The sequence below is a fragment of the Neoarius graeffei genome, chromosome 9, assembly GCF_027579695.1.
Source record: "Neoarius graeffei isolate fNeoGra1 chromosome 9, fNeoGra1.pri, whole genome shotgun sequence".
NCBI classification, from domain to species: Eukaryota; Metazoa; Chordata; class Actinopteri; order Siluriformes; family Ariidae; genus Neoarius; species Neoarius graeffei.
The window spans coordinates 23,530,705-23,602,622 of record NC_083577.1 but is presented as its reverse complement, the minus strand read 5'-3'; the positions used below and the strand labels follow the sequence as shown (position 1 = coordinate 23,602,622).

The 71,918-nt window shown below is 43.8% G+C and overlaps 3 protein-coding genes across 4 annotated transcripts; 2 read left to right on the top strand and 1 right to left on the bottom strand.

Moving 5' to 3' along the window:
• Positions 1-6,494: 6,494 nt before the first annotated feature.
• On the top strand, positions 6,495-16,514 carry LOC132891532 (zinc-binding protein A33-like). 2 transcript variants are annotated; one of them, XM_060929207.1, is made up of 7 exons: positions 6,495-6,538; positions 6,650-7,142; positions 7,296-7,391; positions 7,484-7,714; positions 14,936-14,958; positions 15,045-15,163; positions 15,823-16,514. In XM_060929207.1, the coding sequence occupies exons 2-7, from the start codon at positions 6,744-6,746 to the stop codon at positions 16,356-16,358; spliced, it is 1,404 nt and encodes a 467-aa protein (XP_060785190.1). In that variant the 5' UTR covers positions 6,495-6,538; positions 6,650-6,743; the 3' UTR covers positions 16,359-16,514. The 2 variants fall into 2 exon arrangements, with proteins under 2 accessions (XP_060785190.1, XP_060785189.1); XM_060929206.1 differs by lacking the exon at positions 6,495-6,538 and having other exon boundaries at positions 6,555-7,142.
• Positions 16,515-32,792: 16,278 nt separating this feature from the next.
• Positions 32,793-56,090, bottom strand: LOC132892120 (nuclear factor 7, ovary-like). Its single transcript, XM_060930519.1, has 6 exons — positions 56,031-56,090; positions 54,436-54,666; positions 54,285-54,307; positions 54,080-54,198; positions 52,665-53,128; positions 32,793-32,813 (listed from the first exon to the last, which is right to left on the bottom strand). Exons 1-6 carry the CDS (start codon positions 56,088-56,090, stop codon positions 32,793-32,795), a joined length of 918 nt encoding a protein of 305 aa, XP_060786502.1.
• A 3,972-nt stretch (positions 56,091-60,062) lies between these two features.
• Positions 60,063-63,071, top strand: LOC132891162 (E3 ubiquitin-protein ligase TRIM39-like). The gene is made up of 7 exons (XM_060928628.1): positions 60,063-60,113; positions 60,259-60,717; positions 60,871-60,966; positions 61,059-61,289; positions 61,418-61,440; positions 61,527-61,645; positions 62,284-63,071. Exons 2-7 carry the CDS (start codon positions 60,319-60,321, stop codon positions 62,817-62,819), a joined length of 1,404 nt encoding a protein of 467 aa, XP_060784611.1. The 5' UTR covers positions 60,063-60,113; positions 60,259-60,318; the 3' UTR covers positions 62,820-63,071.
• Positions 63,072-71,918: the final 8,847 nt, after the last annotated feature.

The following is a 71,918-nucleotide window of genomic DNA, read 5'->3' as shown; positions in this document are numbered from 1 at the left end:
AGTATTGTATGAACATTTTGGCACAAAATTGATTCCATACCCTTTCGGCTTTCACTACTGCCATTCATATGAGTATCTTGCGATGTTTGTGGGAGCCCGGCACACACAGCTGTAGTCTTTTCCTTTGTTGCTGTTTCCATACAAAATTATATATATATATATATATATATATATATATATATATATATATATATATATATATATATATATATATGGGTTGTTTTACAATCAGGGTACGCAAGCTAAAAATCACATTTAACACTTATTATCTTCAATATCAAAAGGCTTGACTAAATAAACTTGGTTGTTTATTGTAGCCCTGTGATAGCTCTATTTACCATGCAAAAAAAAAAAAATTGGTGATAACGTTATTTTTGGTGAATGTATGGCAATATATGTCATATTTAGCAAAATTACTCATGCCATTTAGAAAAAGTGTTTTTCTGACCACAGGTAGCTCCAAAAGGGATGTACTTAAATCATTCTTTATACCATAAAACAAATATTTGGTTCCATATCATTGGAAACATATTTAAGTTTTAATGTTGAATGCCAGTAAGTTTTCAGACTATTTTGATCAAATTAGTATGTAATTGTGTCAAAAAAATGTCCTCTCCGAGACAGCTAACTTTTCAATGTAAAATAACATATCTAAAATGATTATTTTCATCCTAAAATGTGGTCAAGATATTGGGACATAAATATTAGAGACAACTAACACAAAGCTTACAGCCTTATATTTAAAAGCACTATGGAAGTAGTGGATTCTGAATTGTCAAAAAAAAAAAAGTCCTCTCCGAGAATCACTTCATTTGTTTCTCCCAGCCCTGCTTAAAGCTACACTTAATCTTCTTTATCTTATAGCAGATTACACAAAACTACCATACACGTGTCAAAAAATTTCCTGAAATCTGTTCTTTAACTTGTCCTTCACTTAAAAACTGGTACAAGAACCAGTCTGAATCAATTTGAATTTTGGACCCCTGTGACACAAACTTTGTACCCTGATTGTAAAACAACCCATATAATACTTGTGCACATGCACACTCCAGATTTCTGTTTTTTCATCTTAATTATTGTTTGGGTCACAATAAAAAAATATAACAATGTGCACCTATAAAGTGATAGACATGTTGTATAAATCAAATGGTGCTAACCCCCCCAAAATCCATTTTAATTCCAGCTTGTAATGTGACAAAACAGGACAAACACCAAGGGGGATGAAATGAATACTTTTGCAAGACACTGTTTGTATATATATATATATATATATATATATATATATATATATATATATATATACACACTACGGTTCAAAAGTTTGGGGTCACTTTGAAATTTCCTTATTTTTGAAAGAAAAGCACTGTTCTTTTCAATGAAGATCACTTTAAACTAATCAGAAATCCACTCTATACATTGCTAATGTGGTAAATGACTATTCTAGCTGCAAATGTCTGGTTTTTGGTGCAATATCTCCATAGGTGTATAGAGGCCCATTTCCAGCAACTATCACTCCAGTGTTCTAATGGTACAATGTGTTTGCTCATTGCCTCAGAAGGCTAATGGATGATTAGAAAACCCTTGTACAATCATGTTAGCACAGCTGAAAACAGTTTAGCTCTTTAGAGAAGCTATAAAACTGACCTTCCTTTGAGCAGATTGAGTGTCTGGAGACATTTGTGGGGTCGATTAAATGCTCAAAATGGCCAGAAAAATGTCTTGACTATATTTTCTATTCATTTTACAACTCATGGTGGTAAATAAAAGTGTGATTTTTCATGGAAAACACAAAATTGTCTGGGTGACCCCAAACTTTTGAACGGTAGTGTATATATATATATATATATATATATATATATATATATATATATATTTTTTTTTTGAGACAGGGTTGTCAGCCCTGTGCCCAACCCCCTAACCTGTAAGACCAGTGAATCGCTCTTTGTCCAACCTCTACCCTTTGACCTGTCTGGCTTAGGTGAGTCTACCACGAGACTACATTCCAGCCAGCATAGACCTAGGAGTCATAGAGGCACACAAGCTCTCCAACTATGACAAGGTGGTGATCCGCCGGAGAGACAAGTTACATACAGTGGTGCTTGAAAGTTTGTGAACCCTTTAGAATTTTCTATATTTCTGCATAAATATGACCTAAAACATCATCGGATTTTCACACAAGTCCTAAAGGTAGATAAAGAGAACCCAGTTAAACAAATGAGACAAAAGTATTATACTTGGTAATTTATTTGTTGAGGAAAATGATCCAATATTACATATCTGTGAGTGGCAAAAGTATGTGAACCTCTAGGATGAGCAGTTAATTTGAAGGTGAAATTAGAGTCAGGTGTTTTCAATCAATGGGATGACAATCAGGTGTGAGTGAGCACCCTGTTTTATTTAAAGAACAAGGATCTATCAAAGTCTGATCTTCACAACACATGTTTGTGGAAGTGTATCATGGCACGAACAAAGGAGATTTCTGAGGACCTCAGAAAAAGTGTTACTGATGCTCATCAGGCTGGAAAATGTTACAAAACCATCTCTCAAGAGTTTGGACTCCACCAATCCACAGACAGACAGACTGTGTACAAATGGAGGAAACTCAAGACCATTGTTACCCTCCCCAGGAGTGGGCGACCAACAAAGATCACTCCAAGAGCAAGGCGTGTAATAGTCGGCGAGGTCACAAAGGACCCCAGGGTAACTTCTAAGCAACTGAAGGCCTCTCTCACATTGGCTAATGTTAATGTTCATGAGTCCACCATCAGGAAAACACTGAACAACAATGGTGTGCATGGCAGGGCTGCAAGGAGAAAGCCACTGCTCTCCAAAAAGAACATTGCTGCTTGTCTACAGTCTGCTAAAGATCATGTGGACAAGCCAGAAGGCTATTGGACAAATGTTTTGTGGACGGATGAGACCAAAATCGAACTTTTTGGTTTAAATGAGAAGCGTTATGTTTGGAGAAAGGAAAACACTGCATTCCAGCATAAGAACCTTATCCCATCTGTGAAACATGGTGGTGGTAGTATCATGGTTTGGGCCTGTTTTGCTGCATCTGGGCCAGGACAGCTTGCCATCATTGATGGAACAATGAATTCTGAATTATACCAGCAAATTCTAAAGGAAAATGTCAGGACATCTGTCCATGAACTGAATCTCAAGAGAAGGTGGGTCATGCAGCAAGACAACGGCCCTAAGCACACAAGTCGTTCTACCAAAGAATGGTTAAAGAAGAATAAAGTTAATGTTTTGGAATGGCCAAGTCAAAGTCCTGACCTTAATCCAATCGAAATGTTGTGGAAGGACCTGAAGTGAGTAGTTCATGTGAGGAAACCCACCAACATCCCAGAGTTGAAGCTGTTCTGTATGGAAGAATGGGCTAAAATTCCTCCAAGCCGGTGTACAGGACTGATCAACAGTTACCGGAAACGTTTAGTTGCAGTTATCGCTGTACAAGGGGGTCACACCAGATACTGAAAGCAAAGGTTCACATACTTTTGCCACTCACAGATATGTAATATTGGATCATTTTCTTCAATAAATAAATGACCAAGTATAATATTTTTGTCTCATTTGTTTAACTGGGTTCTCTTTCTCTACTTTTAGGACTTGTGTGAAAATCCAATGATGTTTTAGGTCATATTTATGCAGAAATATAGAAAATTCTAAAGGGTTCACAAACTTTCAAGCACCACTGTACCTATCACTCAAAAGTCTCCGAGGTTGATGCAGAGTCACAATGTTTTCCATACATCACCATCTTGCTGTGACACAGTTCCATAGATGTGCTAATTAGTTAAACTCCTTTCATTCAGCTGTTTCCATGGGGCCATACTGTTTACCTCAAGAGGTAGGAAAACGGTCCCAAAATGGAGAAAAGTGACCTTCAGCACATCAAAATGATCACATATTATCCAGATGATACTGTTCTTATGAGACGGAGAAAAATGCCAGACACAGTACTTTTTTTTTTTTGAAAATTTCAGATGACTTTGCAGTCAGAACCTTTAAAATAATAGCATAGTGATTAATTGTCAATTTTTTTCTGCAGGATTCTAGTGTGTAGTTTAGTTGACAATTGGCCCTCACTGCTCGCACTACTGAAGAACTCGGTGCAGCTCAGTCTTCCTGCTCCAGGACAATTCCTACTCCTCGTGTAACACACACACACACACACACACACACACACACACACACACACACACACACACACACACACTTTATCTCAGTTTTCAGGTGTAATAGTTGTTCAGTTATTGATATCTTGTCTGCAACCTCACTGTGTTCATTATTGTAAATAGTCTGTTGTGTATTTTAGAGTTCTGACTGGATTTATCCTGAAAAATCTGACTCTGGAGAGTAAGAAGGAGCAGCGGGAGCTGCAGGTGAGAGAATCCCCTCACAGATACACTGCTGTTGACATGTCTCAGTTCTTAAAGAAAAACAAATGAGCCAAATAAAATAAATCTGCTCAAAGAACTGAAAGGGGATGGTGGCTGCTGGTGTTGATCAGAAACACTGGATGATGTTTTACAGTAAAACTGTGAAACTTTACACAGACTAATAAGCAGAACACATCAATAAATCTGTCCTTGTGAGTGTGGAATTTATTGTGATTGTTTTATAAACAGTGATGAGATATGTCATCTGTAAATTCTCTCGTTTTCTACCTTTACATTCAATTATTATTGAGCTGTAAACTACCTCTAGATGGAACTCAAAGCAGCTCCTTAACAATACAGTGTTCATTCTGTGCTACAGTTAGGTCCATAAATATTTGGACAGAGGCAACATTTTTCTAATTTTGGTTCTGTACATTACCACAATGAATTTTGAACAAAACAATTCAGATGCAGTTGAAGTTCAGACTTTCAGCTTTAATTCAGTGGGTTGAACAAAATGATTGCATAAAAATGTGAGGAACTAAAGCATTGTTTAAACACAATCCCTTCATTTCAGGAGCTCAAAAGTAATTGGACAAATTAAATAAAATGTTCATTTCTAATACTTGGTTGAAAACCCTTTGTTGGCAATGACTGCCTGAAGTCTTGAACTCATTGACATCACCAGACAGGTGTCTGAAAGAGAGGATATGTCTTTGCTTAGCTTCTCAATCTTCTCCTTCATCATCTGACTCTTCTGCTCCTCTTCCTCTCTCAGTGCAGTGATCCTGCCTGCCTCTTCATCTCGTAGAAACTGGTGAAGCTTCTCAAACTCCTCCTTAATCTGACTCTATGTGTGTTGGGTCTGAATCTACAGTGAAGAGGAAATCAAATGAAACGTACAGTGGTGCTTGAAAGTTTGCGAACCCTTTAGAATTTTCTATATTTCTGCATAAATATGACCTAAAACATCATCATATTTTCACATAAGTTCTAAAAGAAGATATAGAGAAACCAGTTAAACAAATGAGACAAAAATATTATACTTGGTCATTTATTTATTGATGAAAATGATCCAATATTACATATCTGTGAGTGGCAAAAGTATGTGAACCTCTAGGATTAGCAGTTAATTTGAAGGTGAAATTAGAGTCAGGTGTTTTCAATCAATGGGATGACAATCAGGTGTGAGTGGGCCCCCTGTTTTATTTAAAGAACAAGGATCTATCAAAGTCTGATCTTCACAACACATGTTTGTAGAAGTGTATCATGGCATGAACAAAGGAAATTTCTGAGGACCTCAGAAAAAGCGTTGTTGATGCTCATCAGTCTGGAAAAGGTTACAAAACCATCTCTAAAGAGTTTGGACTCCACCAATCCACAGTCAGACAGATTGTGTACAAATAGAGGAAATTCAAGACCATTGTTACCCTCCCCAGGAGTGGTCGACCAACAAAGATCACTCCAAGAGCAAGGCGTGTAATAGTTGGCAAAGTCACAAAGGACCCCAGGGTAACTTCTAAGCAACTGAAGGCCTCTCTCACATTGGCTAATGTTAGTGTTCATGAGTCCACCATCAGGAGAACACTGAAGAACAATGGTGTGCATGGCAGGGTTGCAAGGAGAAAGGCACTACTCTCCAAAAAGAACATTGCTGCTCATCTGCAGTTTGCTAAAGATCACGTGGACAAACCAGAAGGCTATTAGAAAAATGTTTTGTGGACGGATGAAACCAAAATTTAACTTTTTGGCTTAAATGAGAAGCGTTATGTTTGGAGAAAGGAAAACATTGCATTCCAGCATCAGAACCTTATCCCATTTGTGAAACATGGTGGTGGTAGTATCATGGTTTGGGCCTGTTTTGCTGCATCTGGGCCAGGACGGCTTGCCATCATTGATGGAACGATGAATTCTGAATTATACCAGTGAATTCTAAAGGAAAATGTCAGGACATCTGTCCATGAACTGAATCTCAAGAGTAGGTGGGTCATGCAGCAAGACAATGACCCTAAGCACACAAGTTGTTCTACCAAAGAATGGTTAAAGAAGAATAACAGGTCATAATGTGTCTCTCGAAAACTCCTCCTATTCAGGAAGTGCAAAGTCTGACATGACTGAAGTCCTTCATTAACAGCCTGCAGTGTTCTGCTCTGGTAAGTTGAGATTTATTCTCAGTTTATGAATAAATCTGAGTCTCATTTTCAGCACTGTGAAAGGAAGTGATGATTAACTGAACCTACAAAGTCATCTATTTAACTTTAAAGAAACCTGAAATCAGGGTGTGATTACTTTTTACAGAAGTGACAGTGAAATTCTGAGCATTCGGACTAAAGAGAACAACAACAGCAGCAAAATAAAATGGCTTCTAAGTTTTCAGAGGAGGATTTGTCCTGTCCTGTGTGCCGTGAAATCTTCAAGGATCCTGTTCTTCTGCACTGCAGTCACAGTGTGTGTAAAGTGTGTTTGCAGCAGTTCTGGGAGACCAAAGGATCCAGAGAATGTCCTCTTTGTAGGACGAAGTCGTCTATGGAGTTTCCTCCCACAAACCTGGCCTTAAAGAACCTGTGTGAGACTTTGTTACAGGAGAGAAGTCAGAGATCTTCATCAGGGTCTGAAACAGTCTGCAGTCTGCACAGTGAGAAACTCAAACTCTTCTGTCTGGATCATCAACAGCCGGTGTGTGTGGTGTGTCGAGATTCAAGAAAACACACCAACCACAAATTCTGCCCCATTGATGAGGCAGTAACAGACTGTAAGGTAAATAAAATGGACATATGAACTCATGGGTCATGTGTGAACAAATGCTGTTGTTCATAATTATGACAATTACTTTGTAATCAATTTAGTTCATCTGAGTTAAAATAATATTTAAAACACAGAGACTCCATGCAGTGTGTTAATTTATTTCAGGAGAAGCTCAAAACTGCACTGAAGCCCCTACAGGAGAAACTGAAGATCTTTAAAGACTGTAAACTGAACTGGAGTCAGACTGCAGAACATATAAAGGTTAGAATCAATAACATGGGTTTAATATTCTCATTATATTTTGCTTCATTGCATATTCAGTTATGTTTCATTTGATTTTCTCTTCACTGTAGATTCAGGCCCAAGACACAGAGAGTCAGATTAAGGAGGAGTTTGAGAAGCTTCACCAGTTTCTACAAGATGAAGAGGCAGTCAGGATCACTGCACTGAGAGAGGAAGAGGAGCAGAAGAGTCAGATGATGAAGGAGAAGATTGAGAAGCTGAGCAAAGACATATCCTCTCTTTCAGACACAATCAAAGCCATAGAAGAGGAGATGAGAGCTGAAGACGTTTCGTTCTTAGAAGTGAGGGTCATTTAGTCAGTATTTATACTGTGAGAAAGTAAAACTTCTTTCCATCATCAGAAACGCAGACCTGCCAACCTTTTCACATTTTGCTTCGCAGATACGCATTTAGACATCAAACTACACTGCTACGATTTAACACTTCAAAATACGCAAAAAGCCATTGATGGCTTTGAGTTCAAAGATCTTTAATATTCCGGTTCAACCGTCTGTGCATTCGTGCACTAGGTAACTCGTCTATGGGTGTAACCGCATTGACCAGCAACCTGTAGAGAAAAGAAGACTTCGACCAATCACAGCGTTAGTTTTAAACTCTTCAAATAGGCCTAGGCTATGAGGCTAAGCGGAGAGCCGAGGAACTGTCAAAACGAAAGTAACGAAATTGATTTTCATCCCTCTCGGTTGATCTTCATATTTTGACTGGTTTTACAAGGGAGGACGGTGCTAAGGCTCCTGTCACACCGCCCGAACTTTGCTGGAGCGTTCCTGGAGTGGTGAAAAAAATTCATCACCGCTCGTAACTGTTCACCACCGTTTAACAAAAGTTGGCCCCCGTTAAAGCAACACCGTATACGCTCAGCCACCGCTGATGTTTCTCGAGGGGCTCTCCTACCACTCCGAAAGTTTTGAGCTGCACAAAATATTGCGAGCAGTGAGGAGGGGGCAATTTTCCGCCCCGGCAAAGTTCACCCCTGCTCCACCAACGCCCAGTCAAAGTTTGGCACCGATAGACGCAAGTTCGTGGACGCTTGGGTCCGCTAGGCCAACGCAGAAATCTTGAACGCTGGACCACCGCTGCTTCACCAGCGTTGCCCGGGCGGCGATTAAACGTTGCACAAACTTCGGTGGAGCGGTTGTAAGCGTTTTACGAGCGGACACGGGGTTGCTGGAACGGTGTCGGGCGTTGAAGCAGCTATCCATGGCGGCGATGAACTTTGGTTTGGCTTTGGTATAGACCCAGCAAACACAAAAACGTTTATATAACGTTGTATAAACGTTTAGCTAACGTTTCAGAAACATTACAAAATAACGTTTATAAAACGAAAATTTGTGGACAATTTTTTCGTTTTATAAACGTTTGAAAAAACGTTATATAAACGTTTGAAAAACATTCTGGAAACCATCATACAACATTCTGGAAACGTTTCTGAAACGTTTTTTAAAACATTGTATAAACGTTTCTTAAAACCATTTAAAAACAATAGTAAAACGTTTCTTTAATATTTTAGAAACGTTATTAGAAACATGTTCAATCAATCAAAATCAAAGTCCTTCCCACGCCGCTTACAGTACCTGGTATTCCTAGGCAGTCTCCCACTCAAGTACTAACCAGGCCCAACCTGTATGGTGGCGCATCGGGCGGTGCCAATCTCCGTTTCCATAGCCCTCGGCCTCTCGCCTATTACATAGCTAGGGTTACAGTGGGGGGCTAGTCCTCTGGTAGCCACGAGAGTTTGACTCCCCATGCACATCTGTATTGCAGCGTGCCTTGCCAGATGATAGTAGGTACCATTTTTATGATGATCTTTGGTATGACTCGACCGTGAATAGAACTCACTATCTCCCGGTCGAGAGGCGGACACGCTACCACTAGGCCACTAGTCGGTATTAGAAACATGTTAATACCTGTTAAACTTATAATATAACAACACATTTTTGTTATTGCACTTAAGTTTATTTCATTCCTCTTTGCAAGTTCAACAAAACCGATTTGAGAGCAGAGTTTTTTTACATAGACAATATTCACATTTACATATAAAGCCCTCATGAACAGCAAAAATGATAAAGATACTAGTATTAAAAATTTATCTAAATTTATTAAAGAAGCCTTGCTACTAAGAACCAAAACATTAAAGTTAACGTAATCATAGCAAATGCACAAAATCAGTTAAAAGTTGAAATAAAAAAGCAAATTAAATCAAATAAGTTGTTTGGCCTTCGAGCGAAGCCTTCAATGAAGGAGATTTTCTAAGATAACTTCTAAGTGGACCCGGCCTTCTCGATCTTGTCCCAACAGCAACACGCTCAAAATGGCGCTACTTCCGGTCCCTGCGCCTGCGCAAAGATGTAGGTCGCGCAGGCGCAGGGTACCAGCGAACAAAATGCCAGGGCCAAAAGGACGTGTATTTTAGCAAATATAAAACGACGAATGGTCGTCTATCCAAATTATTCAAACCATACTTGATAATTACGAGACTAGAGCCACACATTTAATGATTTATCTATCTATCTAGATCTACATCTAAAAAAATTTAGCTAGATCGAAGGGTTTTTTTCAACGTTTATTAAACGTTTATACAACCACTTATTTTCCATAAAATTATTCCCATGTTTTTTGATACTTTTTAAAAACATGTCATCATGTAGTGTTTATAATCACACAATTAATTGTAGAAATTTTAATATTATCTGTTTTAGCCAGAAGTCTCCGAATATGTATAACGTTTTATAAATGTTTCATAAACGTTGTGAATGAAACGTTTTAAAGAGAACGTTTATAAAACGTCAATAAAACGTTACTCATTTACTGATTATTTTGATAATTGTAATACAATCATTATGACATCTTAATATCTAAAAATACCAAGAGATGATAAAAAATGTGCCACAGGTCAGCAAATATGACTTTATTAAATTTTCACCAACATTTCATAAACGTTTCATAAACGTTTAATAAAACCTAACCTTAATGCAACCCAAATGAAACGTTTTATAAACGTTTTGTGTTTGCTGGGGAGGTGTCGGAGCGGGACCAGAATTTGGCTATAAATACGGGGAGAAATGGACCAGGAGCTCATTTGGAATCGAGCTGCCGTTGAGTTCAGACCTCATCTATATCGAATTTGCTCAAAGTTACAGTAAAACTGTATCACCATGGATGCTGAGAGACTTGGTGCACTAGTCCAGCAGCAGAATCAGAACCAGATTGCAACAAGCTGTTGACAGAAGGAGAAGAGAGAGAAGAAGGAGAGACAGAGTTGTGTGGGTCAGACAGTGGATACTGAGAAGGCCTGAACATGGACTGTATGACAAGCTGATTTTGATTTGATTTTATTCGATCATAATGTAAAATGAAATACAAAATACATTAAAATCAGGATTACACAAGAAAGCGCAAGCACTTATTTCCATTGTGGTCCCATTAAAACATGTAAAACAGCAATGGCAACGTTATGATTATATTGACTCACTGTAGGGTAGACTGAGTACAGTTGAGACAGTTTTTGCTTTCTCATTTTCCACACACAAATTAGACTCTGAAAAGACACTAAACAAAAATGTTTTTGAGACATAATATATCCTCAATATGTGTGCTAATATATAACCAAGAAATTATATCTCTAAGATGTTTAAATTTTACGTAATTAATCAAAAACAAAAGGTGCACTTTTGTCTCAACTGTACCCATACTCTACACATATGGTGTACAGTTGAGACAGTACCATAGTACAGTTGAGACACCATTAAAAACACTGGAAATCTGACATCAGTGCAAATGCAATTTTATTCATTTAAAGATTGCAATTTTATTTTGCTTAATTTATCTTATTTCTTTAAAAATGTAATAGTTTACAACTCATCACTTCATATAAACCTTCAATATTTAACAGATTAATGCAACTATAATAATAATAGCATAACTAGAACAACAAACAGTAACAGAAAACAAGAACAAAAATTTATCTTTTTTCAATGACCGTGGTGGCATGTGTAGCTGTGACCACCATCGGTACACTCCACGTGAGACCACATGCTACAGAGAGAGCATGAAATCCACTGCTCTCCAGGTCGTGATGCGGAAAACCATTCGCTGCACACAAGACATTGTGTATCAGCACTGTCTTTTTTGGCTTTTTTTTCCTCCATCCTTTCTCTCTTTTAATACTTTCCGTTTTACCTTTGACATCCTGTCAACATTCTCCCTTTCTAATGCCTCTTTTACTGGGGCATCAGTATCAGTATCAGTACTGGGGTATTTGTTGTTCTAATTCTGATGCGTGGCATCCTGTAACAGGCATAGCACAAAAACAAATAAATAAATAAATAAATAAATATCAAATAGGCTATAGAACACATTCTCTCTTGTTCTCTCTCTCTCTCTCTCTCTCTCTCTCTCTCTCTCTCTCTCTCTCTCTCACACACACACACACACACACACACACGTGCGCTTGATGAAGTAACATTTCTATACATAATAGTTTTATGTGATGCCTTAATGATAATGCAGATTAAAAACTTGCTAGGTAGATAAAAACTAGCTAACAAGTGTAATCCATATATCTTTTAGTGTTTTGAGTGAGCTCTGTAAGTACATATACATGACCTGTCTCAACTGTACTTGTTTTACCACGTTATATTTCACTTCATATTCTGATGTCTTGATAACATTCATGCACTACAAATTTATAAATAAATAGTAGAGAGTTCAAATATAAATAAACATTAAAAATTAATTCACAGATGTCTTTATTGGTCTAATTGTGATTTAAACCCTGTTATCATAAGTGGGCATATGCTAAACAGCATGTGACGCAATAGAGTTCTACGTCGGGTACAGTTGATACATTGTGTCTCAACTGTACCCCGATGACCACCTCGCACATCGCACAGAATTGTGTAATGTCCTTCAATGCTACTATGCCATGCAATATATCTGTTTTTAGAGCACAAAACAATGTTTGCATACATGCAACTTTTATTTAGAAGTCATAAAGGGGTAAGAAGATATTCATTGTGGAAGGGACATGGAAAAATCAAAATCTTACCTGGCAAAAATGACTTTTCCCGATAACTTCGCAGCGGAGCTTCGTACGGACTTCAAATTTCCCACGCTCAAAGAGGACGCTAACACGCATGTGCACAGCAAAAATCAGCGCAGAGGTTTGCTGCGCACGCAAGATATTGCCGGTGTCTCAACTGTACATATGTCCCAACTGTACTCAGTCTACCCTACTATGTAAATGGTGAAAATAATAATAATAATAATAATAATAATAATAATAATAATAATAATAATAATAATAATAATAATAAATTGACTTAAATTAACTAGACTAGTAGACAATGAAAATGTATTATATAGACTAGACTGGAATTTGATTATAAAATTTGATTTCAAAAAGTAGGACTAGTACCTATGGATAACAATTACAAAGTAAAATGTTGTATATATTGATAGTAAATATTAAATGATAATTAGATAATGATAAAGATAATATAATGGCAAATAATAATAACATTAAGAAAAAGAAAGCAAAAACATAATAAAAACAGAAATAAACTGACTGACAGCAGACAATAAACAAAAAATAAAGTAATATGAATGATAATAAAAAATATAAAGTAATATGAATAATAATAAAAAAATATAAAGTAATATGAATAATAATATTAATAATAAACGTTTTTATAGATAGAAATATGATAATAAGATCAACTAAACAACAGTGAAAAAAGGGAAAAAGCTATACAGACAACAGTGGAGCTGATGGTGGAGCTTCTATCAAAAATCTATCAGAACTTGTATCAAAACGATCCGTTCAGCTCCGTAGTCACAAGCGGTATGCCGCTAAACCAACTTTATACCCCCGCCGAGCCAAAGCCCGCATGCGCAGAACGCCGCTATACCAACGCTCGCGTCACCGCTAAACCAACGCTAAAGCAACGCCGGCTTCAGCGGTGCACCGCTAAGCCAACGCCCGTGTTTTCGATTTTTTTCCCATTTTGTGCGCGGTGACGAGCGTTGTCGAAATTCGGCCCCCCCCTCTCTACCGTTCAAGGAACGCTCCAGCAAAGTTCGGGCGGTGTGACCGGGGCCTAAACACCGTTTCGAAGGTAAATGGGCAGGGCAAGGGTATTGTGAATAAAGCAAGGACAACCGTCCTAACGTCATAGTTCAAAGCACAGTGTTCCGCCTTATCTGAAGGAAATATTTGTTCCAGCTTGTTTTGATATTTGACCCAGGCTTCTCAATCCAAAAAATATTGCATAGCCTAAAGTGAAAATATAGTGGCCTACTGACGTTTCCATCCAGTCAACCGATAGACGCGTTAAAATCTTCTGAACTAGGCTACTCGTGCATGTGAGATTCAATGAGCAGCGCATGAAGTGTTTTCACGTAAGTGTGTGTGGTGGATGATGATGTGTTTATGTGCGTGCCTTGCAGTTAATAATACACATGACGTCAGATGACGATACTGACAGAGAGAGAGAGAGGGAAGCAAATCTAAAAAGAAGCGAGTCTATGCCCCTCAGAAGTTCCTAACGAAGTATCAAGATCAATGGCCATGCCTCCGCCCCTCTAAACTGCCTAATCATGCGTTTTCCACAGTGTGCAATTATGATTTTGACATTAGCCATCAAGGAAATACAGGTAATAATATTGCTAACATAGAAATGCTTGCATTTATATACATAGGCCATTATTTTTTCAAAATTAGGCCAGGTCAGTGAATATGAATATTATAAAGGCTGTGTTATTGGATAGGCCAGAGTAGCCTATAATTTTTTCTGTAAGTGTGGTTATCAGTTTGCATTTACTAAATATTAATATTGAAAAATATATATTTATATAGGTACTCTGGAATATTCACTTTCGATGTTTAGTGTAGCCTAGTTCAAAGTGTAGCAAGGAGCAACAGAATCTCTTTTATGGTCAAAACTAAATTTATGAAAAAAGGATTTAGTGTGTGTGTGTGTGTGTGTGTGTGTGTGTGTGTGTGTGTGTATTTTGCAGACTGCCGGCGTCTGTTATAAAAGAGATAGGCTATAGCCCTTTGGTTTTTCTGTTATCTATACAATATAATGCTAAATGTCAAAAGGGACATAGCATGCTATTTGGGATTATTTGTTGTTTATAATTCCCAATGTATTTAAGACACAATATGCCAAAGGCAGTACATTGGTGAAAGCATTGGAAATATATTCATGCCTTTTCATTAAAAGAGTCCTTGTTTTCTTCATAGTCTACTTGTATGTTAAATAACTAGATATGGTGGTGAGTGGGAACTCTGTGCTTAGTAATACATTGTTCACATGCTCACTCATTACAATCAATACTGATCAGCAACTGTGCCTGACCTCACGCCGTGCTGCACTGCACCGACGCGATAAGTTGCTACTCAGAATTTTTTTCCAAGGTTGGCAGGTATGGAAACATCACATTTCAGTGGTGTAAAAATGTAAATCATATCCACTGATATTTGCTTTGTTGTTTTACAGAACTACAAGGACACAGTGAAAAGGTGAGTGATGTGCTTCCTGTCTCTCTCATTCTCTGTGTTTCTGAATCCAAACCCACAGCAACACTGACTCCTGAATGTTCTTGCAGAGCCCAGAGCACACTGCAGCATCCAGAGGAGCTTTCAGGAGCACTGATCCATGTGGCAAAACATCTGGCCAACCTGCAGTTCAGAGTCTGGGAGAAGATGCAGTACACCGTCCAATACAGTAAGACTCTTAATTCTGTGTGTGTGTGTGTGTGTGTGTGTGTGTGTGTGTGTGTGTGTGTGTGTGTGTGTGTTGAAAATAAATTGTTTTTTTTTTCCTTTCTGTTTTTCTGCCTTTGTTAGTATCCCTAATGTGGTCATTATCATATGATTTATTTATATACTGTTTTGGAATTATTATTATTATTATTATTATTATTATTATTATTATTATTATTATTATTATTATTAATGTATTTGTTTGTTTATTTTAATTTTTTATTCACCTTTCATGTTGAACTCATGTAATGTAAGGGAAGTTTTATTTTGAAAAGCTTCTATTTCCATCAGACTGTTCAGTGTTTGAAGTGTGAGCAGAGGGACTGAGTGAAAAAATGGAGCATTTCAGCAGCTTACAAAAGTTTTAGAGTTACAGTTATTATAAAGATTGTTTACATTTGTAATTTAAACACACAAAGAAAAGGACACAAGGCATGTTATTAACTTATTCATGTTTATTAATGAACTTTGTAATTACAGTTATCATTTCTTTGGTTTCGGCAAATGTTATCTAGTTCCATGCTAATGTAATGATTAAATTAGATTAGCTCCATCAAAACAGAATGTAAAAAGGTGTGTGTGTGTGTGTGTGTGTGTGTGTGTGTGTGTGTGTGTTTTCAGCACCTGTAACTCTGGACCCCAACACTGCTCATCCTGGACTCATTGTATCTGATGATCTGAAAAGTGTGACATGCAGCGATGAGAAACAGAAACTTCCTGATAATCCAGAGAGATTTGATGAATATTGGTATATCCTGGGATCTGAGGGCTTTAACTCAGGGACACACTGCTGGGATGTGGAAGTTGGAGACTGTACACGGTGGAGTGTGGGTGTGATGACAGAATCTGCTCAGAGGAAGGGGGAGATATTCTTCAGAAATAGAATCTGGCGTGTGCGGTATTATGATGGTAAATATCGCGCAGGTTCTACACCACATCCAGCCACTCGGCTCTCAGTCGCACAGAAACTCCAGAGGATCAGAGTGAAGCTGGACTGGGACAGAGGAAAACTGTCATTCTCCGACCCTCTCACTAACACACACTTACACACTTTCACACACACATTTACTGATAAATTACTGCCATTCCTAGGTGTTTTTGGTTCCATAAAGATCCTCCCACTTGAGTGCTCTGTAAGAGTGAATCAGATCAGTTAGCATTGATGTTATTTTATTCCAGTTCATTAATAAAATACTGCAAATTAAAAGATTAGTGTTCTTTGTGTAAGTGTCATCGCCCCCCGGAAACCCTGTATTGACAGAATATCTTGAAATAATGAATTAACTCAAATAATAACATGTCTTAAAATATATTATGATATACTTTGAAAGTATGAGGAAGTCAAAATAATAAGTGAAATAATGGCACCCTGTCTTGAAATAACAAGGTATTAACTCAAAATAATGACTTAGCATTTAATTAAAATCACAAACGAGTGTTTAAATGCAGAATGAGCTGAAAAGATTATTTAATTTTATTGATGTATTTTAAATAGTTTTAAATAAACTGAGAATTTGAAAACTCATGTATTTACTGTATTTGTACTTGTTAGCGTTTGCTGTTAATCTTGGATGAAATGTTTAGCTGTGTGTGTGTGTGTGTGTCTGTATGAGAAACTGTGCAGTGGAGGAGAATTTAAGCTCTAAGTTTCCCTCCACCAGCAGTTTGTGGTTTTGTAAAGATCAGATGGATTTGTATGTTCATGCTGCATTAGGTGATGATTCACAAGTTCAAATCAATTCAGAGTGAAATAAATTCACTTTGTTCATTCTGATATTAAACATTGTTAATCTGCATAATGGGACAATTAAAATATGCACAAATAAATACGTCTGTAATCTGTGTAATGTTTATTATTAATAGTTAAAATGTTAATGATGTGGGCAATTATATATTTGTACAGATGTGTGCAGTGGTTGTTGTTATTTTCATGATTAGTATCAGGGATGTGTTCAGTTTAATGTCTGTGTAAGTGATCACTGAGAGGATGTGGGAGAGAGAGGCAGGTGAGAGAGTCAGTCATTAAAGGTGTTAAAAGCAACAATTTTCTCAATGTTCTCTATCGTCATTTAACTTCAAGTTATATTTAACGATCAAACATTATCCCTGGCTGCTGTATCATGTGGGTCAAAACATGACAAGATCTGTCTCGTCTCCTTCGACTGAAAACACAAACTCCCACTTCCATGATTCTCAAAAGTACCGACCACATCACATTCACAATCACTCGATTTCAGTTAATCACTGTGAAATCTCACACTTGGTCTTCACTCGGGACGTTAGTGAGCTGCTTATTCTGTGTTTGATATCCTGGTTTGTGATCATTATCGAGTCTCTCCCTGTCTATTTGCTCATCACCTGCACTGTGCCTGCTCGATGGTTTTTAAGTTCACTTTGTCCTGACAAATTTTCTGCCTCAAAGTGTTTTAATAAAACCGAACATTTTAACCCAACCTGTATATCCAGAACTGTGCACAAGCCTTTTTTCCCCACACCTTTAATCTGGATTATATTTGATGTGTAATTACACATACGAGTGACAAGTGTCAATTTCAGTTTTACTTTTCCGGCAGTTTCTTCGAGATCCAGACTTGTGTGTGTTGTGTAAAAACAAATCATATATAAAACTGTGGTTTGGATTTTCACACACATCTGGACGTTTATCCAATGTTTGATTAGTTCAATATTAGTATATTTTATGATTATTTTTTGGAATTTGTTCTTTGGAGGAGGTGGAGTTATACTGTGTGTTTGTCACATGCGATGGAAAAAAAGGTCTCCTATCTCTGCTCTCCTTGTTTCCTCTGAGTGAGAACTGATACATCCATAAAGATTTTATTTTATGGAAGGATGATGGATGCAGGAGCAAGAAATCAAGAAGGCATCAAGTCGAGTAGTGAGATGCTCCTTATATCTTGATCCATAAAGCTTATCAAGGCAAAGTATTCCAATGTTTTTCTCAGAAGCCATTGCATGTACAGTGCCCTTCACAATTATTGGCACCCCTTGTAAAGATGAGTGAAAAGGGTTAGAAAAAAAATCAACCGTTTAATGAAGTCGCTTCATCTCACGCTGAAAAAATGAGGAAAAAATCCAAAATTTAATAGAAATAAATGTATTCAGAGAAAAACAAATGCCTTATCAAGAAATAATTATTTTCAACAAAAAATATGTTCCACAATTATTGGCACCCCTTGAAAGTATTGCGAACACAGTGTAACTGAAGCATGTTTCCCATTTAAATTGTACATTTTTTAGCTGAATGGAGTGTCGGAACTTTCAAGCTGTAATCCATGATTTCCTGAGTCTGTTACGAGACAACAGTTTTTCGAAGAACTCCCGAGCCCGTGTGGCTATATTTGTCTCATTCGCATGACAGTTTCCCAGGCAGTGCCGCCTGAGGGCTCGAAGGTCACGCACATTCAACAGTGATTTCCAACCTCGCCCTTTATGCACTGTGATGTCTCCGAATTCCCTAAAACTTTTCAAAATGTTATGTACTGTAGTTTTTGAAAGAGCTAAATTCTCTGTAATGTTGCATTGAGATTTTTTTATGCCTCCGCCACCGTAAGGTGCAGGAGGCATTATGTTTTCGGGTTGTCCGTCCGTCCGTCCGTCCGTGCGTCCGTCCCGAAACCATGTAAACGCGATATCTCAAAGGCTAATGAAAGGAATTTCACCAAACTTTCACTATTTGTGCACTTTGGGACAAACATTAACTGATTAGATTTTGAGATCAAAAGGTCTAAGGTCAAGGTCACTGTGAGGTCAGATGTCTCTCCGAGAACCTTGTGACCACATTATCTCCAAGGCTAATGAAAGGAATTTCACCAAACTTTCACCATTTGTGCATTTGGGGACAAAGATAAACTGATTAGATTTTGAGATCAAAAGGTCTAAGGTAAAGGTCACTGTGAGGTCAAATGTCTGTCCGAAAACCTTGTGAACACAGTATCTCCAAAGCTAATACAAGTTATTTCACCAGGTCAAGATTACTGTGAGGTCAAATGTCCATCCCCAAATCACAACTTAATAAGGCGTGTAGTCTACCGGGCGGAGGCATCCCCATTGACACCGTTGGCGTCGAGTTCTATCTACCGTAGTTTTTAATGACTAGCAATTCTCTCACAAATTTTGAGACAAAGAGTGAGCCACAACCCATCCTTGCTTGTAAAGACTGCACGTTTTAAACCCAATCATGTTGCCAATTAAGCTGCTTATTGTGAAATCTACCAAAATGGTGTTCCTTGAATATCCTATAAACTTTTCAGTCTTATTTTGCCTCCATCCCAACTTTTTTTTTTGAGTGTATTGCAGGCATCAAATTCAAACTTCATTTATATTTACAAAATACAATTAAGTTGGTCAGTAAAACTATTGAAAATCTTTTCTTTGTTCTTCTGTCAGTTAAATATACTTTATATCCACACCAATTAACAAATCACAGATTTTTGTTTTTATTGCATTTTGGAAAGTATCCCAAATTTTCTAGAAATGGGGTTTGTTTCTGCTTCTCCATGGGTGTTTATGTCTGTGCGTTAGTGAATGGGAATGGCTATTGAAGCAAAGCATTAGCCTATAGGAACTACACATTTCATTTTCTCTAGATTTGAGACATTTTAACATCAATTATAACATAATCAGTGAAATTGAGGTTTGTTTGTGTAAGATATAAAGCCAACCTTTGATTATCAGAACTGTTCTACAAAATATCTGATTACCATTGTTCATTTTGGGGGTTATTTTGGGGAATTCCAACCTTGTTCGACATTATAGGAAGAGGATCAGAGCTGTTATTAATTCCAGGAGAAATTCCATACGGTATTAATTGGTGGGGAGCTACTTATTTTTAAAGTATTTATTATGTTCATTAAGTTGCACTGTATTACGCTAAACATGTTGTCCGTGCTGCCCAGTTGAAGTTTGCATAATGCAGGAACATATGAGAAGAAGATAATAAATTGTATTTACTTACTAAAGATATCTTGGAGACTAAAAAAAATATTTAGTTGTCATAGTAATTGTAAAACATTATGGAAAGAATGATATGATTTCTTTATGTGAGTCTTAGGGTGGCACGGTGGTGTTAGCACTGTCACCTCACAGAAAGAAGGATCTGGGTTCGAGCCCAGTGGCTGACGGGGGCCTTTCTGTGTGGAATTTGCATGTTCTTCCTGTGTCTGTGTGGGTTTCCTCTCAGTGCTCTGGTTTCCCCCACAGTCCAAAGACATGTAGGTTAGGCTAATTGGTGGCTCTAAGTTTAAAATGAGGTTCAAAGATACTATTTTCAAGAGGTACAGAGATGAGGGAGGTGATGGGTAGCACTAAGTGTTATGAGAACACTTTTCTGTTACTTTTTGTGTCTGTGTGCGTGGGTTGTGCGTGCGTACTGTATGTGAAGATGCATGCTTATAATAGATATATTTTACATGTGTATATGTATGTATGTATGTATGTATGTATGTATGGGGAGGTGTGTGTATCTAGGGATGTATATGTGTATATGTATGTAGATATGTATGTATATGTATGTGTATACATATGTGCTTATGCTTATATATATATGTATGTATGTATGTATATATGGGGGCGGCACGGTGGTGTAGTGGTTAGCGCTGTCGCCTCACAGCAAGAAGGTCCTGGGTTCGAGCCCCGGGGCCGGCGAGGGCCTTTCTGTGTGGAGTTTGCATGTTCTCCCCGTGTCCGCGTGGGTTTCCTCCAGGTGCTCCGGTTTCCCCCACAGTCCAAAGACATGCAGGTTAGGTTAACTGGTGACTCTAAATTGACCATAGGTGTGAATGTGAGTGTGAATGGTTGTCTGTGTCTATGTGTCAGCCCTGCGATGACCTGGCGACTTGTCCAGGGTGTACCCCGCCTTTCGCCCGTAGTCAGCTGGGATAGGCTCCAGCTTGCCTGCGACCCTGTAGAAGAATAAAGCGGCTAGAGATAATGAGATGAGATGTATATATGGCTATGGATATACTGTATGTAAATTACATTTAGGTTTTTCTAAATACAAAGTCAGAAATAAATTTTATTTATCTATAAGTATCAGGCATGAGCATCTAGACAGGTAACAAGGAAGCTTTATGAGTTGCTTGATCGCATCGTACTACCTGCTGGGGCACCCTTTCACCCTCTGTTCGGACCCTGTGCTGCTCCAGTGGCTGCACTTAGACCCCGAAGCCGCCGCCAGGCGCCGCTAAAACCGCCATTTAGAATTTGAGCCACCGCCAGCCAATAATTTTGTAAGCCAATTTGAGCCGCTATCTAATAAAATTTGGCTGAGCCACTAAGAATTGTGTACATCAAATAATGGGTTTATCCACATCATGAGCTACAAGAAAAGTGACACAAACATGATCAACTGTACACACTAGTAGTAACACAATAGAGACATATAGGCATACACTGTAGAGATTTAGAACTGATATCACAGCACAGAGAGCCACCACAAGCTTGCCGTTGTGACTACCTGTCTGGCTTCCCGCCCCTCACACCGTTACCACGATACACTGGGGAACCCGGGAACCCACCCAGAGCATCGATCGACTCCGATATCGACCGAGATGGCTGCATTCTTTGCCGCTGCTGAGGGAAAGTGTAAAGGTTTTTTTTTTTTGTTTGTTTGTTTCACATACTTCGAGATTGATAAAAAAAAAAAGTACTCCACCACTCTACTTTCATCATACTGCAAGAACAAGCAAGGTTATATGATATCATTTTTCTGGACAGATAACTAAATCCTTCTAGCTAGTGCTTAGCTATCTTAGCCTTAGAATGCATAGGCTTGACTCCATGGTAGCGAGTATAGAGTTATACACCTAATGTTTTGATCTTACAGAGAAAGAAACGATAACACAAAAGCAGTAACAGAGAAAATATCTCTCTCTCTCATTATCTCTAGCCGCTTTATCCTTCTACAGGGTCGCAGGCAAGCTGGAGCCTATCCCAGCTGACTACGGGCGAAAGGCGGAGTACACCCTGGACAAGTCGCCAGGTCATCACAGGGCTGACACATAGACACAGACAACCATTCACACTCACATTCACACCTACGGTCAATTTAGAGTCACCAGTTAACCTAACCTGCATGTCTTTGGACTGTGGGGGAAAACGGAGCACCCAGAGGAAACCCACGCGGACACGGGGAGAACATGCAAACTCCACACAGAAAGGCCCTTGCCAGCCACGGGGCTCGAACCCGGACCTTCTTGCTGTGAGGCGACAGTGCTAACAACTACACCACCGTGCCGCCCCAGAGAAAATATATTTTAGTGTTTTCTTTCACAGATCTATTCTCAAATGTCAGCCACAAATTACATACTTACTTACTTACTGCTTATTATGCCTGCTGGCATGTAACAAAGGATGATCACTTCTGTCTGTCCTGGGCCAATTTCTGTACTGTGCCCCAAATGTGGTTCAGGGTCTTCATTTCTGACTCGACCGTGCATTGCCAGGTATTCTTGGGTTACCCTCTCTTACGCTGTCCTTCTAGTGTCCAGTGTAGTGCAGTATGTGTGAAGTTATCTTGCTCTCTTTGAAGGATGTGTCCAATCCATCTCCACTGCCTTCCCATAATGATGGTTTCCATGTGTGGCAGCAAGGGTGTGGCCAAGCACCAGTTTGTGAATGGAGGGTGGGGCCAGGGAAGGTGAGTGGCAAAGTCACTACACCTGTTGTCAATTAATGTTTTGTGTGTGTGTGTGTTTTGTGACAGTGAGGACAGAGCATAGATAAGGAGGGAGAGAGTGAAGCAGGAGGGTCTCTCCTGACCAGAGCATGTCTCTGTGTTGTGTGTGTGTGACTGAATAAGTCAAGAAAAAGCTGAAAAGCAGTAGTGAAGAAAACTGTAATAAAAAATTGTGTTGGCACCAATTGTTAGGGTTTTGCTGGGATTCGAACCTGGTTCGTTGGTGTGATGATCCAGCAAACCCCCACTAGGCCACCAGGGGAATGACTCAAATGCAGAGGCGTGAGGCGGAAGTAGAAAAAGTAACAAAAGGTTTATTTATACTATGTACACTATATACAATCCAGGGCAAAACAAAAAAACAAAAACAAAGAGTATAATTCAAAAAGAAAAAGGCAAAAATGCAAAAGCTCAGAAGATCCACAAAACACAGTACAAAGGAAACTGGAGATAAACATAACAGCACAAAGACTCCGTGACAAGAGGACTGAACTCAGGGGTATAAATACACAAACTAATTAAGGACACAGGTGAAGATAATTAGGACTAACAGGCAATTAACAAAAAAAAAAAACACAAAACACAGGAACAGTGGCGGCCTCTAGAGGCCAAAATAAATATAACACAAAAAGGAAATAACAGCGGCCTCTAGAGGCCAAAACAGTCCAAGTCCTAACAGGACCCCCCCCTCTAGGAGCGTCTCCTGACGTTCCCAGGGCGATCCGGATGGGCCGAATGGAAGTCCCGACACAGTTCTTTATCCAGGACATCCCGAGCAGGAACCCAGCAGCGCTCCTCAGGACCATAGCCCTCCCAGTCCACCAGATATTGCAACCCGCCGCGGACCCGGCGGGAGTCAAGCAGGCGATGCACAGTGAACACAGTCTGCCCCTGGAAGATGCGGGGGGGTGGGGGGTTCCTAGGGGCAGGGGCATACGTAGATGTCAGTACAGGCCGCAACAGGGAAACATGGAAAGTGGGGTTGATCCTCAGAGTCCGGGGCAACTGGAGCCGGTAGGAGACAGGGTTCACCCTGCGCACCACCTTGAAGGGGCCAATGTAGCGAGGAGCAAGCTTGCGGTTCTCCACCCGCAGCGGAAGGTCCTTAGTGGACATCAGCGGAAGGGGATATCGGTTGCGCACAGTGATCTTGTTCAGGCCCCTGTAGTCAATACATGGTCGAAGCCCCCCATCCTTCTTGCCGACAAAGAAGAAGCCGGCACCAGCAGGTGAGGTGGAGGGTCGAATGAACCCAGAGACCAGGGCGTCTTTGAGGTATTCCTCCATAGCCTTGCGTTCTGGCTGAGAGAGCGAAAACAGTCTGCCACGAGGAGGGGTAGTCCCAGGGAGCAAGTCGATGGCACAGTCGTAGGCCCGGTGCGGAGGAAGAACGGCGGCCCTGCTCTTGCTAAATACCTCCTTGAGATCCCAGTACTCTGTGGGAACTTGAGATAACTCGGTGAGATCAGGGGGCTCGGCAGGAGACACAGGAGAGCTAGAGAGCAGACAAGAGGCATGGCATGCAGGGCCCCATTCCACAACCTGGCTTGTTACCCAGTCTATGCGAGGGTTGTGGCGAGTAAGCCAAGGAAGGCCTAGAATAACTGGGAACTCAGGTGAAGGAATCAGGTGCAGGGATATTTCTTCCTTGTGACCTTGAGACTGGAGGAAGACTGGAGAAGTAACTTGAGTGACTCTTCCATCACCTAACGCTTGGCCATCGAGGGCAGACACAGACAGAGGGACTTCAAGAGGTGCAGTAGGTATATTGATGCTTTGGGCGAAGTGAATATCCATAAAGTTCCCAGCCGCCCCTGAGTCTATCAAAGCTTGACAAGAGTGGACAGACTCACCCCAGGAGATGGAGACTGGGATGTAGATTCCTTGGCCAGGGAGTCCGGGAGAGAGGGTAGGCCCCGTCACAACCCTCCCTCGGCTGGACGGGGCGGTCCTTTTCCCAAGAGTTCGGGACATGATGCTCGGAAGTGACCAGGCTTGCCACAGTAGATGCAGCACTTGTCCCTCCTTCTGCGCTCCCTCTCAGATGCGGAGAGGCGAGTACGACCCACTTGCATGGGTTCTGGACAGTCACTGAAGGAGGTAGACGGTCTCCAGGTAGAGGTAGGGAGGCTGGGGGGGCTCAAGGCTTGGTGGCGTTCTCTCATCCTGTTGTCCAGACGAATAGCATGTGAGATGAGGGTTTCGAGGTCACTTGGGCATCCAATAGAGGCCAGACCGTCCTTGATGGGGTCAGACAGACCATGGTGGAAGGCTGACACCAGGGCAGTCTCATTCCATCCACTTACTGCTGCGAGTGTTCGGAATGAGATGGCGTAATCTGCAACGCTTCCTCCTTGCCGGATGGACATGAGCTTTCGGGCTGCGTCGGTACTGATGTCTGCCTGATCGAAGACCCGAAGCATCTCTTCAGAAAACAGCTGGAAATCAAAGCACTCAGGTCCCTGTCTTTGCCAGATAGCAGTAGCCCAGGCTCGCGCCTTACCAGCTAATAAGGTGATCACAAAGGCAATCTTGCGGCGATCCGTAGTGTAGGTGGTAGGCTGAAGCTCAAAGGTGAGTTGACACTGGGTAAGGAACTCTCGGCACTCACTGTGCTTGCCGTCATACCTCTGTGGTGCAGGAAGGCTGGGTTCACGAGGTGAAGGCAGCATGGCAGGAGGCACTGGAGCAGGAGTGGGAGCTGGATCAGGAGCAGGAGATGTCAGCTGTGCCAGGGTTTTCCCAATTTGCTGAAGCAGTTCCTCGTGGCGAGCAAGGGCCTCACGTTGGCTGGTGAGCGTACGTCCATGAGCGTCCATGGTCGCTCCGAAGCGTGTCAAAGCTGCCATAATTCCCTGAAGGTTGGCTGGGTAGACAGTTGAAGCAGCCTCTGCTGAGTCGGTCATGACAGAGTCTTTCTGTTAGGGTTTTGCTGGGATTCGAACCTGGTTCGTTGGTGTGATGATCCAGCAAACCCCCACTAGGCCACCAGGGGAATGACTCAAATACAGAGGCGTGAGGCGGAAGTAGAAAAAGTAACAAAAGGTTTATTTATACTATGTACACTATATACAATCCAGGGCAAAACAAAAAAACAAAAACAAAGAGTATAATTCAAAAAGAAAAAGGCAAAAATGCAAAAGCTCAGAAGATCCACAAAACACAGTACAAAGGAAACTGGAGATAAACATAACAGCACAAAGACTCCGTGACAAGAGGACTGAACTCAGGGGTATAAATACACAAACTAATTAAGGACACAGGTGAAGATAATTAGGACTAACAGGCAATTAACAAAAAAAAAAACACAAAACACAGGAACAGTGGCGGCCTCTAGAAGCCAAAATAAATATAACACGAAAAGGAAATAACAGCGGCCTCTAGAGGCCAAAACAGTCCAAGTCCTAACACCAATTCCCGCCTATCTATGCGTCAGTATTCCACCCATGTCTGGGTCATACTACAGTGGTGCCAAAAGTTGGGATAATGAAGGAAACCACCCCATGGAGTCCTCCCCACTTAAGGACCAGAGTCATGCCCTCACTGCCACCCAACAGAGCCAGCATCACGTGCTAATCATCCTCTAGAAGGAGCAGGAACACCATTTTGAAGCCTTGCTGCTGGCCAGACAAGAAGATCACCAGGCATTCCGGCACCTGCTTGCATCAGCAGGGTCCTGGAGTGCCACTGCTGTGGACCCACCCCACATCACACTAATGAAGATGGGGCCGCATGATGATCTGGAGGCATTTATCACTCTTCGAGCAAGCGGCCGAAGCATGGGGGTGGCGAGTTGCGCAACACGCAGCCCGCTTACTACCACTGCTGACTGGGGGGTGCAGCTTGCTGCGCAACAGCTCCCTGCCAACAATTGGCTTGTTTACACTGACTTGAAGCAAGCCATCCTGCAGCTTGTCGGCCGCTCCCCAGATTAACACCATTAGCACTTCTGCATGCTGACATTGGAGGAATTTGGTCAGCCATTCATGTTCGGCCAACAGCTCCAGCATGCCTGCTGGCAGTGGCTGAGAGTGGATGACTGCGATGCAGAGGGAATCATCAACATGGTGGCACTGTAGCAGTTCATCACGTGGCTGCCACAAGGAACAATGCAGTGGGTCTAGTGCCACCACCCGGTGTCGCTGGATCGAGCCATTGAGTTGGCAGTGGACCATTTGGCAGCGGTTCTGGCAGCAGGTGGACATTCTGCCTCTTCTCTTTCTCTCTCTCTCCTTTATCCCTTCTCATCTCTCCCCATACCTGCCCTGTTCCCCCACCATGAAGGTGGGGGCCAGCCCCCCTGCAGCCATCTTGCCACACCTGTGGTGTCCCCCTCCCTTCTTTCCCTTCTGTGTCTTCTCCCCCCAAGTGAGTGATCCCCATATCACTGGTGCAGAGATAAAGCCTGGGCCAGTATGCTGGGGCTGTGAAGAACCCAGGCATCTCCAGGGCCAGTGCTCTGCAATGGAGGTGGGTGCTGTGGACTGGATCCCTGACACGGCAGAGACTGCCCTCGATTGGGTTGGAGCGTATCACATACCGGTGAGTATTCAAGGAGATGCATATCACGTGCTGGTGGATTCCAGCTGTAATTAGACCTCAATCCACCAAAGCCTGGTGCAAGGTGAGGCACTGGGGAGAGCACAAGTGGTGAAAGTTTTGTGTGTACACGGGGATGTTCACAAATATCCACTAGTGTCCATCCACATTCTATTTCGGGGGGAAAGAAGCATAGTGTAGAGGCAGCGGTTAACCCACGCCTCACTCACCCACTGATTCTGGGGACTGATTGGCCGGGGTCTAGAGGTTTAATGGAGCATGTAGTAGTGGGTGGATCCTGCGGTAACACATCACACAGGGATCCCTGTGTTGCATTGACTGGGGAAGCTGTCTCAGAGCTGTCCACGTCAGCATCATGTCAGGGCGATATGAGGAGTGGGGAGCAGCCCACCCTCCTCCCTCTCTTGGGGATTCCCTCGAGGATTTCCTGTTAGAGCAGATGTAAGACAAGACTCTGTGTCATGCTTTTGACCTAGTGAGAGTAATTGATAGTCAACCCCTCCAGCCAAATGCGACACCCTCCTTTCTGTACTTCGTAATAAGTAAAGATAGGCTGTATCGAGTAATGCAGGACTCTCAAACCAGTGAACAGATAACTTGGTTATTAATCCCAAAGAATTGTAGGAAACTCATATTCCATACAGCTCACTTTAATCTGATGGTCGGACACTTAGGTCAAGATAAAACACTAGCCTGAATAATGGCCCAGTTCTATTGGCCAAGGATTTGCGGGGATGTCTGTCGGTGGTGTGTGGCGTGCCACGAATGCTAACTGGTAAATCCAGAGGCCACCCCAAAAGCACCTTTGCACCCTCTCCCTCTAATCGAGACAATCCTTCAAGAGAATTGGCATGGATCTCGTTGGGCCATTAGATCGGTCAGCATGAGGATATAATTTTATTTTAGTCCTGATGGACTATGCAATGTGATATCCGGAAGCAGTCCTGGTGTGTAACATTTCTGCATGTAACATTGCAAAGGCACTCTTTAAAATTATCTCCCGAGTCCGGATTCCCAAAGAAATCCTAAGTGACCAAGGCACTATGTTTATGTCACACACACTTTACAAGCTGTATGGGTTATTGGGAATTAAATCCATCTGCACCAGCATCTATCACCCACAAACAGATGGCTTGGTAAAATGGTTCAATCAAACACTTAAAAATTTAATTCGGAAGTTTGTAAGCAGAGATGCATGTAATTGGGATAAATGGCATGAGCCCCTATTATTTGCAGTATGAGAGGTCCCACATGCCTCCACAGGATTTTCCCTATTTGAATTATTATATAGGCGTAAGCCTTGCGGCATCTTGGATGTGCTACGGGAAAATTGGGAGGAGGGACCTTCAAATAGGAAAAATGAAATTCAGTACATTCTCAACCTGCACGCAAAGCTCCACTCACTCTCTTAACCCAGGAGAATTTATGGCAGGCACAAGGACATCAGGCCCGGCTGTACAACAGGGGTGTGTGCCTTAGGAAGTTCACACCGGGAGATAAAGTACTCATATTATTGCCCACTTCAAGCTCTAAATTGATCGCCAAGTGGCAAGGGCCCTTTGAGGTCATACAGTGAATCGGGGACGTTGACTATGAGGTGAGGTGAACAAATAGGGGCAAGGCACTACAAATATAGCACCTCAACCTGATAAAACAGAAATGAGGGGATCCCCGTGGTGTTGGCATTAGTAGTTCTGGAGAGGGTGGAGCTGGGGCCAGAGGTAAAAACAAAAGCAGCTGTTCAAGCTGCTCTGGTCCCCTGTGGAGACCACCTCTCACCGGCCCAACTCACAGAGGTTGCCAGGTTGCAAATGGAATTTTTCGACATGTTCTCGCCCCTTCCTGGCCGCAATCACCTCATAGAACACCAGATTGAAGTGCCCCCAGGGGTGGTGGTGTGTAGCCACCCATACTGCTTGCCCGAACACAAAAAATCCCCAAAAACATTCATCTTGAACTCAAGGCCTTACTTGAAATGGGCATAATTGAGGAGTCCCACAGTGACTGGAGCAGCCTGGTGGTCCTGGTCCCCAAGACCGACAGGTCGATCTGGTTCTGTGTGGACTATAGAAAAGTCAACACGATTTCTAAATTAGACACATACCTTAATCCCCAAAATAACCCCCAAAATGAACAATGGTAATCAGATATTTTGTAGAACAGTTCTGATAATCAAAGGTTGGCTTTATATCTTGCACAAAGAAACCTCAATTTCACTGATTATGTTATAATTGGTGTTAAAATGTCTCAAATCTAGAGAAAATGAAATGTGTAGTTCCTATAGGCTAATGCTTTGCTCCAATAGCCATGCCCATTCACTAATGCACAGACATAAGTGTCCATGAAGAAGCAGAAAGGGAAAGTGTACAAACCCCATTTCTAGAAAATTTGGGATACTTTCCAAAATGCAATAAAAACAAAAATCTGTGATTTGTTAATTGTGTACCTTTATTTAACTGACAAAAGTACAAAGAAAATATTTTCAATAGTTTTACTGACCAACTTAATTGTAGTTTGTAAATATAAATGAAGTTTGAATTTGATGCCTGCAACACACTCAAAAAAAAAAGTTGGGATGGAGGTAAAATAAGACTGAAAATTTTATAGGATATTCAAGTCACACCATTTTGGAAGATTTCACAATAAGGAGCTTAATTGGTAACACGATTGGGTATAAAAGGAGCAGCACCAAAGGCTCAGCCTTTGCAAGCAAGGATGGGTTGTGGTTCACTCTTTGTGCCAAAATTTGAGAGAGAATTGCTAGTCATGAAAAAAAAATCTCAGTGCAAGATTACAGACAATTTAGGTCTTTCAAAAACTACAGTACATAACATTTTAAAAAGTTTTAGGGAATTCAGAGACATCACAGTGCACAAAGGGCGAGGTTGGAAATCACTGTTGAATGTGCGTGACCTTCGAGCCCTCAGGCGGCACTGCCTGGGAAACTGTCATGCGAATATGACAAATATAGCCACACAGGCTCGGGAGTACTTCGAAAAACTGTTGTCACGTAACAGACTCAGGAAATCATGGATTACAGCTTGAAAGTTCCGACACTCCAATCAACTAAAAAAATGTACAATTTAAATGGGAAACATGCTTCAGTTACACTGTGTTCACAATACTTTCCAGGGGTGCCAATAATTGTGGAACATTTTTTTTGTTGAAAATAATTATTTCTTGATAAGGCATTTGTTTTTCTCTGAATACATTTATTTGAATTAAATTTTGGATTTTTCCTCATTTTTTCAGCGTGAGATGAAGCGACTTCATTAAACGGTTGATTTTTTTTCTAACCCTTTTCACTCATCTTTACAAGGGGTGCCAATAATTGTGAAGGGCACTGTACATGCAATGGCTTCTGAGAAAAACATTGGAATACTTTGTCTTGATAAGCTTTATGGATCAAGATATAAGGAGCATCTCACTACTCGACTTGATGCCTTCTTGATTTCTTGCTCCTGCATCCATCATCCTTCCATAAAATAAAATCTTTATGGATGTATCAATTCTCACTCAGAGGAGACAAGGAGAGCAGTGATAGGAGACCTTTTTTTTCCATCGCATGTGACATAAACACACAGCACAGGCGATTGCTCTAAGACAACGAAGGAGGCTCAGCCTCCTCTAAAAATGACGAACATTGTGTAGGATGAATTGCTCTAGGCTTATGTTATAGCCGACCTTATACCGTTGCTATTTCAGATCCAGAATTATAGAAATATATGTGCTCAACCCAACTACAGTGCGAAATCATTCTGTTATAACTTTCCCCAGTTCGCCTAATGTGTGCGTGAGTTTTTCCCCCTCGTGACAGCGTGATGCAGCCCAGCCTCAGTGCACTTCAATGGCATTTGGGAGCTATGCGCTTGTCAATCTCAAAATGCAAGACGGTTATTGGACAAATACTGCGAAAATGCCCGCCCACGGAGTCTCACGGACTCCCAGCCTCAGTGGACTTCAACGGCATTTGGGAGCTATGCGCTTGTCAATCTCAAAATGCAAGACGGTTATTGGACAAATACTGCGAAAATGCCCGCCCACGGACTCCGAGCCTCACAGTGGGAGGGACATGGCAGTTTCTGCGAGGAGACTGGTGATTGGTGAAAGCGGCCGGATATTTTCTTTGATTGACAGCTTGTTTCAACTATAGACAGGCAGCGGTGAATTTCATTTCAGTCCCATGCGGATTCGCAAGTGCTGTGGTGTATTGTAAGAGATCAGCTTACATTTCGATTTTATTCATTACATACGGTTTCTACCAGCTTTTTTAGTTTGTATATATTTTCATTGTAAATAAAGTGTAAATATAGTGTTGTCAAGTTTGCTATCTTAGTTCCAGAAATTTCGTTTATTTGAGTGACTGAACTTGAGGGGGCTAGTCAGCTAGCAAGAAAGCTGTGCACGGATGCCAAGCATTGCTGATTTAATTTTGGCGAAGCCATTTGCCAGTCTTCCTTTCGAGGAAAAAAATTTAAATTAAAGAGCAGGGTAAACCAACGCCTCAAATTGACTTGGTGAAAAAGGTAGGGAATAATACTCGTTCCTTTCAGCTGTAGGTGCATTTGGTAACTATTAAGTGATCTCATTAAATTAGTCTCATTAAATTAGAAGGTTAATAATTAAAATGAATCAGTCTCATTTGAATCGTTTGAAGTGAATCACTCAAGTGAATCGTTCAAGTGAATCGAATCAGTGAATCATTCAAAGTGAATCAGTGAATCATTCAAAGTGAATCAGTGAATCATTCAAAGTAAATCATACCATTAATCCTGGTGCTTAATAATAAATCACCAAACAGCTAAATTATGGTATATTCCAAATTATTATGATCACTTACCATATTACATAACTTATATGCACCTTTTTGAATTCTTTGGGAGATTGGGTGACTTCGGAAATATCATGCACACAAATAAATACACAGTTTGTTTAATAAATGAATTTATTATAACAAAGATAAAAAAAATTGAATAATGTCAGCAGATATATACAAATATGATGATATGGTCATATACTTGAGTATGTAGATGTGTAAGAGCGTGTATGTGTGTGTGTATGTGTGTGTGAGGGGGAGAGCAAGGGTGTGTGTGTGTGTGTGTGTGTGTGTGTGTGTGAGGGGCTATAAAGTTTGGAATGCTATCTGAAGTGTTGGGGGAAGGTGAATCCTCGTGGTTTGCCTTGAGACAAAGGAATTCCACCTACTTATAACATTATCAAATCCCCTGAAATCTTGATAATAATGAAACTAAGAGTGTTGGAAAAGATAGCAAAGAAGCATGCAGCAATCTATCTATTAAAACAACGAAGAGAGAACAATTGTAGAACACAATGATCAACTCAACACACTAAGTGTCTACAGTGTGCACAATTAAATTCACACTACTTCATAAAGCTAATTCCTAAGACTAGCTTAACTATGCCCAAATGCCAAAGTCTTACTTAATATCCTGCCTTTAGCAAGATATGAAGAGATATTCGAGGCGTTGGAGGTTCGCCGATGTGGAGCACGTGAGTCGATTCCGTGAGTCGATTCCGTGGACAGAGAACTTCTCTTGATCCGACGCGTCGTGGCTCGTGATGAGAAGGAAAGTCTCTGATTAACAATGTGCACAGCGCTTCAATCAGGAGGAATTCTGGTCGCTCCTAATTATAAATTAACTGCTTTGAGCTGCAGTCGTACGTACTTAATGAATGAAACTGGTTGTAACTCACTGAGTTTAAAATCGCGCTATTCTGGATTTTTACCGTGGCCAGTGGTAGACAAAGAAATCGCGCTAACTCGTGGATCTTGCAAGAAAGAAAAGAAAAGACGTCTTTATCTGGTTGGAGGGTATCTCTTTATGTGTCCAGATGGCTTGGAATCCGGACACAAGAGAGGAAGAGATGGGCGTTTCTCTTTGTCTTATGCTTTCCTGAGAGGACATGGTGGTGATCCCGCCCCGGCGTGATGCAGGTCAACGCGGAAGTGGGCTGATGGGAAATGTAGTTTCCAAAGGGACTGTACTACACAGCTCTCCTGGTACGAGAAAGTGAATTGGCTAACAGCAAGTGACCCACATCAACAACAGTAAATAGGCTACTTTAGTAATATGTCATGGATGGACCAAAAATATAGAATCTATTTAAAATGTTTATGCTGAGTATATTATATTGGAATATATATTTTTTCTGGATATGAATTAAACACAGCTACAATTTGGAAAACATTTTTAAACAAAAACACAGCCGAGAACATTTCACACTACAGACCTGGATTAAAAGTGAAGGGTTATCAAAATTGTCAATAAAACATTTCTCAGCCAAAATAAGTAAAATATAGGGAAAGTGTCATTGAATGAAATGTGTGGCACCCAGGTCTATGTTTGGCTCCCCAAGGTCAGTGCTTGTGCCTATTCCAGAACACTCTGCTGTTACTGCTGAGGTTCCTGACAAAGAGCTGCTTTCAATAATGATCAATTTTTAAACAACATGCCACAATTTTAAAATATAAAATGTTAAAATATACCCCTCCCCCCCAACACCACCATCATGTATATTGGACAGTAGGCTAATGGGCCAAAAGAACCTGTTATTTCACAATTTGTGACCCTGCCAACAATCAGCCAGATCAGAGGCAAGAGTATGGGCAAAATTTATGCTTTTTCTTTTTTCTTTTAAAATCTGGAAATATCATAACCGACCAGCCTCCCCTGTTTGAAAGACTACCAGCCGCCACTGACACACAGTATAACTCCACCTCCTCCAAAGAACAAATTCCAAAAAATAATCATAAAATACACTAATATTGAACTAATCAAACATTGGATAAAGGTCCAGATGTGTGCGAGACATCAAATATATATGATTTGTTTTTACACAACACACATAAGTCTGGATCTCGAAGAAACTGCCGGAAAAGTACAACTGAAATTGACACTTGTCACTCATATGTGTAATTACACATCAAATATAATCCAGATTAAAGGTGTGGGGAAAAAAGGCTTGTGCACAGTTCTGGATATACAGGTTGGGTTAAAATGTTTGGTTTTATTAAAACACTTTGAGGCAGAAAATTTGTCAGGACAAAGTGAACTTAAAAACCATCGAGCAGGCACAGTGCAGGTGATGAGCAAATAGACAGGGAGAGACTCAATAATGATAACAAACCGGGATATCAAATCTGTACAAATATATAACTGCCCACATCATTAATATTTTAACTATTAATAATAAACATTACACAGATTACAGATATATTTATATGTGCATATTTAAATTGTCCCATTATGCAGATTAACAATGTTTAATATCAGAATGAACAAAGTGAATTTATTTCACTCAGAATTGATTTGAACTTGTGAATCATCAATTAATGCAGCATGAACATACAAATCCATCTGATCTTTACAAAACCACAAACTGCTGGTGGAGGAAACTTAGAGCTTAAATTCTCCTCCACTGTACAGTTTCAGACACACACACACACACAGCTAAACATTTCATCCAAGATTAACAGCAAACGCTAACAAGTACAAATACAGTAAATACATGAGTTTTCAAATTCTCAGTTTTAAATAAACTATTTAAAATACATCAAGAAAATTAAATAATCTTTTCAGCTCATTCTGCATTTAAACACTCTTTTGTGATTTTAATTAAACGCTAAGTCATTATTTTGAGTTAATACCTTATTTCAAGACAGTGTGTCTGTAAGACTCCCTATGTGTGGGTGGAGCACAGAGGACGGCAGGACAGAGATCAGGTTTATAACTTGGCTTTATTGACACACTTTTCAGTCTAACAATAATCAATCTAGCACAGACACACACAACCGGCGTCTGGTTTAGGGATGAGCTCCTTCCGCTCTTGCTCTCCCTCCTCATATAGGGCACGGTCACTGGGAAGACACACAAACACAGGTTAATTGCTCTCAGGTGTAGTGATTCTGCCACTTACCTTCCCTGACTCCGCCCTCCTGTCACAGACCGGCGTTTGACCACGCCCCCGCTGCCACATACCCCCACCGCCCGACTCAGGCCGGGCGGCTGTCCGGCCTGCAGCCGACTCCCCCCCCACGATGGGAGAGGAAGTCCGCCACAACCATCTGCGCCCCCGGCCTGTGGACCACCTTGAAATTAAAGGGTTGGAGCGCCAGATACCAACGGGTGATCCGCGCGTTGGCATCTTTCATGCGGTGGAGCCACTGGAGGGGCGCGTGGTCCGAACAGAGGGTGAAAGGGCGCCCCAGCAGGTAGTACCGGAGAGCGAGAACCGCCCACTTGATGGCCAAACACTCTTTCTCTATTGTGCTGTAGCGCCCCTCACGCACTGACAGCTTCCTGCTGATATACAGGACCGGACGGTCCTCCCCCTCCACCTCCTGGGACAAAACCGCCCCCAGCCCTCTGTCCGACGCATCGGTCTGCAATATAAAAGGGAGAGAAAAGTCAGGGGAGTGTAGAAGTGGCCCCCCACACAGTGCAGCCTTTACCTCAGAGAATGCCCGCTGGCATTGCTCCGTCCACTGGACCGGATCTGGTGCCCCCTTTTTAGTGAGATCAGTCAGCGGGCTGGTGACGTCCGAATAATTAGGTATAAACCTACGATAATAGCCAGCCAGCCCCAGGAACTGTCTCACCCCCTTTTTGGTCTTGGGCCTCGGGCAGGCTGCAATTGCTGCCGTCTTATTAATTTGGGGACGCACCTGCCCGTTGCCCAAGTGGAAGCCCAGATACCGTACTTCCACCCACCCAATCGCACACTTCTTTGGGTTGGCTGTGAGTCCCACTCGCCTCAGCAACCTAAGGACGGCCCTCAGATGTTCGAGGTGCCACTGCCAGTCATTACTATAGATGATGATGTCATCTAAATACGCGGCCGCATAAGTGGTGTGAGGGCGGAGGACTCTGTCCATCAGCCGCTGAAACGTAGTGGGCGCCCCAAACAGCCCAAACGGAAGGGTGACGAATTGGTGTAAACCAAACGGTGTGGAAAAGGCCGTTTTTTCTCGGGATAGTGGAGTCAAGGGGATCTGCCAATATCCCTTCGTCAAATCCAGTGTCGAATAAAAGCGAGCAGTGCCGAGTCGGTCAAGCAACTCATCAATATGAGGCATTGGGTACGCGTCGAATTTAGACACCGCATTGACTTTTCTATAGTCCACACAGAACCGGACCAACCCGTCCGGACTGCTCCAGTCACTGTGGGACTCCTCGACGATGCCCATTTCGAGCATGGTCTGAAGTTCTTCCCGAACCACCTTTTTTGTGTGTTCGGGTAGCCTGTAAGGGCAGCTATGCACTACCACCCCCGGGGGCGTCTCTATGTGGTGCTCTATGAGGTTAGTGCGACCGGGCAGGGGCGAGAACACATCCGAAAACTCGGTCTGCAACTGGGTGACTTCCGTGAGTTGGGTCGGGGAGAGGTGGTCTCCACAGGGGACCGGAGAGGTACGTGATGCCAATGTCCCTTTTTGAACCTCCGGCCCCAGCTCCGCCTTCTCCGGAACCACCGACACCAACGCCACGGGGACCTCCTCGTTCCAGAGTTTAAGCAGATTGAGGTGGTAAATCTGTAGCGCCCCACCCCTGTCTGTTCGCCTCACCTCATAGTCGACGTGCCCGACTCGCCGTGTGACCTCAAAGGGTCCTTGCCACTTGGCGATCAATTTGGAGCTCGACGTGGGCAACAGTACGAGTACTTTATCTCCCGGTGTGAACTCTCTAAGGCGCGTACCCTTGTTGTACAGGCGGGCTTGCCGTTCCTGGGCCTGCCGCAAATTCTCCTGAGTTAGGTGGGTGAGCGTGTGGAGTTTTGCGCGCAGGTCCATAACGTACTGAATTTCGTTCTTACTTTGTGAAGGTCCCTCCTCCCAATTTTCCCGCAGAACGTCCAGGATGCCGCGCGGCTTATGCCCATATAATAATTCGAACGGGGAGAACCCCGTGGAGGCTTGTCGGACCTCTCGCACTGAGAACAGCAAGGGTTCGAGCCACTTATCCCAATTACGTGCGTCCTCACTTACGAATTTCTTAATAATATTTTTGAGGGTGCGGTTGAACCGTTCCACTAAACTGTCCGTTTGTGGGTGATATACGCTGGTGCGGATCGGCTTAATCCCCAATAACCCATACAGTTCGCGCAGTGTTCGTGACATAAACGTAGTGCCTTGATCAGTCAGAATCTCTTTCGGGATTCCAACTTGGGAGATGACGTGGAAGAGTGCCTCTTCAATACTGCATGCTGAGATATTGCGCAGAGGCACTGCTTCCGGGTATCGCGTTGCATAGTCCACCAGAACTAATATAAAGCGGTACCCTCATGCTGACTGATCTAATGGCCTGACGAGATCCATCCCAATTCTCTCAAACGGGATCTCGATTAACGGTAGAGGGCGCAAAGGCGCTTTTGGAATGGCCGCTGGATTTACTAACTGGCATTCGCGGCATGCCGTACACCACCTACGGACATCGCCGTGATTCCCCGGCCAATAGAATCGGGCCATTATTCGGGCTAGTGTTTTATCCTGCCCTAAGTGTCCAGCCATGGGATTAAAGTGAGCCGCCTGGAATACCAATTCCCGGCGGCTCTTTGGAATCAAAAGCTGCGTGACTCGCTCTTTAGTTTGAGTGTCCTGCGTCACTTGGTATAATCTATCCTTCAAAATCGCGAAGTAGGGGAAGGACAGGGTGGCGTTCGGCAGGAGCGTTTGACCATCGATTACTCTCACTTGGTCAAACGCATGTCGCAGAGTCTCGTCTCGCGACTGCTCTAATGGGAAATCCGCGAGGGATTCCCCAATAGAGAGAGGAGGAGCCGGCGGCTCCTCACTCTGACGCGGAGATGACGTAGACGGCTCTGTGACAGCTGCTCCCGCCAAAGCGACACTGGGACCTCCCCCTGTCAACTGGCAGGACCCACTCTCTACTAGGCGCATCATTAAACCCCAAAATCCCGGCCAATCAGTCCCCAAAATTAAAGAGTGGGTAAGGCGAGGATTAACCGCCGCCTTCACTATAAATTTTTCTCCTCTGAAAATAATGTGGACCGACACCAAAGGGTAGCGGTGAACATCCCCGTGCGCACACAACACCTTCACCCCTTGTGCTCCCCCCAATGCCTCGTTTTGAACCAGGCTTTGGCAAATTGAGGTCTGATTACAACCAGAATCCACCAACGCTTGATATGTAGCCCCTTGGATACTCACCGGTATGCGATATGCTCTGGCCTGATCGAGGGCGGCCTCTGGCGCGTCGGGGATCCGAACCACCGTGCCCACTTCCATTGCTGTGCACTGCTGTTGAAGGTGGCCCGGTTCCCCGCAGCGCCAGCAAACCGGCCCGGGCTTTCCCTCTGCACCGGTGATCTGGGTCTCACTCACCTGAGGTGGGGGAGAGACAGACATAGAAGGGAGAAACGGGAGGGCACCGCGGGTGCGGCAGGCCGGCTGGGGTGGTGCCGGCCCCCGCCTCCGCGGTGGGGGAATGGGGCGAGGACGGGATACAGGAGGAGGGGGAGAGAGAGAGAGAGAAGAGATGTCATCTGCTGTCCTGCTGCCGGGACAGCCGCCAGATGATCCTCCGCTAGCTCGACTGCCTGATCCAGCGATGCCGGGCGGTGGCACTGGACCCACTCCGTGGTTCCTGCTGGTAAGCGGGCGATGAACTGTTCCAGTACCACCTGGTCGACGATTCCCTCGGCGTTGCGATCGTCGGCCCTCAGCCACCACCAGCAGGCGTCCCGGAGCTGCTGGCCAAACGCGAACGGCTGGCCGACTTCCTCCAATTGCAGCGCGCGGAAGCGCTGGCGCTGTTGTTCCGGTGTGCGCCCCACGCGCTGGAGGACGGCCCGGCGGAGGTCCTCGTAGTCCAGCCGGCGGTCGGCGGGGAGCTGTAGTGCGTCCAGCTGTGCCTCTCCCGTGAGCAGGGGGAAGAGGCGCGCCGCGCGCTGCTCCATCGGCCACCCCGAGGCTTCGGCGACCTGTTCAAATAACGTGAGGAATGCCTCGGGGTCGTCCTGCGAGCCCATCTTGGTGACAGTGAGGGGAGATGGGCCTGCGGCCGGAGCGCTGGTGGGCCCCGCCGACACGAGGAGATGCCGGAATGCCTTGCGATTTTCCTGCTGGGCCAGCACCAGGGCTTCGAAGCGCCGCTCTTGTTCCTTTCGGAGTGTGACGAGCGCCTGTTGCTGGCTTTGCTGAGCCGTGGCGAGGTCGTGGACCAGGTCAGTGAACGGGGAGGATTCCAAGGGGCTGCTGGGTTGGTGCTCCACTTTCCCGGGTTTCGGCACCACTGTAAGACTCCCTATGTGTGGGTGGAGCACAGAGGACGGCAGGACAGAGATCAGGTTTATAACTTGGCTTTATTGCCACACTTTTCAGTCTAACAATAATCAATCTAGCACAGACACACACACAACCGGCGTCTGGTTCAGGGATGAGCTCCTTCCGCTCTTGCTCTCACTCCTCATATAGGGCGCGGTCACTGGGAAGACACATAAACACAGGTTAATTGCTCTCAGGTGTAGTGATTCTGCCACTTACCTTCCCTGACTCCGCCCTCCTGTCACAGACCGGCGCTTGACCACGCCCCCACTGCCACAGTGTCATTATTTCACTTATTATTTTGACTTCCTCATACTAGTGCATCTCAAAAAATTAGAATATTGTGAAAAAGTTCAATATTTTCCATGAGTTATTTAAGAAAGTAAAAATGTTATATATTATAGACTCATTACACATAAACTAAAATGTTTCAAGCATTTTTCTATTTTAATTTTAATCAGTATGGCTGTAGAACTCTCTGAGGTGTGGGTGGAGCACAGAGGACGGCAGGACAAAGCTTCAGGTACAAATCGGCTTTTAGTGCCAGACTTTTCAGTGTAACAATACCGTTTTATGCTATTCAATACACACACACGCTGTGTTCTTGTCCCGGGAAGAGCTCTCCTCTGCTCTCCCTCTGCCTCCTTAAATAGGGTGCGGTTACTGGGAAGACACACAAACACAGGTTAATTACCGTCAGGTGTAGGGATTCTGCCACTCACCTTCCCTGGCTCCGCCCTCCTGTCACAGACCGGCGCTTGACCATTCCCCTGCTGCCACATACCCCCACCGCCCAACTCAGGCCGGGCGCCCGTCCAGCCCGCAGCCGACTCCCCCCCCATGACGGGAGAGGAAGTCCGCCATGACCATCTGCGCCGCCGGCCTGTGGACCACCTTGAAATTGAAGGGTTGGAGTGCCAGATACCAACGGGTGATCCGCGTGTTGGCATCTTTCATGCGGTGGAGCCACTGGAGGGGCGCGTGGTCCGAACAGAGGGTGAAAGGGTGCCCCAGCAGGTAGTAACGGAGGGTGAGGACCGCCCATTTGATCGCCAGACATTCCTTCTCAATAGTGCTGTAGCGCCCCTCACGCACTGACAGCTTCCTGCTTATGTACAGGATGGGGCGGTCCTCCCCCTCCATCTCCTGGGACAACACCGCCCCCAGCCCTCTGTCCGACGTGTCGGTCTGCAACACAAAAGGGAGAGAAAAGTCAGGGGAGTGTAATAGTGGCCCCCCACACAGTGCAGCCTTTACCTCAGAGAAAGCCCGCTGGCACTGCTCCGTCCACTGGACCGGATCTGGCGCCCCCTTTTTAGTGAGGTCAGTCAGTGGGCTGGTGACGTCCGAATAATTAGGTATAAACCTACGATAGTAGCCAGCCAGCCCCAGGAACTGTCTCACCCCCTTTTTGGTCTTGGGCCTCGGGCAGGCCGCAATCGCTGCTGTCTTATTAATTTGGGGACGCACCTGCCCGTTGCCCAAGTGGAAGCCCAGATACCATACTTCCATCCGCCCAATCGCACACTTCTTCGGGTTGGCAGTGAGACCCGCCCGCCTCAGCGACCTAAGGACGGCCCTCAGGTGTTGCAGGTGCCGCTGCCAGTCATTACTATAAATGATAATGTCATCAAGATATGCGGCCGCATAGGTGGCGTGGGGCCGGAGGACCCTGTCCATCAGCTGCTGAAACGTAGTGGGTGCCCCAAACAGCCCAAAAGGAAGTGTGACAAATTGGTGTAAGCCGAACGGTGTGGAAAAGGCCGTTTTCTCTCGGGATAATGGAGTCAAGGGGATCTGCCAATATCCCTTTGTCAAATCCAGTGTCGAGTAAAAGCAAGCCGTGCCTAGTCGATCGAGCAGCTCGTCAATATGAGGCATTGGGTACGCGTCGAATTTAGACACTGCGTTGACTTTACTATAGTCCACACAGAACCAGACCGACCCGTCGGCCTTGGGTACCAAGACCACCGGACTGCTCCAGTCACTGTGGGACTCCTCGACGATGCCCATTTCGAGCATGGTCTGAAGTTCTTCCCGAACCACCTTTTTTTTGTGTTCGGGTAGCCTGTAAGGGCGGCTATGCACTACCACCCCCGGGGGCGTCTCTATGTGGTGTTCTATGAGGTTAGTGCGACCGGGCAGGGGCGAGAACACATCCGAAAACTCGGCCTGCAACTGGGCGACCTCCGTGAGTTGGGTCGGGGAGAGGTGGTCTCCACAGGGGACCGGAGAGGTACGTGATGCCAATGTCCCTTTTTGAACCTCCGGCCCCAGCTCCGCCTTCTCTGGAACTACCGACACCAACGCCACGGGGACCTCCTCGTTCCAGAGTTTAAGCAGATTGAGGTGGTAGATCTGTAGCGCCCCCTCCCTGTCCGTTCGCCTTACCTCATAGTTGACGTCCCCGACTCGCCGTGTGACCTCAAAGGGTCCTTGCCACTTGGCGATTAATTTGGAGCTCGACGTGGGCAACAGTACGAGTACCTTATCTCCCAGAGTGAACTCTCTAAGGCGCGTGCCCTTGTTGTACAGGCGGGCTTGCCGTTCCTGGGCCTGCCACAAATTCTCCTGAGTTAGGTGGGTGAGCGTGTGGAGTTTTGCGCGCAGGTCCATAACGTACTGAATTTCGTTTTTACTCTGTGAAGGTCCCTCCTCCCAATTTTCTCGCAGCACATGTAAAATGCCGCACGGCTTACGCCCGTATAGCAATTCAAACGGGGAGAACCCTGTGGAGGCTTGGGGGACCTCTCGCACTGCAAATAACAAGGGTTCGAGCCATTTATCCCAGTTACGTGCGTCCTCACTTACGAATTTTTTAATTATATTCTTGAGGGTGCGATTGAACCGTTCCACTAAACCGTCCGTTTGTGGGTGATAAACGCTGGTGCGGATCGGCTTAATACCTAGTAGCCCATACAGTTCGCTCAGTGTTCGTGACATAAACGAGGTGCCTTGGTCAGTCAGAATCTCTTTCGGGATTCCAACCCGGGAGATGACGTGGAAGAGGGCCTCCGCAATACTGCATGCTGAGATATTGCGAAGAGGCACCGCTTCCGGGTATCGCGTTGCATAGTCCACCAGAACCAATATAAAGCGGTACCCTCGTGTTGACCGATCTAATGGCCCGACGAAATCCATCCCAATTCTTTTGAACGGGGTCTCGATTAATGGTAGGGGGCGCAAAGGCGCTTTTGGAATGGCCGCTGGATTTACTAACTGGCATTCGCGGCACGCCGTACACCACTTACGGACATTGCCGCGAATCCCTGGCCAATAGAATCGGGCCATTATCCGGGCTTGTGTTTTATCCTGCCCTAAGTGTCCAGCCATGGGATTAAAGTGAGCCGCCTGAAATACCAATTCCCGGCGGCTCTTTGGAATTAACAGCTGTGTGACTTGCTCTTTCGTCTGAGTGTCCTGCGTCACTCAGTATAATCTATCCTTCATAATAGAAAAATAGGGGAAGGACGGGGTGGCATTCGGCTGGAGCGTTTGACCATTGATTACTCTCACTTGGTCAAACGCATGTCGCAGAGTCTCGTCTCGCGATTGTTCTAATGGGAAATCCGCGAGGGATTCCCCAACAGAAAGAGGAGGAGCCGGCGGCTCCTCACTCTGTCGCGGAGATGACGTAGACGGCTCTGCGACAGCAACTCCAGCCAAAGCGACACCGGGACCTCCCTCTGTCAAATGGCAGGACCCACTCTTTACTAGGCGCGTCATTAAACCCCAAAATCCCGGCCAATCAGTCCCCAAAATTAAAGAGTGGGTAAGGCGAGGATTAACCGCCGCCTTCACTATAGATTTTTCCCCTCTGAAAAATATGTGGACCGACACCAAAGGGTAGCTGTGAACATCCCCGTGCGCACACAACACCTTCACCCCCTGTGCTCCCCCCAATGCCTCGTCTTGCACCAGGCTTTGGCGGATCGAGGTCTGATTGCAACCACAATCCACCAACGCCTGATATGTAGCCCCTTGGATACTCACCGGTATGCGATACGCTCCGGCCCGATCGAGGGCAGCTTCTGGCGCATCGGGGATCCGTACCACCGCGCCCACCTCCATTGCTGCGCACTGTTGTTGAAGGTGGCCCGGCTCCCCGCAGCGCCAGCAAACCGGCCCGGGCTTTCCCTCTGCACCTGTGCTCTGGGGCTCACTCACCTGAGGGGGGGGAGAGACAGACAAAGAAGGGAGAAACGGGAGGGCACCACGGGTGCGGCGGGCCGGCTGGGGTGGAGCCGGCCCCGGCCTCCGTGGTGGGGGAATGGGGTGAGGACAGGACACAGAAGGGAGGGGAGAAAGAGAGAGAGAAGAGGAGAGAAGAGAAGACGTCGTCGGCCGTCCTGCCGCCGGAACAGCCGCCAAATGATCCTCCGCCAGTCCTACTGCCTGATCCAGCGACGCCGGGCGGTGGCACTGGACCCACTCCGCGGTTCCAGCTGGTAAGCGGGCGATGATCTGCTCCAGCACCACCTGATCGATGATTCCCTCGGCGTCGCGATCGTCGGCCCTCAGTCACCGCCAGCAGGCATCCCGGAGCTGCTGGCCGAATGCGAACGGCCGGCCGACTTCCTCCAACCGCAGCACGCGGAAGCGCTGGCGCTGTTGTTCTGATGTGCGCCCCACACGCTGGAGGACGGCCCGGCGAAGGTCCGCGTAGGCCAGCCGGCGGTCGGCGGGGAGCTGTAGCGCGGCCAGCTGCGCCTCTCCCGTCAGGAGGGGGAGGCGGCGCACCGCGCGCTGCTCCATCGGCCACCCCGAGGCTTCGGCGACCTGTTCGAACAATGTGAGGAACGCCTCGGGGTCGTCCTGAGGGCCCATCTTGGTCACGGCGAGGGGAGACGGGCCCGCAGCCGGGGCGCTGGTGGACCCCGCTGATGCGAGGAGATGCCGGAACGCCTCGCGATCTTCCTGCTGGGCCAGCACCAGGGCTTCGAAGCGCCGCTCTTGCTCCTTTCGGAGCGTGACGAGCGCCTGGTGCTGGCTTTGCTGAGCTGTGGCGAGGGCGTGGACCAGGTCCGTGAACGGGGAGGATTCCATGGGGCTGCGGGGTTGGTGCTCTACCTTTCTCCCGGGTTTCGGCAACACTGTAGAACTCTCTAAGGTGTGGGTGGAGCACAGAGGATGGCAGGACAAAGCTTCAGGTACAAATCGGCTTTTATTGCCAGACTTTTCAGTGTAACAATACCGTTTTATTATATTCAATACACACACATGCTGTGTTCTTGTCCTGGGAAGAGCTCTTCTCTGCTCTCCCTCTGCCTCCTTAAATAGGGCACGGTTACTGGGAAGACACACAAACACAGGTTAATTACCATCAGGTGTAGTGATTCTGCCACTCACCTTCCTTGGCTCCGCCCTCCTGTCACAGACCGGCGCTTGACCACGCCCCTGCTGCCACAATGGCATACAGTACAAAAAAAAAAAAAAAAACATCTCAAAATATTAGAATATTTCATTTCAAGTTTGAGTAAAACAGTATGAACACAGTGTATCTCTCGGTCTAGTTCAGTACACACAACCACAATCATGGGGAAGACCGCTGACTTGACTGTTGTACAGAAGATGATCACTGATGCCCTCCACAAGGAGGGTAAGCCACAAAAGGTCATTGATGAAAAGGGTGGCTGGAAAAGGTGCACAAGCAACAGGGATGGCCGCAGTCTTGAGTGGATTGCCAAGAAAAGTCAATTCAAGAACTTGGGAGAGCTTCACAAGGAGTGGACTGAGGCTGGTGTCAGTGTATCAAGACCCATCACGAACAGACATCTTCAAGAAAGGGGATACAACTTTCGCATTCCTAATATCAAGCTACTCCTGAGCCAGAGACGATGTCAGAAGTGTCTTATCTGGGCTAAGGAGAGAAAGAAATGGACTGTTGCTCAGTGGTCCAAAGTCCTCTTTTCAGATGAAAGTACATTTTGCATTTAATTTGGAAATCACGGTTCTAGAGTCTGGAGGAAGAGTGGAGAGGCACAGAATCCAAGGTGTTTGAAGCCCAGTGTGAAGCTTCCACAGTCTGTGATGATTTGGGGCGCCATGTCATCTGGTGGTGTTGGTCCACTGTATTTTATCAAGTCCAAAGTCAACACTGCCATCTACCAGGAGACTTTAGAGCACTTCATGCTTCCATCTGCTGACGAGCTTTTTGGAGATGCTGATTTCCTTTTCCAGCAGGACTTAGCACCTACCCACAGTGCCAAAACTACTACCAAATGGTTTGCTGACCATGATATTACGGTGTTTGATTGGCCAGCCAACTTGCCTGACTTGAACCCCATAGAGAATCTATGGGGTATTGTCAAGAGGAAGATGAGAAACACCCGACCCAAAAATACAGATACGCTGAAGGCCACTATCAAAGCAACCTGGGCTTCAATAACACCTCAGCAGTGCCACAGACTGATCACCTCCATGCCACACCGCATTGATACAGTAATTCATGGTAAAGGAGCCCCAACCAAGTATTGAGTGTATAAATGAATATACTTTTCAGAAGTTGGACATTTCTGTATTGTAAATCCTTGTTTTGATTGATCTTAGGGAATATTCTAATAATTTGAGAGACTGGATTTCTGATTTTCATCAGCTATAAGCCATAATCATCAAAATTAAAACAAAAAAGGCTTTAAATATTTCACTTTACATGTAATGAATATAGAATATATGAAAGTTTACCTTTTTGAATTAAATTATGAAAAAAGGAACTTTTTCATGGTATTCTAATTTTTTGAGATGCACTACTACTTTCAAAATATATCATAATAATATATTTTAAGAAATCTTATTATTTGAGTTAATTCATTATTTCAAGATATTCTGTCAATACAGGGTTTCCAGGGGGGCAATGACACTTACACAAAGAACACTAATCTTTTAATCTGCAGTATTTTATTAATGAACTGGAATAAAATAACATCAATGCTAACTGATCTGATTCACTCTTACAGAGCACTCAAGTGGGAGGATCTTTAGGCAACCATTAACATTCATGAATGGCAGTGTGGCAGTGGGGGCGTGGTCAAGCATCGGTCTGTGAATGGAGGGCGGAGTCAGGGAAGGTAAGTGGCGGAATCACTGCACCTGATGAGAATTAACCTCTGTTTGTGTGTCTTCCCCAGTGACCGTGCCCTATAAAGAGGAGAGGGAGAGTGGAGGAAGGGAGCTTCTCCCCAACCTGGATACTTGGGTGCGTGATTTAAGCTGAAAAGCTAAATAAAGAGTTTTTGAGAACTCAGTTCTGGCCTGCTGTGCTTCTGTGCTCCACCCACCTAGAACACTTGTTACAGTGGTGCTGAAACCCGGGAAGGAGCGCAGGAATGAACAGCCCCATGGAGTCCTCCCCCTTCAAGGACTTGATCCATGCCCTCACCACGGCCAAACAGAGCCAGCACCAGGTGCTGGTCGCCCTCCGGAAAGAACAGGAGCAAAGGTTTGAGGCCCTGGTGTTGGCGCAGGCGTTCCGGCACCTACTTGCGTCGGCGGGGTCCAGCACCTCCACCGCCGCAGGCCCGCCCCACCTCACCCTTACGAAGATGGGCCCGCACGATGACCCAGAGGCCTTCCTCACCCTTTTTGAGCAGGCAGCAGAAGCGTGGGGTTGGCCGGTGGAACAGCGCGCGGTGCACCTCCTCCCCCTGCTCATGGGCGAGGCGCAGCTGGCCGCACTACAGCTCCTCACTGACAGCCGGCTGGTCTACGCGGACCTCCGCAGGGCCGTCCTCCAGCGCGTGGGTTGCACTCCGGAGCAGCAGCGGCAGCACTTCCGCACGCTGTGCCTGGAGGAGGTCGGCCAGCCGTTCGCGTTTGGCCAGCAACTCCGGGATGCCTGCTGCTGGTGGCTGAGGGCCGACAACCACGACACCGAGGAAATCATTGATCTGGTGGTGCTGGAGCAGTTTGTCGCTCAACTTCCGGAAGGGACCGTGGAGTGGGTCCAGTGCCATCGCCCGGCATTGCTGGATCAGGCCATTGAGCTGGCGGAGGACCATATGGTGGCCATTCCAACGGCAGGACAGCGAGTCTTGCCCTCTCCCCTCCCCTCTCTCTCCCCTCGTGTTCCTTGCCCTTGCCCCATTCCCCCACCGCGGAGGCGGGGGCCGGCTCCACCCCAGCCGGCCCGCCGCACCCACTGTGTCCTACCGTTTCCTACTTCCGTGTCTGTGTCTTCCCCCCCTCACGTGAGTGATATCCGGAACACCGGTGCAGAGAGAGAGCCTGGGCTGGTGTGCTGGTGCTGCGGGGAGCCGGGGCACCTCCAGCATCAGTGCTCAGCGATGGAGGTGGGCATGGTGGTCCAGATCCCCGACGTGCCAGGAACCGCCCTCGATCAGGCCGGAGCGTATCGCATACCGGTGAGTATCCAAGGGGATACGTATCAGGCTTTGGTGGACTCTGGGTGTAATCGGACCTCAATCCACCAAAGCCTGGTACAAGACGAGGCATTGGGCAGAGCACAGTTGGTGAAGGTGTTGTGTGTGCAGGGGGATGTTCACAACTACCCTTTAGTGTCGGTCCACATTCTGTTTTGAGGGGAGAAATTTAGAGTACAGGCGGCGGTTAATCCTCGCCTTACCCACTCTATAATTTTGGGGACTGATTGGCTGGGATTTCGGGATTTAATGACACATTTAGTGAAGAGTGGGTCCTGCCGTAGTTCAGCGGGGGGAGGTCCCGGTGTGGCATTGGCGGGAGCAGCTGTCACAGAGCCGTCTACGTCATCACCGTGTCAGAGTGAGGAGCAGCAGGCTCCTCCTCCCTCTCTTGGGGAATCCCTCGCGGATTTTCCGTTAGAGCAATCGCGAGACGAGACTCTGTGGCATGCGTTTGACCAAGTGAGACTAATCGATGGTCAAACGCTCCAGCCAAACGCCACCCCATCCTTCCCCTATTTTTCCATTATTAAGGATAGGTTATACCGAGTGATGCAGGACACTCAAACTAAGGAACAAGTAATCCAACTTTTGATCCCAAAGAGCTGCCGGGAATTGGTATTCCAGGAGGCTCACTTTAATCCCATGGCTGGACACTTAGGGCAGGATAAGACACTAGCCCAAATAATGGCCCGGTTCTATTGGCCAGGGATTCGCGGCGATGTCCGTAGGTGATGTACGGTGTGCCGTGAATGCCAGTTAGTAAATCCAGCGGCCATTCCAAAAGCGCCTTTGCGCCCTCTACCATTAATCAAGACCCCATTCGAAAGAAATGGGATGGATCTCGTCGAGGCATTAGATTGGTCAACATGAGGGTAGCGCTTTATTTTAGTTCTCGTGGACTATGCAACGCGATACCCAGAAGCAGTGCTGCTCCGCAATATCTCCACACGTAGTATTGTGGAAGCGCTCTTCCGCGTCATCTCCCAAGTCGGAATCCCCAAAGAGATTCTGACTGATCAAGGCACTACGTTTATGTCACGCACACTGCGCGAACTGTATGGGTTATTGGGAATCAAGCCGATCCGCACCAGCGTTTATCACCCACAAATGGATGGTTTAGTTGAACGGTTTAATCGCACCCCCAAAAATATAATTAAAAAATTTGTAAGCGAGGACGCACGTAACTGGGATAAATGGCTCGAGCCCCTGCTTTTCTCAGTGCTAGAGGTCCCACAAGCCTCCATGGGGTTCTCCCCATTCTAATTATTATATGGGCATAAGCCGCGTGGCATCCTAGATGTGCTGCGGGAAAATTGGGAGGCGGGACCTTCCCCGAGCAAAAATGAAATTCAATACGTTATTGACCTGCGCTCAAGACTCCACACACTCACACACCTAACCCAGGAGAATTTGCGGCAGGCTAAGAACGTCAAGTCCACCTGTACAACAGGGGCATGCGCCTTAGGGAATTCACACTGAGAGACAAAGTACTTGTGTTATTGCCCATGTCGAGCTCTAAATTAATCGTCAGGTGGCAAGGAACCTTTGAGGTCACACGGCGAGTCGGGGACGTCAACTATGAGGTGAGGCGAACAGACGGGGCGGGGCATTACAGGTATACCACCTCAATCTGTTAAAACGTTGGAGCGAGGAGGTCCCCGTGGCGCTGGTGTCGGTGGTTCCAGAGAAGGCGGAGCTGGGGCCAGAGGTTCAAAAGGGAAAATCGGCATCACCCACCGCTCCGGTCCCCTGTGGAGCCCACCTCTCCCCGACCCAGCTCACGGAGGTTGCCCGGTTGCAAACAGAATTTTTTGATGTGTTCTCACCCCTGCCCGGCTGCACCCACCTCATAGAACACCACATTGAGACACCCCCGGGGGTGGTAGTGCGCAGCCACCCTTACAGACTGCCTGAACACAAGAAAAAGGTGGTTCGGGAAGAACTCGAGGCCATGCTCGAAATGGGCATCGTGGAGGAGTCTCACAGTGACTGGAGCAGTCCGGTGGTCTTGGTTCCCAAGGCTGATGGGTCGGTCCAGTTCTGTGTGAACTATAGAAAAGTCAACGTGGTGTCTAAATTTGACGCGTACCCAATACCTCATATTGACGAGTTGCTCAATCGACTAGGCACGGCTTGTTTTTATTCAACACTGGATTTGACAAAGGGATATTGGCAGATCCCCTTGACTCCATGATCCCGTGAGAAAATGGCCTTTTCCACACCGTTTGGCTTACACAAGTTCGTCACACTTCCGTTTGGGTTGTTTGGGGCACCCGCTACGTTCCAGCGGTTTATGGATAGGGTCCTCCGCCCCCACACCACCTATGTGGCCGCATACCTAGATGACATTATTATTTATAGTAATGACTGGCCGCGGCACCTAAAACACCCGAGGGCCGTCCTGGGGTTGCTGAGGCAAGCGGGGCTCACAGCCAACCCGAAGAAGTGTGCGATTGGGTGGGTGGAAGTATGGTATCTGGTCTTCCACTTGGGCAATGGGCAGGTGCGTCCCCAAATCAATAAGACAGCAGCGATTGCGGCCTGCCCGAGGCCCAAGACCAAAAAGGGGGTGAGGCAGTTCCTGGGGCTGGCTGGCTACTATCGTAGGTTTGTACCTAATTATTCGGACGTCACCAGCCCACTGACTGATCTCACTAAAAAGGGGGCACCAGATCTGGTCCAGTGGACGGAGCAATGCCAGCGGGCTTTTCCTAAAGTAAAGGCTGCACTGTGGGGGGGGGCACTGTTACACTCCCCTGACTTTTCTCTCCCCTTTGTTTTACAGACGGACGCGTCGGACAGAGGGCGGTTCTGTCCCAGGAGGTGGAGGGGGAGGACCGTCCAGTGCTGCACATCAGCCTTAAGCTGTTGGTACGCGAGGGCAGGTACAGCACCATAGAGAAGGAATGCCTCGCCATCAAGGGGGGCAGTCCTCACCCTCCGCTACTATCTGCTGGGGCGCTCTTTCACCCTCTGGTCGGACCACACGCCCCTGCAGTGGCTCCACCGCATGAAGGATGCCAACGCGCGGATCACCCGTTGGTATCTGGCACTCCAGCCATTTAAGTTTGAGGTGGTCCACAGGCCGGGGGCGCAGATGATTGTGGCGGACTTCCTCTCCCGTCAAGGGGGGGGGGAGTCGGCTGCAGTCCGGACAGCTGCCCGGCCTGAGTCGGGCGGTGGGGGTATGTGGCAGTGGGGGCGTGGTCAAGCGTCGGTCTGTGAATGGAGGGTGGAATCAGGGAAGGTAAGTGGCGGAATCACTGCACCTGATGGGAATTAACCTGTGTTTGTGTGTCTTCCCCAGTGACCGCGCCCTATAAAGAGGAGAGTGGAGGAAGGGAGCTTCTCCCCAACCTGGATACTTGTGTGCGTGATTTAAGCTGAAAAGCTAAATAAAGAGTTTTTGAGAACTCAGTTCTGGCCTGCCGTGCTTCTGTGCTCCACCCACCTAGAACACTTGTCAGTCCCCCCAGGATTTCGCGGGCCTTTTTTGTGATTGTTGCGGGCTGAAATGTCTGATGTTGCGGCGGGGTTTTCCAAAAAATTGCAATGAAAGTTGCAGTGTTTTTTAGGTTTTTGTTGCAATTACATTGCGGGAGGAAGTGAAAGTTGCGAGAAATTGATGCAATTTTCTCTTTTTGTGATTAAAATTGAGTGAGATGTTAAATATTAAGTTATTACTGAAAAACTATTGATTAAAAAACAAAGACACTGAGAAATGGTCCTATAAACAACTTTACCAATATAAAAGATTACCAGGACTACAAAAATGCAGAAAAATAGGCTTTACTTATCCAAATGCACCTGTTGGTTCAAAAGTTAAAGTGCATAGAACCTCACAGCACAACATGAAGTTACCTTAAAATATAATATAAATGCCTCAGCTTTCATGTAAGAAAAAAACTATTAATACTAGTACTGTGTGCAGGCAGTCTCTCCTGAAGACTAAATTAAACAATAATTATAAACTAATAAAATAAATGGCTCAGGCTTCATAGAAAAAAAAAAAGCAATTTGAACAGAATCTCACAGTATGATGCTGAAGCTGCCTAAACAATGGAAGATAAAATACCATTTTGGCAAAAATGTTGGCATCCATTAATTTCTTGTATTAAGTAAAAACATAATGTAAAATGCACACAGTCCTTCAATGCAAACATAACACACTTTCAGTAACAGAATTTAAGCCTATATAAACACTGACTCGCACACAGTGTTGCCAGATACTGCTGACATTTTCCAGCCCAAAATATGTTCAAAACCCACCAAAATGCACTTAAAGCCGCCCAATCTGGCAACACTGCAATGCTGCTTCTCTTGAACGGAAACATGGAAGTAAGGCGGAAGGTAGTTTGTTGACGTCACCTCAAGACGACGCCAACGATTGGTCAAATTTGCGGGAAAGTTGCGGTGATTGGATATTATTGCAGCACCGCCCTGAATTCACGGAGATTGGGTGAATTTGCGTTGAAGTTGCAAATCGCAACATCGCGAAATCCTGATGGGTCTGACTAGTTACAGGCAGTAATTTATCAGTAAATGTGTGTGTGAAAGTGTGTAAGTGTGTGTTACTGAGAGGGTCGGAGAATGACAGTTTTCCTCTGTCCCAATCCAGCTTCACTCTGATCCTCTGGAGTTTCTGTCCTACTGAGAGCTGAGTGGCTGTATTTGGTGTAGAACCTGTGCGATATTTACCATCATAACCCCACACATACCAGATTCCACTTCTGGAGAATATCTCCCCCTTCCTCTGAGCAGATTCTGTCATCCCACCCACACTCCACCGTGTACAGTCTCCAACTTCCACATCCCAGTAGTGTGTCCCTGAGTTAAAGCCCTCAGATCCCAGGATACGCCAATATTCATCAAATCTCTCTGGATTATCAGGAAGTTTCTGTTTCTCATTGATGCATCTCACACTTTTCAGATCATCAGATACAATGAGTTCAGGATGAGCAGTGTTGGGGTCCAGAGTTACAGGTGCTGAAAACACACACACACACACACACACACACCTTTTTACATTCTGTTTTGATGGAGCTAATCTAATTTAATCATTACATTAGCATGGAAGTAGATAACATTTGCCGAAACCAAAGAAATGATAACTGTAATTACAAAGTTCATTAATAAACATGAATAAGTTAATAACATGCCTTGTGTCCTTTTCTTTGTGTGTTTAAATTACAAATGTAAACAATCTTTATAATAACTGTAACTCTAAAACTTTTGTAAGCTGCTGAAATGCTCCATTTTTCCACTCAGTCCCTCTGCTCACACTTCAAACACTGAACAGTCTGATGGAAATAGAAGCTTTTCAAAATAAAACTTCCCTTACAGTACATGAGTTCAGCATGAAAGGTGAATAAAAAAATTAAAATAAACAAATAAATAATAATAATAATAATAATTCCAAAACGGGGCGGCACGGTGGTGTAGTGGTTAGCGCTGTCGCCTCACAGCAAGAAGGTCCTGGGTTCGAGCCCCGGGGCCGGCGAGGGCCTTTCTGTGTGGAGTTTGCATGTTCTCCCCGTGTCCGCGTGGGTTTCCTCCGGGTGCTCCGGTTTCCCCCACAGTCCAAAGACATGCAGGTTAGGTTAACTGGTGACTCTAAATTGACCGTAGGTGTGAATGTGAGTGTGAATGGTTGTCTGTGTCTATGTGTCAGCCCTGTGATGACCTGGCGACTTGTCCAGGGTGTACCCCGCCTTTCGCCCGTAGTCAGCTGGGATAGGCTCCAGCTTGCCTGCGACCCTGTAGAAGGATAAAGCGGCTAGAGATAATGAGATGAGATGAGATAATTCCAAAACAGTATATAAATAAATCATATGATAATGACCACATTAGGGATACTAACAAAGGCAGAAAAACAGAAAGGAAAAAAAATTATTTTCAACATATATACACACACACACACACAGTTAAGAGTCTTACTGTATTGGACGGTGTACTGCATCTTCTCCCAGACTCTGAACTGCAGGTTGGCCAGATGTTTTGCCACATGGATCAGTGCTCCTGAAAGCTCCTCTGGATGCTGCAGTGTGCTCTGGGCTCTGCAAAAACATTCAGGAGTCAGTGTTGCTGTGGGTTTGGATTCAGAAACACACAGAATGAGAGAGACAGGAAGCACATCACTCACCTTTTCACTGTGGCCTTGTAGTTCTGTAAAACAACAAACTAAATGTCAGTGGATATGATTTACATTTTTACACCACTGAAATGTGACGTTTCTGATGATGGAAAGAAGTTTTACTTTCTCACAGTATAAATACTGACTAAATGATCCTCACTTCTAAGAACGAAACATCTTCAGCTCTCATCTCCTCTTCTATGGCTTTGATTGTGTATGAAAGAGAGGATATGTCTTTGCTCAGCTTCTCAATCTTCTCCTTCATCATCTGACTCTTCTGCTCCTCTTCCTCTCTCAGTGCAATGATCATGCCTGCCTCTTCATCTCGTAGAAACTGGTGAAGCTTCTCAAACTCCTCCTTAATCTGACTCTCTGTGTGTTTGGTCTGAATCTACAGTGAAGAGAAAATCAAATGAAATTACACTATTAAAATGATCACTGAATGATTTGTTTTTCTGAATCTTTACTATTTTGTTGTTCGCTAGAATACCATTTTGCGATTTCACACTTAAGCAAATGTTTGAAAACTCCGGATCTCCTTCCTTCATGGTGGCTGCCATTTTTTTGTGCCGCACGGCGCATGCGTAGAGCTGATTCGACAGGGCTTTCCACAAGCGCCGGCTGCCGGCCACACAATTAACTCCGGCCGGCTACTTTAATGACTATTTTTGTAGCCCACAGGCTCTAAATATAAATTTTTGATTTTAATAAAATTAAATGTTTATCTAACGGACTGACAATAATGTCAAACTGAACCGTTGATCAAGGGAGAGTAACTCATCCGCGCCCCAACATGCGGTGTGCGCGCGCACTCGGCGGAGGCAGTAGTGTGCTAAGTGGGCTAAGCCCCACTGCAGACCGCTGTTGTCAATTCATAGCATGCTCAGCTGCGTGAATGTGTCTCATCTCATCTCATTATCTCTAGCCACTTTATCCTGTTCTACAGGGTCGCAGGAAGCTGGAGCCTATCCCAGCTGACTACGGGTGAAAGGCAGGGTACACCCTGGACAAGTCGCCAGGTCATCACAGAGCTGACACATAGACACAGACAACCATTCACACCTACGGTCAATTTAGAGTCACCAGTTAACCTAACCTGCATGTCTTTGGACTGTGGGGGAAACCGGAGCACCTGGAGAAAACCCACGCGGACACGGGGAGAACATGCAAACTCCACACAGAAAGGCCCTCGCCGGCCACGGGGCTTGAACCCAGACCTTCTTGCTGTGAGGCGACAGCGCGAACCACTACACCACCGTGCCGCCCCATGAATGTGTCATGCACTGAAAATAAGAGATTTACAAGCCAGGAACGCCTCATGATGCAATACGCAAGAAAAGAAAGAAGATTTACTGCCATTTTATTTTGTATTTGAGTAAAGTGAATAAATAAATGGTCTGTGGAAAATACACTTAACCCTGGGAACTGCGTGCACAGGAGTTTATTTTGTGTTTACTCCCCCCGGCTGGCTACTTATTTATCATGGCTGGCTAGTATGAGCCTTAGTGGAAAGCCCTACGAATGCGTAAATGTCAAGTTCAATTTAAGATTTACGAACCCGAAAAAAATGTCGAAAAACCAGTGTTAAAAAAAAAAATTTCACCCGCACAAACGGCACTCACCCGGCCGGTGGACCGGAAACAGAACATTTTTTAATAATGGCCTGGGTAGCAACCTCAGTGACGATGGGAGCCTTCAAGCCAAGGTCAAGAAGAGAATTCGCCGAGCAGCTCACTCATTCCGCAGTCTAGCTACGAGATGTTGGGACAGAAATGGACTGTCCACCACCACCAAGTTGACAGTGTACAGAGCCATTATACTACCTATTCTGCTCTACGGCAGTGAGACATGGCCAACTCTCTCAAAGCAACTGCAAATGCTAGAAAGTTTCCATCAACGATCCTTGCGGAAACTCCTCAGAGTTAAATGGTGACATTACATCATGAACGCAGTGGTCCTGTCACGTGCCAACTCAACTACAATGGAAACTATGATTCGAGCTAATAGACTCCGCTGGCTGGGTTACGTCTGTAGGATGGGTGACAACAGGATCCCAAAGCAGCTCCTCTTCTGCGAACTCTCGCACGGCACCCGACCGAGAGGCCGTCCCCTTAAAAGATGGAAAGACTGCGCGAAAGAAGACCTGAAAATCTTCGGCTTCGGCAACAATTGGTTTGAGGTGGCGGCTGACAGAACGTCATGGCGTGCCCAGGTGAAGCTTGGTCGAACCCTGTCAGAGCATCAGCTCATGGAACGAGCAGCAGCGAGGCGTCGACGACGTCGTGAGAAGGGTCCCCGATCATCTTCTTAGATGCGGACCATAACTGAACTGAACTGATATATATATATATATAGGGCGGCACGGTGGTGTAGTGGTTAGCACTGTCGCCTCACAGCAAGAAGGTCCTGGGTTCGAGCCCCGGGGCCGGCTAGGGCCTTTCTGTGTGGAGTTTGCATGTTCTCCACGTGGGTTTCCTCCGGGTGCTCCGGTTTCCCCCACAGTCCAAAGACATGCAGGTTAGGTTAACTGGTGACTCTAAATTGACCGTAGGTGTGAATGTGGGTGTGAATGGTTGTCTGTGTCTATGTGTCAGCCCTGTGATGACCTGGCGACTTGTCCAGGGTGTACCCCGCCTTTCGCCCATAGTCAGCTGGGATAGGCTCCAGCTTGCCTGTGACCCTGTAGAAGGATAAAGCAGCTAGAGATAATGAGATGAGATATATGTATGTATGTATGTATGTATATACATATATATATATACTTTTTTTTTTCGAGACAGGGTTGTCAGCTCTGTGCCCAACCCCCTAACCTGTAAGACCAGTGAATCGCTCTTTGTCCAACCTCTACCCTTTGACCTGTCTGGCTTAGGTGAGTCTACCAGGAGACTACATTCCAGCCAGCATAGACCTAGGAGTCATAGAGGCACACAAGCTCTCCAACTATGACAAGGTGGTGATCTGCCGGAGAGACAAGTTACATACCTATCACTCAAAAGTCTCCGAGGTTGATGCAGAGTCACAATGTTTTCCATGCATCACCATCTTGCTGTGACACAGTTCCATAGATGTGCTAATTAGTTAAAACTCCTTTCATTCAGCTGTTTCCGTGGGGCCATACTGTTTACCTCAAGAGGTAGGAAAACGGTCCCAAAATGGAGAAAAGTGTCCTTCAGCACATCAAAATGATCACATCTCATCCAGATGATACTGTTCTTATGAGACGGAGAAAAATGCCAGACACAGTACATTTTTTTTTTTGAAAATTTCAGATGACTTTGCAGTCAGAACCTTTAAAATAATAGCATAGTGATTAATTGTCAATATTTTTCTGCAGGATTCTAGTGTGTAGTTTAGTTGACAGTTGGCCCTCACTGCTCGCACTACTGAAGAACTCGGTGCAGCTCAGTCTTCCTGCTCCAGGACAATTCCTACTCCTCGTGTAACACACACACACACACACACACACACACACACACACACACACACACACACACACTTTATCTCAGTTTTCAGGTGTAATAGTTGTTCAGTTATTGATATCTTGTCTGCAACCTCACTGTGTTCATTATTGTAAATAGTCTGCTGTGTATTTTAGAGTTCTGACTGAATTTATCCTGAAAAATCTGACTCTGGAGAGTAAGAAGGAGCAGCGGGAGCTGCAGGTGAGAGAATCCCCTCACAGATACACTCCTGTTTGGGGTTTAACTTTACTGACATGCCTCAGTTCTTAAAGATAAACAAATGAGCCAAATAAAATAAATCTGCTCAAAGAACTGAAAGGAGATGGTGGCTGCTGGTGTTGATCAGAAACACTGGATGATGTTTTACAGTAAAACTGTGAAACTTTACACAGACTAATAAGCAGAACACATCAATAAATCTGTCCTTGTGAGTGTGGAATTTATTGTGATTGTTTTATAAACAGTGATGAGATATGTCATCTGTAAATTCTCTCGTTTTCTACCTTTACATTCAATTATTATTGAGCTGTAAACTACCTCTAGATGGCACTCAAGGCAGCTCCTTTACAATACAGTGTTCATTTTGTGCTACAGTTAGGTCCATAAATATTTGGACAGAGACAACATTTTTCTAATTTTGGTTCTGTAACTTACCACAATGAATTTTGAACAAAACAATTCAGATGCAGTTGAAGTTCAGACTTTCAGCTTTAATTCAGTGGGTTGAACAAAATGATTGCATAAAAATGTGAGGAACTAAAGAATTTTTTAAACACAATCCCTTCATTTCAGGGGCTCAAAAGTAATTGGACAAATTAAATAATTGTAAATAAAATGTTCATTTCTAATACTTGGTTGAAAACCCTTTGTTGGCAATGACTGCCTGAAGTCTTGAACTCATGGACATCACCAGACAGGTGTCTGAAAGAGAGGATATGTCTTTACTTAGCTTCTCAATCTTCTCCTTCATCATCTGACTCTTCTGCTCCTCTTCCTCTCTCAGTGCAGTGATCCTGCCTGCCTCTTCATCTCGTAGAAACTGGTGAAGCTTCTCAAACTCCTCCTTAATCTGACTCTATGTGTGTTGGGTCTGAATCTACAGTGAAGAGGAAATCAAATGAAACGTACAGTGGTGCTTGAAAGTTTGTGAACCCTTTAGAATTTTCTATATTTCTGCATAAATATGACCTAAAACATCATCATATTTTCACACAAGTCCTAAAAGTAGATATAGAGAAACCAGTTAAACAAATGAGACAAAAATATTATACTTGGTCATTTATTTATTGAGGAAAATTATCCAAGATTACATATCTGTGAGTGGCAAAAGTATGTGAACCTCTAGGATTAGCAGTTAATTTGAAGGTGAAATTAGAGTCAGGTGTTTTCAATCAATGGGATGACAATCAGGTGTGAGTGGGCCCCCTGTTTTATTTAAAGAACAAGGATCTATCAAAGTCTGATCTTCACAACACATGTTTGTGGAAGTGTATCATGGCATGAACAAAGGAAATTTCTGAGGACCTCAGAAAAAGCGTTCTTGATGCTCATCAGGCTGGAAAAGGTTACAAAACCATCTCTAAAGAGTTTGGACTCCACCAATCCACAGTCAGACAGATTGTGTACAAATGGAGGAAATTCAACACCATTGTTACCCTCCCCAGGAGTGGTCGACCAACAAAGATCACTCCAAGAGCAAGGCGTGTAATAGTAGGCAAAGTCACAAAGGACCCCAGGGTAACTTCTAAGCAACTGAAGGCCTCTCTCACAATTGCTAATGTTAGTGTTCATGAGTCCACCATCAGGAGAACACTGAAGAACAATGGTGTGCATGGCAGGGTTGCAAGGAGAAAGCCACTGCTCTCCAAAAAGAACATTGCTGCTCATCTGCAGTTTGCTAAAGATCACGTGGACAAATCAGAAGGCTATTAGAAAAATGTTTTGTGGATGGATGAGACCAAAATATAACTTTTTGGCTTAAATGAGAAGCGTTATGTTTGGAGAAAGGAAAACATTGCATTCCAGCATTAGAACCTTATCCCATTTGTGAAACATGGTGGTGCTAGTATCATGGTTTGGGCCTGTTTTGCTGCATCTGGGCCAGTACGGCTTGCCATCATTGATGGAACGATGAATTCTGAATTATACCAGTGAATTCTAAAGGAAAATGTCAGGACATCTGTCCATGACTGAATCTCAAGAGAAGGTGGGTCATGCAGCAAGACAACGACCCTAAGCACACAAGTTGTTCTACCAAAAAATGTTTAAAGAAGAACAACAGGTCATAATGTGTCTCTCGAAAACTCCTCCTATTCAGGAAGTGCAAAGTCTGACATGACTGAAGTCCTTCATTAACAGCCTGCAGTGTTCTGCTCTGGTAAGTTGAGATTTATTCTCAGTTTATGAATAAATCCGAGTCTCATTTTCAGCACTGTGAAAGGAAGTGATGATTAACTGAACCTTCAAAGTCATTGATTTAACTTTAATGAAACCTGAAATCAGGGTGTGATTACTTTTTACAGAAGTGACAGTGAAATTCTGAGCATTCGGACTAAAGAGAACAACAACAGCAGCAAAATAAAATGGCTTCTAAGTTTTCAGAGGAGGATTTCTCCTGTCCTGTGTGCTGTGAAATCTTCAAGGATCCTGTTGTTCTGCACTGCAGTCACAGTGTGTGTAAAGTGTGTTTGCAGCAGTTCTGGGAGACCAAAGGATCCAGAGAATGTCCTCTTTGTAGGAGGAAGTCGTCTATGGAGTCTCCTCCCATAAACCTGGCCTTAAAGAACCTGTGTGAGACTTTCTTACAGGAGAGAAGTCAGAGATCTTCATCAGGGTCTGAAACCGTCTGCAGTCTGCACTGTGAGAAACTCAAACTCTTCTGTCTGGATCATCAACAGCCGGTGTGTTTGGTGTGTCGAGATTCAAGAAAACACACCAACCACAAATTCTGCCCCATTGATGAGGCAGTAACAGACTGTAAGGTAAATAAAATGGACATATGAACTCATGGGTCACATGTGAACAAATGATGTTGTTCATAATTATGACAATTACTTTGTAATCAATTTAGTTCATCTGAGTTCAAATAATATTTAAAACACAGAGACTCCATGCAGTGTGTTAATTTATTTCAGAAGAAGCTCAAAACTGCACTGAAGCCCCTACAGGAGAAACTGAAGATCTTTAAAGACTGTAAACTGAACTGGAGTCAGACTGCAAAACATATAAAGGTTAGAATCAATAACATGGGTTTAATATTCTCATTATATTTTGCTTCATTGCATATTCAGTTATGTTTCATTTGATTTTCTCTTCACTGTAGATTCAGGCCCAACACACAGAGAGTCAGATTAAGGAGGAGTTTGAGAAGCTTCACCAGTTTCTACGAGATGAAGAGGCAGTCAGGATCACTGCACTGAGAGAGGAAGCGGAGCAGAAGAGTCAGATGATGAAGGAGAAGATTGAGAAGCTGAGCAAAGACATATCCTCTCTTTCAGACACAATCAAAGCCATAGAAGTGAAGATGAGAGCTGAAAACGTTTCGTTCTTAGAAGTGAGGGTCATTTAGTCAGTATTTATACTGTGAGAAAGTAAAACTTCTTTCCATCATCAGAAACATCACATTTCAGTGGTGTAAAAATGTAAATCATATCCACTGAAATTTGCTTTGTTGTTTTACAGAACTACAAGGCCACAGTGAAAAGGTGAGTGATGTGCTTCCTGTCTCTCTCATTCTCTGTGTTTCTGAATCCAAACCCACAGCAACACTGACTCCTGAATGTTTTTGCAGAGCCCAGAGCACACTGCAGCATCCAGAGGAGCTTTCAGGAGCACTGATCCATGTGGCAAAACATCTGGCCAACCTGCAGTTCAGAGTCTGGGAGAAGATGCAGTACACCGTCCAATACAGTGAGACTCTTAACTCTGTGTGTGTGTGTGTGTGTGTGTGTGTGTGTGTGTGTGTGTGTGTGTGTGTGTGTTGAAAATAAATTGTTTTTATTTCTTTGTTTTTCTGCCTTTGTTAGTATCCCTAATGTGGTCATTATCATATGATTCATTTATATAATGTTTTGGAATTATTATTATTATTATTATTATTATTATTAATAATGTATTTGTTTGTTTATTTTTATTTTTTTATTCACCTTTCATGCTGAACTCATGTAATGTAAGGGAAGTTTTATTTTGAAAAGCTTCTATTTCCATCAGACTGTTCAGTGTTTGAAGTGTGAGCAGAGGGACTGAGTAGAAAAATGGAGCATTTCAGCAGCTTACAAAAGTTTTAGAGTTACAGTTATTATAAAGATTGTTTACATTTGTAATTTAAACACACAAAGAAAAGGACACAAGGCATGTTATTAACTTATTCATGTTTATTAATGAACTTTGTAATTACAGTTACCATTTCTTTGGTTTTGGCAAATGTTATCTAGTTCCATGCTAATGTAATGATTAAATTAGATTAGCTCCATCAAAACAGAATGTAAAAAGGTGTGTGTGTGTGTGTGTGTGTGTGTGTGTGTGTGTGTGTGTGTGTGTGTTTTCAGCACCTGTAACTCTGGACCCCAACACTGCTCATCCTGAACTCATTGTATCTGATGATCTGAAAAGTGTGAGACGCACCAATGAGGAACAGAAACTTCCTGATAATCCAGAGAGATTGGATGAATATTGGTGTATCCTGGGATCTGAGGGCTTTAACTCAGGGACACACTGCTGGGATGTGGAAGTTGGAGACTGTACATGGTGGAATGTGGGTGTGATGACAGAATCTGCTCAGAGGAAGGGGGAGATATTCTCCAGAAGTGGAATCTGGTGTGTGCAGTATTATGATGGTAAATATGGCGCAGGTTCTACACCACATCCAGCCACTCAGCTCTCAGTCGCACAGAAACTCCAGAGGATCAGAGTGAAGCTGGACTGGGACAGAGGAAAACTGTCATTCTCCGACCCTCTCACTAACACACACTTACACACTTTCACACACACATTTACTGATAAATTACTGCCATTCATGAATGTTAATGGTTCCATAAAGATCCTCCCACTTGAGTGCTCTGTAAGAGTGAATCAGATCAATTAGCATTCATGTTATTTTATTCCAGTTCATTAATAAAATACTGCAGATTAAAAGATTAGTGTTCTTTGTGTAAGTGTCATCGCCCCCCGGAAACCCTGTATTGACAGAATATATTGAAATAATGAATTAACTCAAATAAGATGTCTTAAAATATATTATCATGATCAGGGGTTAAATTGGGATTGGTTATGTGGGGGGGCTCTGCCTCGTACCCGCCCCTGCCCCCGCCGCCCTGCCCCAATATACTTTTTGGAAAATAACCCTCTAATTTGATAACCATATCATATTGCACAGAGATATACACCTTATCTGTGTGTTGTAGGCCTATGTGTGTCTTGTAGTGCCCCCCTACACATTATGGCAGTTTGAATGTAGATTGGTTGGCCAATGTAACAGATTGTACAGGTTGTTGTACATTGGTTTGAAGGAAATGATTAGTGGGGGGTCTGGGGGTCCTCCCCCAGAAGTTTTTTATCATCATACATGTTATTTGCTGAATTCTGGTGCATTTTAATAAGTTGTTAGCTGACTTTACAGAGGTAGGTTGAGCAATATCATGTTAAATCTTGTCACATGCCTACAGGTGAAAAATGTCTCATTCTCGTCTCATTATCTCTAGCCGCTTTATCCTTCTACAGGGTCGCAGGCAAGCTGGAGCCTATCCCAGCTGACTACGGGCGAAAGGCAGGGTACACCCTGGACAAGTCTCCAGGTCATCACAGGGCTGACACATAGACACAGACAACCATTCACACTCACATTCACACCTACGGTCAATTTAGAGTCACCAGTTAACCTAACCTGCATGTCTTTGGACTGTGGGGGAAACCGGAGCACCCGGAGGAAACCCACGTGGACACGGGGAGAACATGCAAACTCCACACAGAAGGGCTCTCGCCGGCCCCGGGGCTCGAACCCAGGACCTTTTTGCTGTGAGGCGACAGCGCTAACCACTACACCACCGTGCCGCCCCAGTGAAAAATGTGAAGGAGAAATGTTCAGTGAGAAAATTTGAAGGCTTGCACAATCTTAAACCAAAACAGTTGATTTATTTTGGAGGATAAATGTTAAATATGCCAAAACACTGTCAGTCAAATTGTCAATCAAATATATTCATGCAGTGAATGCAACCAAATACAAACAACACTATAACATTGGAAGCATTTATTATTATTGTTATTATTATGTATTCAATTATTTATTTGGCATGTGGTGCTTTTTGTATTGTCTAGAACATACATAAAATGCACAGACAGTTCGTTCAAGCACCTCTGATGGATTAGGATCGTATGCAGGTAAAAGGGGAGACGGTGTACGGAGAAAATTATAAACAAGTCACAACGCTGAAACACAAGCCCAAAAACCCGCAAACCACGACTTCTGATTTTTTTTTAAAGCGAGCTCACAAAAAAAGAAACCCCAAAGACGCTTATAAAAAGCGGAATTGGCAACCCACGCAGTGTTCCAGTAACCAGAATCTCTGATCGCAAGTTCTGTTCTAAATAGCTTTGACAGGTCGTCTTGTTATCAGGAAAACTATGATCTATCTCATAAAAGTCATGGGTTTATTGATTAATAAAACGATATTTAATTATTCAGAACTGAAAATCGTGAAAAGGGTTTGTTGCTTTTGATGTGTGCGTGATCATATGCCATCCGCTCCGAGCTTATGTGCCGGGGCTCAGCCCCGGACAGCCCCGGCCCAATTTAACCCCTGATCATGATATCTTTTGAAAGTATGAGGAAGTCAAAATAATAAGTGAAATAATGGCACACTGTCTTGAAATAACAAGGTATTAACTCAAAATAATGACTTAGCATTTAATTAAAATCACAAAAGAGTGTTTAAATGCAGAATGAGCTGAAAAGATTATTTAATTTTATTGATGTATTTTAAATAGTTTTAAATAAACTGAGAATTTGAAAGCTCATGTATTTACTGTATTTGTACTTGTTAGCGTTTGCTGTTAATCTTGGATGAAATGTTTAGCTGTGTGTGTGTGTGTGTGTGTGTGTGTGTGTGTGTGTGTGTGTGTGTGTGTGTGTGTGTGTGTGTGTATGTGTGTGTGTGTGAGAAACTGTGCAGTGGAGGAGAATTTAAGCTCCAAGTTTCCCTCCACCAGCAGTTTGTGGTTTTGTAAAGATCAGATGGATTTGTATGTTCATGCTGCATTAGGTGATGATTCACAAGTTCAGATCAATTCTGAGTGAAATAAATTAACTTTGTTCATTCTGATATTAAACATTGTTAATCTGCATAATGGGACAATTAAAATATGCACAAATAAATACGTCTGTAATCTGTGTAATGTTTATTATTAATAGTTAAAATGTTAATGATGTGAGCAATTATATATTTGTACAGATGTGTGCAGTGGTTGTTGTTATTTTCATGATTAGTATCAGGGATGTGTTCAGTTTAATGTCTGTGTAAGTGATCACTGAGAGGATGTGGGAGAGAGAGGCAGATGAGAGAGTCAGTCATTAAAGGTGTTAAAAGCAACAATTTTCTCAATGTTCTCCATCGTCACTTAACTTCAAGTTTTATTTAACGATCAAACATTATCCCTGGCTGCTGTATCATGTGGGTCAAAACATGACAAGATCTGTCTCGTCTCCTTCGACTGAAAACACAAACTCCCACTTCCATGATTCTCAAAAGTACCGACCACATCACATTCACAATCACTCGATTTCAGTTAATCACTGTGAAATCTCACACTTGGTCTTTACTCGGGACGTTAGTGAGCTGCTTATTCTGTGTTTGATATTCTGGTTTGTGATCATTATCGAGTCTCTCCCTGTCTATTTGCTCATCACCTGCACTGTGCCTGCTCGATGGTTTTTAAGTTCACTTTGTCCTGACAAATTTTCTGCCTCAAAGTGTTTTAATAAAACCGAACATTTTAACCCAACCTGTATATCCAGAACTGTGCACAAGCCTTTTTTCCCCACACCTTTAATCTGGATTATATTTGATGTGTAATTACACATACGAGTGACAAGTGTCAATTTCAGTTTTACTTTTCCGGCAGTTTCTTCGAGATCCAGACTTGTGTGTGTTGTGTAAAAACAAATCATATATAAAACTGTGGTTTGGATTTTCACACACATCTGGACGTTTATCCAATGTTTGATTAGTTCAATATTAGTATATTTTATGATTATTTTTTGTAATTTGTTCTTTGGAGGAGGTGGAGTTATACTGTGTGTTTATGTCACATGCGATGGAAAAAAAGGTCTCCTATCTCTGCTCTCCTTGTCTCCTCTGAGTGAGAACTGATACATCCATAAAGATTTTATTTTATGGAAGGATGATGGATGCAGGAGCAAGAAATCAAGAAGGCATCAAGTCGAGTAGTGAGATGCTCCTTATATCTTGATCCCTAAAGCTTATCAAGGCACAGTATTCCAATGTTTTTCTCAGAAGCCATTGCATGTACAGTGCCCTTCACAATTATTGGCACCCCTTGTAAAGATGAGTGAAAAGGGTTAGAAAAAAAAATCAACCGTTTAATGAAGTCGCTTCATCTCACGCTGAAAAAATGAGGAAAAAAATCCAAAATTTAATAGAAATAAATGTATTCAGAGAAAAACAAGTGCCTTATCAAGAAATAATTATTTTCAACAAAAAAAAAAAAAACTGTCGAATTTACGGTAAAATACCGGCAGCTGTGGTTGCCAGAATTTCACTGTAAAAAATACAGTCACAATGTATGAGACATTACGGTATGTTCTTTTGGTAACTGTTAATTTCACAGTAGAGAACTATTTTTGTTTACGGTAAATTACTATGAAAAAAACATTGTTAACTTGTTTACAGTAACTTAGTGTAAAAATAATTAAATTATAAACCTGTTTACGATAATTTGCTTTAAAAATAAGAGTTTTAATATAAACCTGTTTACAGGAAACTATATTTAAAAATAACAGATATACTGTAAATCTGATTACAGTATATCTCAGTGATAAACACGGTACAACTGTATGATATAGTACGGTTTTTTATTGCAAAATTCAACTTTACGGTAAATTACCGGCAGCTGTGGTTGCCAGAATTTCACCGTAAAAAATACAGTACAACACATGTTGGTTGGCATAGATTTTACAGTCAGCAACTGCATATGGTAAATTATAAAGGAAATAACCAAGCCAAATGTAAACCAAGGTACAGACTATTACTGATAAACTTTGAGAAACTGTTTTTGCATTTACACACTCTCTGTGAAAAACAGATTGAACTGATCAAATAACTTGTCTAGTATACTCACAAAGCAGTGGTGAGATCTTGAAAAAACAGCAAGTGTCCATATGTGAAGGATAATCCATGGTGGAAGGAATTATACATCATGAAAAAAAATGAGCTACTTGCCCTGGGTTAAGCAAGAGTAACGAGTCACTGAGTCCAGACTTGGCTGAAGAGGGCGCTCAACATGGACATGGTGTTCAAGAAACTGGAACTTAAAGCATTCCCCAGTCACCAGTTCTGCTTGAGGACTCACATGTCCATCAGGAGTTCACTGTGGACTGGCATGATCCTCTCTGCAGCCAGAAACAGAAACAAAGCAAAAGTTAGATTGATGCACTGCTTGAGCATGATGGCTACACAGAGATAAATTCAGCCTTTTGTTGTGAAACTGAACTCCAATGAGCTATACATAGAAGAAACCAGCATTCTGGAATATAGTTTTGCAGGTCATCAGAAGCGTGCACCTGAGGAAGCTCGATTGAGTGAAGTTTGAGTTGTGCTTGCATCTACCTTTCGTTTGCTACACTGACAAACCAATTCTTACCTCTAATTAGCTTTGACAGGACTGGTGTCTGATTCATTGGGTCCAGACTTGAAGGCAGGTGGGACAGAGTCTCATACAGACAGTATGATGTTCAGGAAACTGGAACTTTGAGCAGGTGTTGTCATCATTTCTCCTTGAAGACTCACAAGCTGTCTATCAGGTGTACACTGTGGCCTGGCAAGATGCTCTTTGCAGCCAGAAAAATAAGACAACAAAGGAAAAATTACTACTACTATGACGACGAAGACGAGTATATAGCAAAAAAAAAATAAATAAATAAAAAGCTTGTTTTTGGCATTTAAATGGATGAGACACTCACCGTTTTCCGGGGTGTCACAAACACCAGCAAGTTGTTTCCTCTTAGTCCACAACCACTCATAGGAGTTTGAATGCAATACCTGAAAGGTGGCAGGAGCAAAATATTTGAATATTGACACTTGTTATGAAGAGAACAATTTACCTTTATCGTGTTAAAAGATTTATTAGATGTGTTCAGTTTACTTACCTTAAAGGAGAGTCTTAGCAATGCCACCAGCCTTCAACCTACTCTGAAGTGTCACAAAAGGCACAGAAACAAAACCTCAAATGTTCTTCAGTTTTAATAACTCAAATGCATTTAACATAACCCATAAAACTGCTTATTAAAACACTAAACTTAAATCAAATAATACTGTAAACTACAGTACAGTGTACACTGTTCCATGTAACAAGACTGTGCTAGACAGTCTAAACAGTTCAGTTCAAGTCCATCTTTAACTTGTCCACTCATGATCAGAGAGATCTGCGATGAAGGTGAGGACTCGAGGATTCACTGACAGATGCTTCTTGTTTGTTTTGGTTTCAACTTTTGTGCCCTTCTCTGGATTGATGTTGAAGACATATGGAATCAATTTTGTGCCAAAATGTTCATACAATACTTTTGAAATATCAAACAAAAATGACAAATCAAAATACAAAAAAACAAAGTCAATTTTTTTAGACTGGCAAACAAATTATTCGTGTAATCATGCAAAATATCAGTCTGTTACTCTTCAGAAACCTTTTATTTTTGTTCCGCGTCTTTCTCAGTTTTGTTTGGCGTAATTTATTTTGGTTGCGATTCCAGCTTTCTCGTTTGCGCTCCCTGACTTTTTGCTTGCAGTTTTGGCACAAACTTCACGTGTGGGTGGGCTGTCCAGGAATGCATTCCCATTGGCTAACTTGTGTTTGACTGACAGCTACGCTCAGCGATTCCCCCGGAGGCTGTTGCGGCCATTTCCTACTCGGATTCTGGCGGACTGTTTGATGAGTGACCGATCCATTGACGGTAAACAAGGATGGAGTGGACTTCAGTGGCGACTATGATATTGAATTAATTCAACAAAGTGTAAGTGTGGGACAAATGTGTTGCAGTAGTGCACATTATGCAGGTGTTTCGTGGCAATGTTAGACTTCGCTCCACTACCCAATATAATAGCTGTCTTGCTAATGTTAAACACGCCTGCATAATGAGTACTACTGCAACACATACAACACATTTGTCCTGTACTTACACTTTGTTGAATTAATTCAATATCATAGTCGCCACTGAAGTCCGTCACTCAATCCTTGTTTACCGTCAATGGATCGGTCACTCGTCAAACAGTCCGCCAGAATCCGAGTAGGAAATGGCTGAGCGTAGCTGTCAGTCAAACACAAGTTAGCCAATGGGAATGCATTCCTGGACAGCCCACCCACACGTGAAGTTTGTGCCAAAACCGCAAGCAAAAAGTCAGGGAGCGCAAACGAGAAAGCTGGAATCGCAACCAAAATAAATTACGTCAAACAAAACTGAGAAAGACACGGAACAAAAATAAAAGGTTTCTGAAGAGTAACAGACTGATATTTTGCACGATTACACGAATAATTTGTTTGCCAGTCTAAAAAAATTGACTTTGTTTTGTCTTTTGATTTGTCGTTTTTGTTTGATATTTCAAAAGTATTGTATGAACATTTTGGCACAAAATTGATTCCATCAAGAAACACCTTTGTGAAAACAATAATTCATAATCAACCACTACGTTCAACACAAAACCCAACAACAGTCAACTCTCTCTCAACTCCCAAAATAAGTATTAACTTAGATAGATAAACTTTATTGTCCCTACTGGGGCAATTGGATTTGCAGCACAATCGCAATGCACACCAAACATAAGACACAGACAAACATATCAGACAGTTTAAAAAACAAAACAAAAAACACTAGCGCATCAAACCATTAGATTTGACCAAGACAGCTGAATGGCTGGGTTACTTACTTTACATCATTTAGTGCTTTTATTGCTTGTGGGATGAAGGAAAATTTGGACCCATTTTTGGTCGGGGGGGGACAGAAACGACGTCCAGATGGCAGGAGTTTAAAGGAGGAGGCCAGTGGGTGACTGTGCTGGGATATTATGTTGTCCGCCTTTTTAATCAGTCTGTCCCTATCAATGCTCTCCATAGTTGGCAGAGCAATCCCAAGTAGCTTACTGGCCGTAGTGACTGTCTTCCTGACCACCTTCTTTTGCGCCTCAGTGGCATTGCCAAACCAACAAATAATACAGTAAGTTAAAACTCTTTCAATAAAAGCAGTATAAAACATTTCAAGCATTCAGTTATTGACATTAAAAACAAGCAGTTTCTTTAAAAAGTGCATTCTTTGTTGTGTCTTAGGCCATTATTAAAAAATGTTCCGTTTCCGGTCCACCGGCCGGGTGAGTGCCGTTTGTGCGGATGAAATGTTTTTTTTAACGCTGGTTTTTCGAAATTTTTTTCGGGTTCGTAAATCTAAAATCGAACTTGACATTTAATGCATTCCTAGGGCTTTCCACTAAGGCTCATACTAGCCAGCCATGATAAATAAGTAGCCAGCCGGGGGGGGAGTAAACACAAAATAAACTCCTGTGCACGCAGTTCCCAGGATTAAGTGTATTTTCCACAGACCATTTATTTATTCACTTTACTCAAATACAAAATAAAATGGCAGTAAATCTTCTCTCTTTTCTTGCGTATTGCATCATGAGGCGTTCCTGGCTTGTAAATCTCTTATTTTTGGTGCATGACACATTCACGCAGCTAAGCATTGACAACAGCGGTCTGCAGTGGGGCTTAAGGCCAATTTATGCTGACAACCCAGTCCTCGCAGATAGCGTCGCAGACAGTGTCTGAGTAGCCCCCCCACCTTCGCAGACGCTCTGCGCGCACCTCCCAAAAATTGTGACCACCGCAGAAGCCTCGCAGACAGCGCCGCAGACAAGAGGGCTCTGATTGGTCCACTCTACATCCGCTGTACACGCACTTCCGCTTCCCTACTTTCCCGGTTTGTTTTGTTTTCACGACCAGCATTTTTAAAAACACGAGCGAAGATGGGGCAGCATGAAGAGCGGTTGATTGAGGAAGTACGTACATCTATACGACTCCAGTTCTAGTCATTATAAAAAAAAAGTTCTAGTCATTATAAGTAACCGGAGGATAAACACTCCACTAATCACACCCACCAACTACTCCTAGCGACTTCACGCCCCCTTGCATTGTGCCGGTGAATAACATCGCGCACGCCTATTACTCCCCGCTCAACAATAAATTACAACTGTCTGCGAAAAGCTATCTGCGAAAGCCTTGTCGCAAGAGCATGCAGAGGCCTTTAGCCCACTTAGCACACTACTGTCTCCGCCGAGTGCGCGCGCACACCGCATGTCGGGGCGCGGATGAGTTACTCTCCCTTGATCAACGGTTCAGTTTGACATTATTGTCAGTCCGTTAGATAAACATTTAATTTTATTAAAATCGAAAATTAATATTTAGAGCCTGTGGGCTACAAAAATAGTCATTAAAGTAGCCGGCTGGACTTAATTGTGTGGCCGGCAGCCGGCGCTTGTGGAAAGCCCTGTCGAATCAGCTCTGCGCATGCGCTGTGCGGCACAAAAAAATGGCAGCCACCATGAAGGAAGCAGATCCGGAGTTTTCAAACATTTGCTTAAGTGTGAAATCGCAAAACGGTATTCTAGCGAACAACAAAATAGTAAAGATTCAGAAAAACAAATCATTCAGTGATCATTTTAATAGTGTAATTTCATCCGAACTAGGCCTAACGCTCAATTTAGAACTACAAAAAGTCCGTGTGTCAGACATTTTAAGTCCCTTTGTAAAAGTTCTGTAAATGTTGCAGTCAGCATTTAAAATGCTAACTTAGTTTTTGGACAAGTTTCAGTTGATTTAACTGTCATTTTATTAAATGTGTCTGCTTTTGTAATAAAAAAGTACTGAAAGAAAAAGCAAACACAGCATTGTGATTTCTTATCCATCCATA

Bases quoted from the DNA above. Each gene is read 5' to 3' on its own strand.
- LOC132891532 (XM_060929207.1), top strand. From the start codon at position 6,744: ATGGCTTCTAAGTTTTCAGAGGAGGATTTGTCCTGTCCTGTGTGCCGT. The intron at 7,392-7,483 runs GTTAGAATCAAT...TCTTCACTGTAG, and splicing joins AGACTGCAGAACATATAAAG to ATTCAGGCCCAAGACACAGA. The intron at 15,164-15,822 runs GTAAGACTCTTA...GTGTGTTTTCAG, and splicing joins GCAGTACACCGTCCAATACA to CACCTGTAACTCTGGACCCC.
- LOC132892120 (XM_060930519.1), bottom strand. From the start codon at position 56,090: ATGGCTCTGTACACTGTCAACTTGGTGGTGGTGGACAGTCCATTTCTG. The intron at 54,667-56,030 runs GTAGCTAGACTG...TCTTCACTGTAG, and splicing joins CATTTCTGTCCCAACATCTC to ATTCAGACCAAACACACAGA. The intron at 54,199-54,284 runs GTGAGTGATGTG...ATGTTTTTGCAG, and splicing joins TACAAGGCCACAGTGAAAAG to AGCCCAGAGCACACTGCAGC.
- LOC132891162 (XM_060928628.1), top strand. From the start codon at position 60,319: ATGGCTTCTAAGTTTTCAGAGGAGGATTTCTCCTGTCCTGTGTGCTGT. The intron at 60,967-61,058 runs GTTAGAATCAAT...TCTTCACTGTAG, and splicing joins AGACTGCAAAACATATAAAG to ATTCAGGCCCAACACACAGA. The intron at 61,646-62,283 runs GTGAGACTCTTA...GTGTGTTTTCAG, and splicing joins GCAGTACACCGTCCAATACA to CACCTGTAACTCTGGACCCC.